Consider the following 72,089-nt stretch of genomic DNA (forward strand, 5'->3'; position numbering starts at 1 on the left):
GCCTTTAAGTGGTCGTCCCCGGTGATAAAAAATTTGTCAGTGGCCTGTATCCTGGGTTGGGATTTTATCGGAGGGAGGAATGCAGCGATCGACCTCTCGTCTGGAAACTGTACTGTGGACAATGCAGGAAAAAGAGTTGCGCTGGAATTGATTGCCACAGAGGAGACACATGGCAAGTATTGCCAAAGTATCCGTACTCAGTTTACCAGATCTTAAATATTGCAACAGGTAGTCGAATGGCATTGCCTAGATGTGCAGCAGCAGACACGGTTAATGGATTAATTTACTAAGTATACAGAAGTATTTTCTGAAAAACCAGTAACTAAAAAAGTTACATATATAATGTAGAGGTGAACCCGCATGAAACATATTGGAACGCTACATATTCCGCCCTTGGAGTAAGAGGGAAGCGGTAACAGTAGAAACTAGGAATATGGTCGAATGGAATATAATAGAACGTTCCTATTCTCCGTAAAGTAGGCAAAGGTAGACGGCAGTATGAGGCCGGTTCTGGATGCGAACTATATTAATAGGATAATCATACTGGTACATACCAGGACGGAAAAATTAGAAGAACAGCTCCAAAAGTTCTATGGAATGAAATAATTAAGAAGTATTGACATGCACTCATCGTATTAATAGATAGCACTGCCAAGCTCATCCAGTAAGTACGTTGCGTTTTTGTTCGCTGATAGGAGTTACCAGTTTAAGGTGTTACCCTTTGGACTTAATAGTGCAGGGATATTGATCAACACACTAGATACTGTGCTAGGTCCAGAAACTTTAGACAAGGTTACACTGTACGTAGATGATCTTCAGATCGCTACAAAATCCTTGAAGGAACATCTGAAAGTGATGGAAGAAGTGTTAGTAAAATTTGCGGAGGCAGGTGTCACCACTAACCTAACAAAATCTAAGTTTGGTAGAACCCACATTAAACTTTAGGATATACTGTGTCAGGTAAAGGAACAGTTCCCGATCCTAAGAAGCTAGAAGCAATATGAAATTTTCTCACACATACAACAAGGAAACAATTCAAGGCATTCCTTGAGCTGGCTTCGTTTTTTCGACGTTTTGACTCTGAACAATTGCTGAACAATGAATCCTTGCTAAAATTACTGAAAAAAAGAAAAAAACAGGGTTTAATGCCAGTCAGCATATGGTAGTATCAAGGAGGCTGTAATACATTTCCAAATACTGAGTCACCCTGACACGTTTTGTGGTTTAGAAACTTGCCTATTCCAGGTAGAGGAGACAGAACGGAGAAGAGAAGTTAAAGTAATTCGATTTGCCAGTCGTGTGCACTCGTAGTGCAAGGAGACGTATTCTGTCACAGAAATCGAAGCATTGTCTGTAGTATGGGCTCTCAGAAAGTTCAGTTACGACGTCCATGACAAAAGAATAACGGTTTTCTGTGACCATCAATTACTGAACTTCCTCCTCTGTAAGTTTCTGGATCTGCTACAATTTGCGCAACAAGCTTCTGAATACAAAATACTCTTAACGAATGCTGCGTTAAATATACGTCACTATCGTCATATGTGTAGGAGTGTGGGCCCTCTGCAGTAAGACAGGTAAATCCGTAGTGCAAGTTGCAGTGCACGCAGAAACAGGCACTGTACCGTTGAGTGTGATCTTGGACACAGGAGCAACGAAGAAGTGGGGGTACGTCGTACAGGAATTGCGGAATAATCTAGAGACCAAACTCACTCAACAATACCGACTAGGAAATGACATTCTCTTTGGGTGTAAAGAAAATGACAAAGATAAGTGGTGTGTCCGCCTCCCATCCAAGCCAGCTAGAGACTTAATATGATATACTCACCGAGTATGGGATCATTTTGGTGTAGATTGCCTGTTACTACTTTTCTTTAAACTTGTAAACAGTGTATTAAATGTCCTTTACCTTTTCTCCAAACAATCCTGACCACATCTTGCATTAAAATGAAAACACATTAATACCAAAGAAGAGAGAGAGAGACGGTATAGACCACTCAGGTTAATCTACGTGGCGTCATCGACATGGCGTGTAGTTTTAACTCTATTGGTGCTACGGATGTTGTTGTTGTTGTTGTTGTGGTCTTCAGTCCTGAGACTGGTTTGATGCAGCTCTCCATGCTACTCTATCCTGTGCAAGCTTTTTCGTCTCCCAGTACCTATTGCAACCTACATCCTTCTGAATCTGCTTAGTGTATTCATCTCTTGGTCTCCCTCTACGATTTTTACCCTCCACGCTGCCCTCCAATACTAAATTGGTGATCCCTTGATGCCTCAGAACATGTCCTACCAACCGATCCCTTCTTCTGGTCAAGTTGCGCCACAAACTTCTCTTCTCCCCAATCCTATTCAATACTTCCTCATTAGTTATGTGATCTACCCATCTAATCTTCAGCATTCTTTTGTAGCACCACATTTCGAAAGCTTCTATTCTCTTCTTGTCCAAACTATTTATCGTCCATGTTTCACTTCCATACATGGCTACACTCCATACAAATACTTTCAGAAATGACTTCCTGACACTTAAATCAATACTGGATGTTAACAAATTTCTCTTCTTCAGAAACGCTTTCCTTGCCATTGCCAGCCTACATTTTATATCCTCTCTACTTCGACCATCATCAGTTATTTTGCTCCCCAAATAGCAAAACTCCTTTACTACTTTAAGTGCCTCATTTCCTAATCTAATTCCCTCAGCATCACCCGATTTAATTAGACTACATTCCATTATCTTTGTTTTGCTTTTGTTGATGTTCATCTTATATCCTCCTTTCAAGACACTGTCCATTCCGTTCAACTGCTCTTCCAAGTCCTTTGCCGTCTCTGACAGAATTACAATGTCATCGGCGAACCTCAAAGTTTTTATTTCTTCTCCATGAATTTTAATACCTACTCCGAACTTTTCTTTTGTTTCCTTTACTGCTTGCTCAATATACAGATTGAAAAACATCGGGGAGAGGCTACAACCCTGTCTTACTCCCTTCCCAACCACTGCTTCCCTTTCATGTCCCTCGACTCTTATAACTGCCATCTGGTTTCTGTACAAATTGTAAATAGCCTTTCGCTCCCTGTATTTTACCCCTGCCACCTTTAGAATTTGAAAGAGAGTATTCCAGTCAACATTGTCAAAAGCTTTCTCTAAGTCTACAAATGCTAGAAACGTAGGTTTGCCTTTCCTTAATCTTTCTTCTAAGATAAGTCGTAAGGTCAGTATTGCCTCACGTGTTCCAGTGTTTCTACGGAATCCAAACTGATCTTCCCCGAGGTTGGCTTCTACTAGTTTTTCCATTCGTCTGTAAAGAATTCGTGTTAGTATTTTGCAGCTGCGATTTATTAAACTGATAGTTCGGTAATTTTCACATCTGTCAACACCTGCTTTCTTTGGGATTGGAATTATTATATTCTTCTTGAAGTCTGAGGGTATTTCGCCTGTCTCATACATCTTCCTCACCAGATGGTAGAGTTTTGTCAGGACTGGCTCTCCCACGGCCATCACTAGTTCCAATGGAATATTGTCTACTCCGGGGGCTTTGTTTCGACTCAGGTCTTTCAGTGCTCTGTCAAACTCTTCACGCAGTATCATATCTCCCATTTCATCTTCATCTACATCCTCTTCCATTTCCATAATATTGTCCTCAAGTACATCGCCCTTGTATAGACCCTCTATATACTCTTTCCACCTTTCTGCTTTCCCTTCTTTGCTTAGAACTGGGTTTCCATCTGAGCTCTTGATATTCATACAATTCGTTCTCTTATCTCCAAAGGTCTCTTTAATTTTCCTGTAGGCGGTATCTATCTTACCCCTAGTGAGATAGGCCTCTACATCTTTACATTTGTCCTCTAGCCATCCCTGCTTAGCCATTTTGCACTTCCTGTCGATCTTATTTTTGAGACGTTTGTATTCCTTTTTGCCTGTTTCACTTACTGCATTTTTATATTTTCTCCTTTCATCAATTAAATTCAATATTTCTTCTGTTACCCAAGTATTTCTACTAGCCCTCGTCTTTTTACTTACTTGATCCTCTGCTGCCTTCACTACTTCATCCCTCAAAGCTACCCATTCTTCTTCTACTGTATTTATTTCCCCTATTCCTGTCAATTGCTCCCTTATGCTCTCCCTGAATCTCTGTACAATCTCTGGTTCTTTTAGTTTATCCAGGTCCCATCTCCTTAAATTACCACCTTTTTGCAGTTTCTTCAGTTTTAATCTACAGGTCATAACCAATAGATTGTGGTCAGAGTCCACATCTGCCCCTGGAAATGTCTTACAATTTAAAACCTGGTTCCTAAATCTCTGTCTTACCATTATATAATCTATCTGATACCTTTTAGTATCTCCAGGGTTCTCCCATGTATGCAACCTTCTTTCATGATTTTTTAACCAAGTGTTAGCTATGATTAATTTATGCTCTGCGCAAAATTCTACCAGACAGCTTCCTCTTTCATTTCTTACCCCCAATCCGTATTCACCTACCATGTTTCCTTCTCTCCCTTTTCCTACTCTCGAATTCCAGTCACCCATGACTATTAAATTTTCGTCTCCCTTCACAATCTGAATAATTTCTTTTATTTCATCATACATTTCTTCAATTTCTTCGTCATCTGCAGAGCTAGTTGGCATATAAACTTGTACTACTGTAGTAGGTGTGGGCTTCGTATCTATCTTGGCCACAATAATGCGTTCACTATGCTGTTTGTAGTAGCTTACCCGCATTCCTATTTTCCTATTCATTATTAAACCTACTCCTGCATTACCCCTATTTGATTTTGTGTTTATAACCCTGTAGTCACCTGACCAGAAGTCTTGTTCCTCCTGCCACCGAACTTCACTAATTCCCACTATATCTAACTTCAACCTATCCATTTCCCTTTTTAAATTTTCTAACCTACCTGCCCGATTAAGGGATCTGACATTCCACGCTCCGATCCGTAGAACGCCAGTTTTCTTTCTCCTGATAACGACATCCTCTTGAGTAGTCCCCGCCCGAAGATCCGAATGGGGGACTATTTTACCTCCGGAATATTTTACCCAAGAGGACGCCATCATCATGTAATCATACAGTAAAGCTGCATGCCCTCGGGAAAAATTACGGCTGTAGTTTCCCCTTGCTTTCAGCCGTTCGCAGTACCGGCACGGCAATGCCGTTTTGGTTATTGTTACAAGGCCAGATCAGTCAATCATCCAGACTGTTGCCCTTGCAACTACTGAAAAGGCTGCTGCCCCTCTTCAGGAACCACACGTTTGTCTGGCCTCTCAACAGATACACCTCCGTTGTGGTTGCACCTACGGTACGGCTATCTGTATTGCTGAGGCACGCAAGCCTCCCCACCAACGGCAAGGTCCATGGTTCATGGGGGGGACGGATGTTGTACTCATCTGATATCTCATCTGGGAGAATTCTGTTTTATAAATGACATGTTGCGTCTAGACAAGACAGCCTAGACACCATGACAGGAAGCCGAAAGGCACGCGCTAAGCTAAAGCAGGATGGCGTGAGGTCTGAAACAGGATACGTAATGAATGCTATAAAGAAAAGTACATAGCTTCTGGAATACTTAACTTTAATCCATCCTTTTGGTACATCTGGAGATTGTGGCGATACAAGTCAGACTCTTTAGATACATGCAATGTTACTAATGGCACCTTGCTAGGTCGTAGCCATTGACTTAGCTGAAGGCTATTCTAACTATCTGCTCTGCAAATGGGCGAGGCTTCGTCAGTGTGCATCGCTAGCTACGTCGTCCGTACAACTGGGGCGAGTGCTAGTCCGTATCTCGAGACCTGCCTTGTGGTGGCGCTCGGTCTGCGATCACACAGTGGCGACACGCGGGTCCGACATGTACTAATGGACCGCGGCCGATTTAAAACTACCACCTAGCAAGTGTGGTGTCTGGCGGTGACACCACATTCCTCCCCCACAAATCGCCGAACGGTCGTGTTATAAGGCTTCCGCCCGCCGTGGGGAGGACCCCATGTTGACGTATGCGATGAGGTGGGGAGCCTAACAACAGGCGAGTCTGTGCCATCCGCACCCGGCCATTCAGTCTGAACAGTAAAAACAAATAGCTTGGCGTGATGGGCAATTGTCACGCGAATGTCTAGTTGCACTCCGCGGGCATGATTTCACTGCATTTGTATGCTGGCGCGGCACACCTGGTTTAGAGCGTGGCGGCAGCTGCGCGGACGTGTGCGAGGGCAGTTTACCGGACCGTGCAGCGCGCCCGGCGTGCCGGTTAATGTTGCACACAGCTGGCGAAGTTTCAAATGATTCCTGTGCAAAGTCAAGTGTGTCTTGTCTATCTAATATGTCTATCACTTGCTGAAGGGAGGGATTAACTAGTTTCAAAATCTGTTCCCGTATACAAACATCAGAAACGTTCTGTGCTATTGCATCACGTACCATAGTATCTGAATAAGGGAGTCCACATTCACACTCAAAAGCACAATCCCGAGTAAAGCCTTGCAATGTTGCAACCCACTCCCTATTAGTCTGACCAGCCGTACGTTTTGTACGAAGGAACGTATACCTTTTAGCAACGACATTGACTGTTTCTTTGAAATAGGCATCTAAACCAGACAAAATTTCGTCGTAGGACAGAGTTGCTACGTCGCGTCGGGGAAATAATTTCACTATCACACAGTACGTTTGCACCCCTACACACGCCAATAAATGAGGCTGCCGCTCGTTACCTTGAATTCTGTAGGCGGCGAGATGAAATCCAAACTGGCGTGACCACTCCGTCCATGTTTCCTTAGCTGGTTCATAGGGACGAAATGGGGGTGCAACTGCATGTTGTGGCTGCGGTAGCAGTGAAGCGGCGGCGGCCGCATTTGTTTGCAGTGCACGTTGAACCTGGACGAGCTGTCCAAGGGCATCCAATAACGCCTGCGTCTGCTGATTCTGCAAGTGATAAAATTCGGACGGTACATCTGGCGAAGCCATGACACAATTAAATTAGAGCAATACGAACGTGAAATCCTCTTTTAAGCCTCGTCGCCAAAAATGTTGTGTCTGGACAAGACAGCCTAGACACCATGAGAGGAAGCTGAAAGGCACGCGCTTAACTAAAGCAGGATGGCGTGAGGTCTGAAACAGGATACGTAATGAATGCTATAAAGAAAAGTACGTAGCTTCTGGAATCCTTAACTTTAATCCATCCTTTTGGTACATCTGGAGATTGTGGCGATACAAGTCAGACTCTTTAGATACATGCAATGTTACTAATGGCGCCTTGCTAGGTCGTAGCCATTGACTTAGCTGAAGGCTATTCCAACTATCTGCTCTGCAAATGAGCGAGGCTTCGTCAGTGTGCATCGCTAGCTACGTCGTCCGTACAACTGGGGCGAGTGCTAGTCCGTATCTCGAGACCTGCCTTGTGGTGGCGCTCGGTCTGCGATCACACAGTGGCGACACGCGGATCCGACATGTACTAATGGACCGCGGCCGATTTAAAACTACCACCTAGCAAGTGTGGTGTCTGGCGGTGACACCTCATGACAAACCATTTGTAGTTTTTAATGTATTTACAGTTTCTTTTCAAAATGTCGACGACACATGTGTGTGAAGATAGACGCAAAGTTACGTAAGAATTTTTGTAAGATTTGGGTCATTTCAAAAAATGGTTCTATCTTGTGCAGATTATTAAATGGCTCTGAGCACTATGGGACTTAACATGTGTGGTCATCAGTCCCCTAGAACTTAGAACTACTTAAACCTAACCAACCTAAGGACATCACACACATCCATGCCCGAGGCAGGATTCGAACCTACGACCGTAGCGGTCACGCGGTTCCAGACTGAAGCGCCTAGAACCGCACGGCCACACCGGCCGGCTCTGCGGATTATCGATTACCTATTTTCTTTTCATAGAGTGTGATGTCAATCTGAAGAGGACAGCATGGTTCTGTCGAAACTAGTAATTGGAACAAAGTTCTTAAAATCAAGCTATCTTGGCTTTCACAATAAATATTTGTATTAACAGAGATCGCACCAACAACACGTGTAAGTTACATATCGTACTTGTTTCCTTGCCTAAAACTAAAAATACCACCGGGATCCACTGGTTCTCATACGGAGAAACAAAATTTGGTTAGTACTGGAAAATGCTGAAAAGTAGTGCTCACGTTCTCCGATTGAAGAGGAAACTTACTGAAAAGATGAATTTTCACGTTGGATTTACAATTGAGGAAGTGACAGAACTGAAAATTATTGGATCAAAATTGTGCATGAACAACTTTCTTTTCTTGCAATGAAGGAGAACACCCCACAACCCAATGAATCGAAATTCAAGTCTTCAGCCTTTTCTGGATCAGGGCCTGTCTTATCTAAGGAGACGTCTGCACCATGCTAAATTAACCATTCAAGAAAGACATCTACATATTCTAGCCGGAAAACGTCACTTCAGCAGGGTTTTAATCCTACACACTCACATCGGTTTACATCATCTTGGGATCCAAGTAGTACATGCAGAGCTTCGTTCCCCCGTATGGATGCTACAGACGGTCTCGCCGTGAAGATCATTCATCACTGCCTACGATGTAAAATAGCACCTCTGCCAGACGCAGATTGTTCCAAGTAACTGGAGCTGATTTTTCAAGGTCTTTCATCACCAAAGTAGGAGGTAGCACAACTACACATTGTATTTCACTGTTCGCCTGTTATGGGACTGTGGCGTTCACCCAGAGGTGATAGACTTTTGTTGACACTACAAAGGTTTACTGGCACACGCAGCATTCCACTCAACATCTACAGTGACAATTCCCAAGCGTTCTACGCAGCCGACAAAGAGACATCGAACAAAGCATAATGTGAAAGTTCAACGAATACATGTCTTAAAACACGTTCCCGAAAGGTACTGAACAACGAAAGGCAGCAAACTGTTCTCGTAAACACTGAAACTGCCTTCAACTACAGGCCAATCGCCGAAAATGAAGTCGAACTGCTCTTCCCGGAACACTGCCTCGTAAGGGTGGGGGGGGGGGGGGGGGGGGGGGGGAGATACTCAATGCAAGGCATCAGAACACAAGCCACCGACCGTAATAGACTTGACAAGAGAACTGAGACCAGAAAACAGCAGAAGATTTCTGGAAGCGTTGGAGCAAAGCGTGTCAGAAGAATGACGAGGATCCAAGTCGGTGATGCCATCCTTCGGCAAGAAAAAGCTGTCGCAGGGCATATGCGGTGAAAGGAGGCAGATATGGAATCCCCTGCACCACTATCCTTGTCGCTACCGATGGGTAACACCACACAGGCCTATGCAGCATATCTTACCCCCGGACGTACGCCAGGTTGGGGAGTGTTGAAGTGAAATCTTTGCATTGACAATTGAGAGAAACATCTGTGCATCTCGGTGTGCAATTTAACGCAATGTGTTCTGTTGTCGCAAATATTCGAATTAGTAGGCTGAGAACATTGGAGAAAATGGAGTAAAGCAATGGAAGAAAAAATGTCTTCACTGGAGGAAAATGTTAAGTAGACTTTGGAACCTCTGCCACCAAACTATAAACCCTTTACAAAACATTCGGTTAATTAAATGAATCGTAAAGCTGATGATAAAATTGTTCTCTATAAATCAGGACCATTAATACGTGGATTCAGTCAACAAGAAGGTATTGGCTATAATGAAACCTTTGGTTCTGTTGCGACATACAACGCAGTCCTGGTAATTTTGAGTGTTGCTGCTACTACGCATCTTCTTTGGCGTATTACAACTGTAGCGGATGTTGTCAATCATGAATAAATGTTGGTCAGGTTGCCTCAGCAGAAGCTACAATGGATTCATAACGGCCTTCCCAGCTGCACTAGTGGACGCGTCCAGGCCATAAAGGATGCAACGTCCCTATGAAGTGCGTAGTAGAGGGTACATATGGAATGCGGGAAGAACGAATTTCTGAACGCCTCTGTGCGTGTTGTAATTAATCTAATCTTGTTCTTACGATCCCTATAGGAGTGATACATAGGTGGTCATCATTTAAGGCTGGTTCTTGAAGCTTTTTAAGTAGGCTTTCTAGGGATTGTTTACGTGTGTCATCAAGAGCTTGGATGTTCAGTTTCTTCAGTATTTCTGAGATACTCTTCCACGGATTGAACAAACCTGTGACGTTTCGTGCTGCCCTTAGGTGTGTACGTTCAATATCCCCTGTCAATCCTATTTGGTACGTGTCTCACATGCTTAACCAATATTCTAGGATGGGTCGCACGAGTGCTTTGTAGGCAATCTACTTTGTAAAAAAATGGTTCAAATGGTTCTGAGCACTATGGGACTTAACATCGGAGGTCATCAGTCCCCTAGAACTTAGAGCTACTTAAACCTAACTAACCTAAGGATATCACATACAGCCATGCCCGAGGCCGGATTCGAACCTGCGACCGTAGCGGTAGCACGGTTCCAGACTGAAGCGCCTAGAACCGCTCGGCCACACCGGCCGGCAATCTACTTTGTAGACTGACTGCGTTTCCCCAGTATTTTAGCAATAAAGCGACCAGATGCTTTAACCGCGACTGAGTTTATCTGATCATTCCATTTCATATCAGTACAAAGTGTCTTATGCCCATGTATTTGTATGAGTTGACGGATTCCAAACGTTGCTTACTGATACTATTGTAATAGGAACCTACTTTTTTTCACTTTGTGCAGTATACATTGTTCCATTTCTGAACATTTAAAGCAACCTGCCGAACTTCACACTAATATGAAATCTTAGCAAGATATGGCTAAACATTTATGCGTTTTCCTTCAGACAGTACTTCATTATAGATAACTGCATCATCCACCAGAAGTGTGTTACGATTAATGTTGTCCGCAAGGTCATTAATATACAACATGAGAAGCAAGGGTCCGAGCACACTTCCCTGGAGCACACCCGAAGCAATTTCTACATCTTTCGATGATACTCTATCCAATATTCGTCCCTACCAAGAAATTCTCCATCCAGTGACATATTTCACTTGATTTCCCATTCTATCGTACTTTTGATAACAATCGTGGATGCAGAACTGAACTAAATGCTTTTCGTAAACCAGGAAACACCGCATCTACCTGACTGCCTTGATGACTGGGTGTTGTGTGATGTCCTTAGGTTAGTTAGGTTTAAGTAGTTCTAAGTTCTAGGGGACTGATGACCATAGCTGTTAAGTCCCATAGTGCTCAGAGCCATTTTTTTTTGACTGTCTTGATCCGAAGCTTTCAGTGTGTCACGTGAGAAAAGTGCGACTTGGCTTTCACGACTCCTCTTCCCTCAGTATGCTACGATGTTCTTTGAAACGGCAAAATGAAAACTTTCATCACTCGCTCGATTAAAAGGTATTCAAATAACCTACGTAAACGACTTAATAATTATGGTTTATTTGGCGCTGGGTAACAATATGTCATTATTAGCGTGATAATTTTGAAGCAATTTCAAAGAAGTTTCATCCTCTTCGCGATTCGTGTATCACTGACCCCGTTTGTACTTAAACTGTCTGCGAAGTGAGAATATATGTATGGTGTATGGGTATGTTACAGCTAAGTATGGTCACATATTACTAATATCAGTTTATACCAGGTAAATGGTAAATAACTAGAGTTGAAAATAAGGTACAGGTACCAGGTAAATGGTAAATAACTAGAGCTGAAACTACGGTAATGATGTCATGATATTACTCAAGAGGAATTTATAACAACAATGTGAAATATGGCTTAGCTTTGTCTCTAGCAGTACGTAGCGACTAATGTAATAACTTTAAATGAGATAATGAGTATGTATGTTACACCTAAATAAGGTAATAGATAACAAGTAAAGCATTATTTAAAAACGAAAACTAAACTAAACTCCGCTCGAGCATGCCATGAAGGCCCAACGGCACAGATCAGCCGCCGTGTCATCCTCAGCCCATAGGCGTCACAGGAAGTGGATACGGAGGGGCATGTGGTCAGCACACCGCTCTCCCTGTCGTATGTCAATTAACGAGACCGGAGCAGCTACTTCTCAGTCAAGTAGCTCCTCACAGTTTCATTCACGAGGGCTGAGTGCACCCCGCGTGTCAACAGCGCTCGGCAGACTGGATGGTCACCCATCTAGTGCTAGCCCAGCCTGACAGCACTGACGGTGCTTCGGTTATCTGACGGAAACCGGTGCTACGGCTGCGGCAAGGCCGTTGTGCTAATAATTATATACTCATTATAATCAATTACAATAAATTAGAGACGACGGCAAATGAGGTCATGAGATTTCAGAACGGGAGACCATATTATAACATCGTGAAATATTATTGCTACCTGACATTATTATTCAGTGCAGGAGGTAATCTATAATTTACCACTGTAGTCTTCTTTTGAGCTCTGTCACAGCTAACATGGCTTTACACCACAAAGCGGAAGGATGTGTCGTGTGCCTAGTTTATGATAGAACACCTGGCATATCATTTAATGAACCAATTTTTTATGCGTATTGTATGGTTTTCATGTGACTGAGTGGTGTAAGATCTGTATAATGTAACTACACTGTTTGCTTTTATGGATCTAGCGAAGGCAATAAGTATTGCCGAAACTAGTAATCCAGTAATTATATGACATAGCGGTCTTGGCAAATAAATTGGTTTTCGAAAGAAGACTGCAATACACTGTGAGATATGTCTTACCTTCGTCCGTAGCAGTCCTCGTTTCAGTCTGGTGCTGCTCCTCTACTTCCGACAAAGCTTCTCTGAAATCTTGGGAATTGAAGTGGTTGACGTTGTCGCAAACTGTATCGCAACTGATGCAGAGCTTCGAGCTAAGGAGGCCTGGTTTTCAGCAGTTACATGAGTAGCTACCGTACCCAGATTTCCATTCGCAAGCGATATAATCACATCGGTTGCTGGCCGCTGAAGCATAGTGGTTGGAACCATGCGATCCTCGCCACTAGTCCATCCCCACTGCTTGGATTTTTATTTGTGCCCAGCTGCTGTTATACCTGCCGATACACTCGGAGAATATGCTGGTAAGCAGTATCCTCAGTTGGCGCCATAGAAACGTTGATTGCAGTTGTTTTGAATGCCGATTTGATGTATCTTCCGTACCCGAGGGTATTGCGAGACTTTCCGCTTAAACCACCATAGAAATTAATGAGGAGTTGTTTACCAAATCCTACTGGTTCAAATGGCTCTGGGTACTATGGGACTTAACATCTGAGGTCATCAGTCCCCTAGAACTTAGAACTACGTAAACCAAACTAACCTAAGGATATCACATACAGCCATGCCCGAGGCCGGATTCGAACCTGCGACCGTAGCGATCACGCGGTTCCAGACTGAATGCCTAGAACCGCTCGGCCACTCCGACCGGCTGTCAGGGTAGCCATCGAACACTACAACAGATGTTGAACTGTAATTCGACTGAATGAAAGAAACGTATATATCTGCAAATGACTGTCCACTGTGCAGAACAACGCGAGGCTACGGATTTCCCCTTCAGTAGGGAAGGTCAGTGCCACCTCACAAACATCTTAAACCCTCCACGCAAGTATCAACTACCCGCCACTCCCACAATAATATCGCGACACTACTGGAGGGCGGAATTCGGCTGTGGAAGTGCAACAAATTGCGTTAAGGCACGGGTATGGGGGAGGGGGAAGTAGGTGGGAGTGGGGTGGGTGGTTGGGGGTAAGGTATGAGATGCCCCATCTCTTCATCTCCTCGGCTTAGAAATCGTGCGAATTTCAGCTGGCGCTACACACCACACGATTGGTCTGATTAAAAATTCACATTTTGTGGGAAATTTTATCCCCTTTATTTCCATAAATAGTGAACTTTGCCGAAAATTGCGTCTTTTTCAAGTTAAAAGCGAAAAGCCGAAAAAAAGGTCACATTTTTTTCATGTGGTACCAAATTTTGATCCATGTCGGGGCCAAAACTTCGCTGAGCCTTGGGAAATTCGGCTTTAGCACTCTCTAAAACATGTAAGATGCTTGTCAAAGAGACTTCTACATAACTTGCCTCTATTTGGGCTTTTTGAGCGCCACTTGACTGGATTAACTGCCGTTCACATGGAGATATGATTTCACATAGGCAGACATTTCGAAGCAACAAGCCGTCTTTCGGAATACCGTCAGTAGATATAGAAATAATCTTTGAATTGGCTTCGAAATGAACGTCCGCTGATTAGATTCAATTGCTGGAGCACACCTTCGGCGGATAATCGAAGGCACCGCAGTGCCGTAAAGCTGGGCGACAGTTGCAGGGAAGTTGTAAGAGCCCCCCCCCCCCCCCCCCACGCGAGCAGGCGAGCCCGCCATGTGTATGAGCGGCACGCGCAGCCGCGGCCTATCTGGCGCACATTGCGGCCGCACGTGGTCAGCGTGGCCTGCCGCGCCGCTGAGCACCAGTCTGATAACGTCACACCCACACCACCCCCTCCCTCTCCTAACAGTAAACCGTCTCCAGTTTCCGATCGCCGCCGCAGCAGTGCTCCTCGCTAACCACCGTCATTATTTGGCAGTCACGTTTCTCTGTCCCCACACGTCTTTAGAGAGCGCTTCCGACCGTATCTGTCTCTCTGGCTACTGTCTTTGGAACGCGAGTTTGTGGATACGCAGTGGGGGTATAATAAGGGGAGCCGCCATGATGTCACGAACTTGAAGCCGACGTCCTCCATGTTATTATCGCCTAATATTAGCTTCTGTTGGAAGCGTTTTCAATAAGAAAATTACATTACAGGTGTGCTAGCCGTTCTGATCACGATCTAGGGAATGACGTTTCACTTGCAAGTGGGCTCGTTCAAGCGATATTTTCTTTTATATACTGGATATGGCCTCAGCGTCTTCGGGAAGAGAACATAGAAGGAATATCACTTTTGCTATTCCGTATTAAGGAAAATGCTTTATTACGAATGCAGGCTTATCATATAACATACTTGGCTTCTTGGTTATCAAAACTTGTAATAAAAGAAAGTTACATTAACGAGGCCAAAGGTCAGGTATATACTGGATATGGCCTCAGCGTCTTCGGGAAGAGAACATAGAAGGAATATCACTTTTGCTATTCCGTATTAAGGAAAATGCTTTATTACGAATGCAGGCTTATCATATAACATACTTGGCTTCTTGGTTATCAAAACTTGTAATAAAAGAAAGTTACATTAACGAGGCCAAAGGCGATGTATACTACCGGCCATTAAAATGGTACACCAAGAAGAAATTCAGATGATAAACGGGTATTCATTGGACAAATATATTATACTAGATCTGACATGTGATTACATTGTCACGCAATTTGGGTGTATACATCCTGAGAAATCAATACCGAGAACAACCACCTCTGGCCGTAATATCGGCCTTGATACGCCTGGGCATTGAGTCAAACAAGAGCTTGGATGGCGTGCACAGGTACAGCTGCTCATGCAGCTTCAACACGATACCAAAGTTCATCAAGAGTAGTGACTGCCGTATTATGACGAGCCAGTTGCTCGGCCACCACTGACCAGACGTTTTCAATTGGTGAGAGATCTGAAGAATGTGCTGGCCACGGCAGCAGTCGAATATTTTCTGTATCCAGAAAGGCCCGTACAGGACCAGCAACTTGCAGTCGTGCATTATCCTGCTGAAATGTAGGGTTTCGCAGGGATCGAATGAAGGGTAGAGCCACGGGTCGTAACACATCTGAAATGTAACGTCCACTGTTCAAAGTGCCGTCAATGCGAACAAGAGGTGACCGAGACGTGTAACCAATGGCACCCCATACCACTCCGCCGGGTGATACGCCAGTATGGCGATGACGAATACACGCTTCCAATATGCGTTCACCGCGATGACGCCAAACACGGATGCGACCATCATGATGCTGTAAACAGAACCTGGATTCATCGAAAAAAATGACGTTTTGCCATTCGTGCACCCAGGTTCGTCGTTGAGTACACCATCGCAGGCGCTCCTGTCTGTGATGCAGCGTCAAGGGTAACCGCAGCCATGGTCTCCGAGCTGATAGTCCATGCTGCTGCAAACGTAGTCGAACTGTTCGTGCAGATGGTTGTTGTCTTGCAAACGTCCCCATCTGTTGACTCAGGGATCGAGACGTGGCAGCACGATCCGTTACAGCCATACGGATAAGATGCCTGTCATCTCGACTGCTAGTGGTACGAGGCCGTTGGGATCCATCACGGCGTTCCGTATTACCCTCCTGAACCCACCGATTCCATATTCTGTTAACAGACATTGGATCTCGAGCAACGCCAGCAGCAGTGTCGCTGATACGATAAACCGCAATCGCGGTAGGTTACAATCCGACCTTTATCAAAGTCGGAAACGTGATGGTACGCATTTCTCCTCCTTACAGGAAGCATCACAACATCGTTTCACCAAGCAACGCCGGTCAACTGCTGTTTGTGTATGAGAAATCGGTTGGAAACTTTCCTCATGCCAGAACGTTGTAGGTGTCGGCACTGGCGCCAGCCTTGTGTGAATGCTCTGAAAAGCTAATCATTTGCATATCACAGTACCTTCTTCCTGTCGGTTAAATTTCGCGACTGTAGCACGTCATCTTCGTGGTTTAGCAATTTTAATGGCCAGTAGTGTATTACTGGATCAAATGCGTCTTTAAGACAAGAAAACTTCTGAAAATGCCTCCCTGACACATTATTCACTGGAGCAATGTAATATTTAGTATTTAAAATAACTGTTGCGTGGTCATGACAGAACTTAACAGCAAGAAGCAGTTATAAACAGTAGTCTGCTAATGCTTGGCCCTAATAACATGGCTGCACCGGCTTCAAAGCAATGTTCAGCGAAAGTCTGTAGCGCCAATTTCCCTTATTATACCTCCATGGGACGCACATATCAGTCGACCACGATATTATTGCACCTGGAAGTAAGGACGCTTCGGTCGGCTTATCGCATGATGCATCATTACGACACTCTGAAACTCAAATGGCTCTGAGCACTATGGGACTTAACATATGAGGTCATAAGTCCCCTAGAACTTAGAACTACTTAAACCTAGCTAACGTAAGAACATCACACACATCCATGCCCAAGTCAGGATTCGAACCTGCGACCGTAGCGGTACCGCGGTTTCAGACTAAAGCGCCTACAACCACTCGGCCACACAGGCCAGCCACTCTGAAACATTTTATAGTATATGCACAGCTGTCTTGAAATCAATCGCAGCGCCATCCACTTTCCTTAGCCAACCCTCTTTCCGATAGGCCACGTGGTGGGGTAGTACCACATCACGGTTCTGCTCGTCGAATCGGTTGCGAGAGTATGAACTGTTCACATCCTGCACTCTTCCCCATTAGAACAGACGACGGCATCATTAATGATGTTTTCATACAGGCGTGTTACGATTATTTTCTTCGAATCTGGGTACCGGTTGCTAGAGTATTCAAATTATTCCATCCCGCCTGTAACTGTCTGTTCTTCGGTTTCATTTCATACAATTTGGAAGTTCATCCGTTTAGATGTACGTGTACATTCTTGTTAAAGAAAGTGTTCCGTGAGGTGCTACTGTACATCAAAACAGGAGAAAATGTTTGGTAAATGTGTGCTCTAAAATGTAAACCAGAAGAGCTGTGTGACTGATTCACGTACCGTACTGTGAAACACATCTCTTCTACTGCAACCTCTTTGCTATTGCGAACGACGATCAAAATGCAGTAAACAAAAAAGGACACATAGCTTTGTTGTTGTAGGTTGATACAGCATTCAGTAAATACCTGTTAGTGTTGTTACAATAAACCGTATCCACAGTTGTGGATAAGTATCGCGCATAGATTTGTTGTAATGGAACCACGTTGTATCGTGATAAGTTTGTGAAATGCTTTTACATTGTAGTTCTATCTTTGCACTTACCAGCATAATGGAAGCCCATTATTTCACACGGGAAATGTCACACATGATCTGTTATGACCTGGCGGATGGAAGCAACGATCGCTGTATGCTGAAAAATATCCAGAACAGAACGTAGCGTATGCACGATTAATCAGCCATGTTTTCCAGCGACTAGACTCTGATTCCGTAGCTCCAACAACACAACAAGGACTTTGGATGCACTTACCGAAAACTGTGAATATGGTTCTTAGTAACGACACTGACAGTTGTTCTACAGAACTATTGTCTTCGCAGTACGATACAGATTACGCAGAGCGCGTTCTGTAGTCTGGTCCCATGAATAATTTAAATAGAAACCGCCCTCTCGATTCATAAGGGATTCAGACAGTTGTATTTCCACTGAGTCATTGACGATTAACCTCAAAAAACGTGACGAATCGGATACAGTCTTTGTTTCATTATATTTCATCGAGTGACCAATGGAGATACTCGTACTGTGGTCGGCGAGAGCGGACTTATTTGATTCGAGAAGGTGAGTATGTCGCTGAAGTTCTATAATGCGATACTGCAGAGCTTGCGGTTTTACCCTATATAAGAATTGCCGCATTCACACGGAATCCTGTTGACACCTCCTTTCCGAAACTTTAAATCATCTTTAACAGATCCCAAAAGAGCTGATATTTTGGATGGAGTTCGAAAGATAACTTTAACTTTATGTCTTCATAATATTCCGCCTATTTCAGCTGAAACATTTCCAATATAGGATACACAAACTGTCGTTTTGAAGGCATTATCCTCCTCCTTCTTCTGTCGTTTGTTTGGAGACAGATCTACGCATACACGTGTCCTCATTTTCCAGCCGGTGTGGCAGAGCGGCTCTAGGCGCTTCAGTCTGGAACCGCGCAACCTCTACGGCCGCAGGTTGGAATCCTGCCTCGGGAATGGATGTGTGTGATGTCCTTAAGTTAGCTAGGTTTAAGTAGTTCTAAGTTCTAGGGGACTGATGACCTCAGATATTAAGTCCCATAGTGCTCAGAGCCATTTGAACCATTTGTCCTCATTTGTTTACTGTATTCTACAGCTCGTTATAAGTAGCGAAAATGTTGGAGTAGAACGATCTGTTTCATCGTAGCGAAGATGAATTACTCCTCATAGCTCTTTAGGTTTGCATTTTAGAGCCCACGTTTACTTGAGATTCATTTTCTTGTTTTGCTTCAATCTATCACCTCTCAAAATATGGAATACCTTCTTTCAATGCCCTGTATTTGTTGACTGTATGATCATCAAAATCTGCACAGGAATAAATTTCAGTGTTTATACAGAACGAAACACCTAAAACTTGCTCCGCAAATATTGCGGATATGGAAAGTGCTATTGATGTACGGTTTTCGCAGAGTGGATTGGTAGTCAGGGGCTCGTATTGTTAGCTGATCAACAGTGTGTAATAATACTTAGAAAGTGTCTTTTTTGTGCAAACATACACTTTTTAAATGGAACAATGCCTATTGACATTTACAAACTAAAAGTTGGATAAAGTAGAACATCAGTCGTGTTTGTTCGAGGATTCTAGTGAGAGTCGTTATTCGATATCGCATTTTGAAAAGTTCCCACACCGATACTTGTGCAGTATTTGTAGTAGCACACACTAAAAACGACACAAGTGTATAGCACTAGTTACGTGGATTCTGAGCAGTGACGAGACAACTGACCAACAGAGGTCTTGTGTTCAAACTGACCGCTGGCAGCGGCAATAAACGCTTCCAGTCTGGTACGGAACAACTGTTGCACACATGCTAGCATTCTAGTGGAGATGTCCGAGCAGACCGCAATAATAGGTCGTTGCATATCAGCGGGTGCAGTTGGTGTGTTCTTGTAGACAGTGTCTTTCAGCTTTCCCCACAGAAAAGAGTCTACATACGTCAAATCCGGAGAACAGGCCGTCCAAGGTACATGTGCTCTGCGCCCAACCCAACGATTTGGAACTTCGTGCACTACGGGCTGGACAAACATCATGTTATACCATGGGTTTCTCCTACTCTACAGAAAAACGTCTTCTAGCATCCATGGAACATGGTCTGTTAGGCGGCTGCAATACTTGTGTGCGTTCATTGTTTCGTCTATGAGACGAACTCATGGTAGTAGTCACATGTTTGAACTCCATGGACGCTGACGTTCCACCTGAGGCGAAGCCAACGGGGATTTTCAACAGACCAGTATTGCACGTTACAGCGGTTTACCTGGCCATGATTGGTAAATTTGGCTTTATTTCTAAAGAAGATACATGATACATCTGGAGTATTCTGTCTTAATGCCCATGTACGGAAGTTAATACGAGCCTCATAACCGTTTCCATCCAGTCCTCGATGGAGAGAGATGTGATAGGCATGAAACCTATGTCAATCTAGATTGCGTACGACACTTGCCCGACTCAAGCCACTTGGGGTTGGGTTGAGTTGATTTGGTGGAAGAGACAAACAGCGAGGTCATCGGTCTCATCGGATTAGGGAAGGACGGGGAAGGAAGTCAGCCGTGCCCTTTCACAGGAACCATCCCGGCATTTGCATGAAGCAACTAACGGAAATCACGGAAAACCTAAATTAGGATGGCGGGAAGCGTGATTGAACCGTCGTCCTTCCGAATTCAAGTCCAGTGTGCTAACCACTGCGCCACCTCGCTCGGTCAAGCCACTTTCTCGTGCGATTTTGCGGCAGCTAACGTGCGGATCAATTGCAACAGCAGCAAGAACGATAATTTTCCCATCACCTGACGTCAGTTGTTTCCTTCTGTTATGTTATCTAGGTGTTTCACTACCATTTTAAGTGACTGTTTAAAGAGGTTGATGAATAATTGCCTTGATGGTTAATGTCTATTGGGATATCTTACAGCCTACACCGCACATGAACGAACTGCTTTTTTGCTACACTCTACATGCTCCATGATTATGTCGGCTTTTTCTGCATTGGTAAGTCCCATCGTCTACTCCCGACCTACTGCTTGGACTGTCACATCGTTAGTGCTTAGCAAGTCGGAATGGACTCAAGGAACACACAAGCACAATGTAAGCAAAGATGCCAATATCATATCAGCAACTACGCAGGTTCAATAGTACAAATACGTGTCGGTGTGAAATTGAAACGTCCCCTTAGAACAATTATACATGACTGTGCTTAAACTGACACACAATATTTTTTTAGCGCAACGCAATCTGACTTTCAATAATCCCTACAAAAGAATGGCCCTGACTAATATTAACCTATACCTTTCACAAATCACTTACCTCACAAAAATCTTCGTTAGTCGAACTACTGCAATACAGCGAGCGCTACTACTGCCAGCTAAATAAAAGATTCACACTACGGAAGGCACTAACTACTGATAGGCATAGATAGCAAATGAAAGATTTTAACAGAGAACAAACAATGTATTTACCTTAATAGTCATAATATATATAGCAGTTCATGACATCCAGTCTTACAAATTTCAAAACGCCGCCATTTCTCTCCCCACATCCACCACTGCTGGCGGCTCACCTCCAACTGCGCAACGCTACGCGCTGTTCACATGCAGCTGCCCAACACTACAATGGCAGACAACAATGCAAACTAGCCACAGACTGCACACAGCACATACAGAGCGCTACGTGGCGTAACCAATATAAAACCTTAAAGAGCCTGCTTACATAGCACCTAAACAGCCTACTTACAAAATCTTTTGGAAATAAGATATCTCGTAAACGACTCGCACTACAATCCTGTAACAAACACCATTAACATTCTGATTTACGATACTTTTAGTTTGTTAATGTCAATAGGCTTTATTCCAATTAAAAACTGCATGTTTTCACAATAAATACACATTCTAATTATTATTACAATCTGTTTATTGGCTAACAATACGAGATACGAGCCCATGACTATCAGTCCATTCTGTGAAAACCGTAAATCAATAGGAGTATGTATTCCCTCAACATTTGCGGTACAAGGAACATATCTTGATTTACATAAATGATCTGTACACAATGCGTACAACAGAGCAGCTTCGCTGCATTTGCTATCGCAGACTTTGATGATGGCACAGTCTCCAAATGTATTTAAGTATCGTACCTGAGAATGGCCTGAGACCAAAACTGCATGATGGTACACAAATAAAACAAAAACAATAGTAACACATGATAATATTCTAACTAGAGAGCGCAGTACCTTCACACTTTTCTCCCTTCAAACTATTTTCTTAGCCCTGACCCTATGTGGGCTCTCAGCACTACAATCACCGCGTTCTCCATGGGAAGTTTATTAGAAATAAATGAAGTCGAAGCAGTATAATTACAAAGGTAAAACATTTATTCATCGTTTTTAAGATTATTTTAATTCGTGGCTTTAAACAAAGTGAGCTATACAGCACTTCCATAAACTCTTCATGTAATCCACAGTTCTATAGACGTGGAAAGTCAGAGGGTGGCAAATGATGGTATCATAGTGGATGTTCTGTAATCCCCCTATTTATTATTATCACAGATTCCCGATCTCAAATGTATGTTCTATGACTTATCTTCTATTCGAATTCGCTTTTAAAACAAGAGAAAGTGTGTCTCATCACTGCCTTGTACACGCTCTCTTGTCGTAGCTGTCTCAGTGAATGGATGGTATAAAAAGTGGTGACTGTTTAAGTAACTGGCAGTATAATAATCTGAAGGTGTCCGAAACAACAGAAACACATATATAGTTAAAATGAGGACGGCCATTGATAATTTTACCGAGCGGGGTAGGGTAGCGGTTAGCACACTGAACTCGTTTTCGGGAGGACGACGACTCAAACCCACGTTCGGCCATCCTGATTTAGGTTTTCCGTGATTTCCCTAAACCGTTTGAGGCAAATGCAGGGATCGTTTCTTCGAAAGGGCACGGCCGCTACCCTTCTGCATCCTTCCCTAATCCGAGCTTGTGCCCCTTCTGTAATGATCTAGTTTTCGGCGGGACGTTAAGCACTCGTTCCTCCTCCTCCTCCTCTTTCATTGTTAACTTCAGTGTGGATGCACACAACGTTCTAACGGTTACGAGAATCGGCGAGTGCCGCTAGCAATGAGGATAATGAGCAAGAGGCATTATGCCAGTAGTGTGTTGGTAAGTTGAGAATTTTCTTCAGACGGGAAGCGTGCTAAGGTGCAGATGAGATGACAACGGTGTCCTGAGGTTAGCGCACATGCTTAGACTGACGGCCATTCTTCATTCTATGAATGCTGCAATTGATGACTATAATTATCTGTCATCTTATTGACGCCATTTCATTGTTATCTAATCATTTTTATTACTATTTTTGTGGAATCTGAAATATGCCTACCGCTTTTCTTTTTTTTTTTAAAAAAAAAAAAAAAAGATGAAAGGAAAAGAATTACGTAGGAGACCCACGTTTGAATCGTGGTCCGGCACTAACGTCACTGATACTTTTCTGTACTGATTTTCTATTCATATTGAATACTACTCTCATTTGCACGTGCTGTTCTAGGCGCTACAGTCTGGAGCTGAGCGACCGCTACGGTCGCAGGTTCGAATCCTGTCTCGGGCATGGATGTGTGTGATGTCCTTAGGTTAGTTCGGTTTAATTAGTTCTAAGTTCTAGGCGACTGATGACCTCAGAAGTTAGGTGGCATAGTGCTCAGAGCCACTACTCTCATTATATCGTTCCATGGTGCTCACATTACCCTATTTTGGTCTGACCGGAAATCCTTATTTTCTTTCCGCTACACCTAGACTGAACCTTCACATTTCTGTTATACAGGCAGTATGTCCTTCGGATACTCGCTATATGTTACAGTTTTTAACTTGGCTGTTATTCAGCAACCGTATATTAGTTTCAATATAAGATTCTACAGCCAACCGGTTGCACATAAGCGTTAGGTACATTGACCTAGGTTTCGACAACTACTAGGGGTGTCTCCATCAGAATGAAAAGTTGCTAAATCGTAAAATTACGTCGCTAAAAATCAGTAGTCAGAATTTTGAGCAGCTATGCTCAAGTCAAAACTAAAGCAAAACATAGCTTTTGCCACGTGCACCCATCTGGGAACAATATATTACAGATGTCCTTAATTCAGTGGAGTTTATTGCCGACTACATCCTCAGTCGGTTGATCATTGCTGATTCTTCCGCCTTCCAACCCCAAAGACAACTCTGACCTCTCCTTCGCCATCTTTGACTAGATATTGGCAGAACGAGAGGGCTTCCAGTAAAGTAAATCTGCAGTCGTCATTGCTGGTGATATTTATTCAAAACGTAAACAGTATCTGGGATCGAATCCAGCACCGACAACGAAGAACACTAGACTTCTAGACCATAAGTTTCAAAACCTCCAAATCAACTCATCGTCAATGACTGGTTTTCGCTCCTGACGCTACCCTTAGTCCCACGTTGTCCACTGTATTGACTGTGTGTGGTATCTATGGCTGTGAAGACGTGAGTAAAGTTGTCATCACACCATGGTAGCAGCGCGGGATTTGCCGAGTGGTCTGAGGCGCTGCAGTCATGGACTGTGCGGCTGGTCCCGGCGGCATGTGTGTGTGTGTGTTTGTCCTTAGGATAATTTAGGTTAAGTAGTGTGTAAGCTTAGGGACTGATGACCTTAGCAGTTAAGTCCCATAATATTTCACACACATTTGAACATTTTTTTGAACACCATGGTAGTCACAAGAGAATTTTCTGTTTCTTTCACATCAGTGTAATTCCCAGGGGAAAAAATTCGATATGGTTCTATAGTATTCTTGAGCTTTCTTGAATATTCTAGAATTTTATGTTTTCGACTGTTCCAGAATATTCTCAAATATTCCAGAATACCACGTCGAAAAGTCACATGTCACATTGTTCTTCGCTCCGGTAAAATCGTTCTATCCGACGAGTTGTGCAGAGGAAGAACTGATGGGAAAAGTGTATCAGCCTGCAGAAATAACTGACGTGAACAAAGATTGGTTGTGTGAGCAAGCATTTTTACCTACGAAAAATGACGTCGTTCAATAAATAAACCAATGGATAAAAATATAACACCAGTGGAAGAAAATGCATTAAACTCGATAGATACTATGATGAACCGAGAGGAAAACGTAAACTTTTCGACATAACCTAGCTCAGTGTTTCGGATATGCTCCCACGGAAAGGCTCGTAAGTGGGTCGAAGTTCATGCGATTATACTCACAAATCGCGAAAAACTAAAAGACTGTTCCTATAATTAGAAATCTAAGTTCACCACGTTAAAGTACTTACGTCTGTTGTTCACTGACTTCAGAATACTCCAGCCGTATTGGAAGTCATCCAGGAACTTTCATTCTACGCAAACGTTTGTGACCACTGCCAACTGCGCAGTTGGAGTTCCACACGGTGGCCGAATGAAGCAGAGTTACAATGTATTTCCAGTCACCTGTGAAACTCTCTGATCCCCGAATGGCACGTAGTAAGCGGACGGGTCTGCTATATTTTCAGTGAACTTTAACATTTATCCGTTTCATGTGAGCTGAAAATATTCTCTCCTGGCAAGATATTTGTGTTTTGACAGCACAAAAAGAAAAAAACTCACATAGGAAACGCAATTCACTGACCTAGTTATCCCTCTCTATAACGCTGTAAGGCACTGGTGAAATTTTTGAAAGCTGCGCCGATAGCATATCATACTGTCGGAGATTCTCTCCGTCCCGGGAAGGATAAAAATTCTGTCAGTACATTGAATTTCATGCTCCTTCTATTGAGTCTCCTTTGAAAAGATCAGAAGACTTGTATCAAATTTTTCAAAGCCGAGGCCAGTATAGAAGGCGCTTCAGCCATGTATACCGCTTTTATCCATCTCGTATACTTCATGTGTCTTTGAATTGCTGTTCCAGACTTTATAAAACGTGTAGGTCTCATACGTTTCTGCTGCAATATTGTTGTTGCAGATGAATTCTTCCCCACGGAAGGGAGCACTCTTTGGTTGAAATACATAGTCACACAATTTCACACTGTCTCGTGTTTTACACATACAGGAATTAACTTACGCTTTATATTTAAAACATTTTTGTTGTGTACTGTGACGTCTAGTGAAAGAATGTTAAAACGGATTTACTGCCCACCTCCCTTACAATCTGTTTTTTTTTTTTTTTTCATTTCAAATATCCATTATCAATGAAAGATATAAAAACTGAAAAGACTAGGGAGACAACAATAGCAAATGCATCTGGAAGGCACTTTACTTGCAGTGAATTATAATGTCTTAACTCGTTTCAGCCTAACCTAACATCAGTATCAGAATAAAGAATAGCAGATACTCAACACGTCACCCCCACAGTACAAGAAACATACCAAACTAACCAACTGAGAAATGACTGTGGAACTTCGTTCTGATGGTGACGTTGACTGGATCGTGATATAATGAATTAGAAAGAAAATTACATGTACAGTGTATGATATCAGTATCCGTCCTTCCCTCTGACACACACACACACACACACACACACACACACACACACTCACACTCACACACACACACACACACACACACACACACACACACAAATAAATACAATAGCGCTTGCGCATGCACACATATATATTGGATACTTAGTTATATGAAAACATATTGCTAATGCATTAAATGAAATCTTTCTTTGGAATTGTTTTGACATTGATTAAACAGAATGAGAAGTTTTTAGCCTCCTTATGCAATTGTGAGAACCGTTGCCTTTCGTATTCTAAAACCGTGATTTTCTTGCAGCTAATTTAAATTTCATAACTTGATAATAACTCACTTAACGTGAGTCAGACTTGTTGGTATAGCTTTGACTGCTACAGAAGGTACTTATATTTTTTACCACCCTTTTAACTGCAATTTTTTTTTCTTTGGTTTTATGTTTCCCCTGCTATGCCTTGAAAGGTGTTATGTACAGAAGAGGTATACATTTCCGAAAGAGGTATTTTCTATACATTTTTTGTAAATGTGACATCCGATTTTAGTATCACAGTTCTGAACTTGGATATTTTATAACGAACTGTATGATTTCATAAATCATACATATTCACACGACACGATTTTAAATGTCTTAAAAAGTTTCTATTCCCATACTTTATGAGAGGTGATTTTAACTTTCCTTGTTTCCTTATTGACTCTTCTTTTAGGCGAAGTGGTTGCTTTGCTGAAGATGTGTTTCCGCTGAAGAGCAAACCATGTCCCATTACATAATACAATACAAAATGAGTTACAGTACCTCTTATGAAACACTACAAACTACAGTTAAGTTCATACAAGGACGAATGTGAAAGGTACGGAATTCGTGGAAGCCGTACAAGGAAATATTCGACTCAGCTTACCACAAACTGAGAAAATGTTGTACTCGTCACAGAAAATCCGGTATGGTTCTCCAAATCGACGAAATGTAACAATAATTTCATTTCCATTTGAAAAGGGGAATTACTGCCAAATGTTCTCAGAAGACCGAGAACATCAAAGTGGCGATTTATTCTCTTTTCAGCAAATTTGTGTCAAAGGCTATCGTAAGTGCAAAATAAACTTTCTGTTCATATAATGATCTCGTCGACAGTGGTCTCTTGCGCCACGTCCTCAGCACAGTGGAATGGGTCCGTGACTGACTCAGCAAACGGACACCACGGTACGGTGGCTCAAAAATGGTTCAAATGGCTCTGAGCACTATGGGACTTAACATCTATGGCCATCTGTCCTCTAGAACTTAGAACTACTTAAACCTAACTAACCTAAGGACAGCACACAACACCCAGTAATCACGAGGCAGAGAAAATCCCTGACCCCGTCGGGAATCGAACCCGGGAACCCGGGCGTGGGAAGCGAGAACGCTACCGCACGACCACGAGCTGCGGACGGTACGGTGGCGCAAGAAGCGCCAGTGGTAGGTGCCCCTGCGAAAGAAACAGCATTCACACCAAGCTGACATCACAGAAGTGGTCATCCGGGTCTCTTAAGTAGTGAAGCTGCGACACTGCCACAGCCAGAGGTGTACACAACCAGTTTTTAATCCGCCCACGCTTGCCTGTTAGTCAGGCAGGCAGGCTGGCAGGCCGCCGCACGTCATCAGCAGAACAGGCAGGCTGCTCTACTCCCGTCCAAGCCAAGCTATGCACAACCCGAGCAGGCTGAAGGAATCTTGCTTGCCTGCCCGTCTTCCCACTGTGCTACGCTACGTAACAGTTTATTCTGTAAGCTTTTATTGTAGTGTTATGAGCAGGGTTCGGAAGTTGGCGAAAATACCAGAGTATCACAAGACGAGTCTCAGTGAAACGTATATTGATTTCGGGTCATTGTAGGCCACAAAATTGTGAATTTCACTTGTCCTTTTTTCTTTTCGCCGTTTTCCGAGCTTATTTAATTATTTACGACGGTTATTCCGAAAGTAAGAAACGATTGGTCACGTAATGGAAACCACAGTGAAAATTCGATACCGTTTTGGACAGGAGTGTTGGGCAGTGTCTCTGGTATGCCCGTCGATCGCGTTACGTCGGTCTTTTGAGTTCTGAGCACACAGGGAGCACATAAAGATACCCAGAACAATAGTGTCTCCCTCCTGGTGAGAAATTTTGCCTGAAGCTGTGCAGCCAACATTACATAGCTGTCCTGCGTTATCTTCTTCAAGACAATTCTCAGCCGCATGCTGCAGGGGCAATGAAGAGGCCCCTGCATCGTTTCCAGTTGGAAATGTTTGATTACCCACAATACAGCCCGTAATTGTCTCCCTCTTAGTTTCACCTCTGATCACATGAACCGCTGGCTATGGAGACAACATTTGGGCACAGACAACGAGCTGTAGGCCAGCGTAGAGAATTGGCTTAAAGCACTGGTGGCCGCCTTCTATGACGAGGGTATTAGAAAGTTGGTACAGAGCTACGACAAACGTCTAAGTCGGATGGGCCACTATGGAGATAGGTAGCTGGAAGCTGTACCTGTTGTTGTTGTTGTGGTCTTCAGTCCTGAGACTGGTTTGATGCAGCTCTCCATGCTACTCTATCCTGTGCAAGCTTCTTCATCTCCCAGTACCTACTGCAACCTACATCCTTCTGAATATGCTTAGTGTATTCATCTCTTGGTCTCCCCCTATGATTTTTACCCTCCACGCTGCCCTCCAATACTAAATTGGTGATCCCTTGATACCTCAGAACAAGTCCTACCATCCTACCAACCGATCCCTTCTTCTGGTCAAGTTGTGCCACAAACTTCTCTTCTCCCCAATCCTATTCAATACTTCATCATTAGTTATGTGATCTACCCATCTAATCTTCAGCACTCTTCTGTAGCACCACATTTCAAAAGCTTCTATTCACTTCTTGTCCAAACTATTTACCGTCCATGTTTCACTTCCATACATGGCTACACTCCATACAAATACTTTCAGAAATAACTTCCTGACACTTAAATCTATACTCGATGTTAACAAATTTCTCTTCTGCAGAAACGCTTTCCTTGCCATTGCCAGTCTACATTTTATATCCTCTCTACTTCGACCATCATCAGTTATTTTGCTCCCCAAATAGCAAAACTCCTTTACTACTTTAAGTGTCTCATTTCCTAATCTAATACCCTCAGCATCACCAGACTTAACTCGACTACATTCCATTATCCTCGTTTTGCTTTTGTTGATGTTCATCTTATATCCTCCCTTCAAGACACCATCCATTCCGTTCAACTGCTCTTCCCAGTCCTTTGCTGTCTCTGACAGAATTACAATGTCATCGGCGAACCTCAAAGTTTTTATTTCTTCTCCATGGATTTTAATACCTACTCCAAATTTTTCTTTTGTTTCCTTTACTGCTTGCTCAATATAGAGATTGAATAACATCGGGGAGAGGCTACAACCCTGTCTTACTCCCTTCCCAACCACTGCTTCCCTTTCATGTCCCTCAACTCTTATAACTGCCATCTGGTTTCTGTACAAGTTGTAAATAGCCTTTCGCTCCCTGTATTTTACCCCTGCCACCTTTAGAATTTGAAAGAGAGTATTCCAGTCAACATTGTCAAAAGCTTTCTCTAAGTCTACAAATGCTAGAAACGTAGGTTTGTCTTTCCTTAATCTTTCTTCTAAGATAAGTCGTAAGGTCAGTATTGCCTCACGTGTTCCAGTATTTCTACGGAATCCAAACTGATCTTCCCCGAGGTCGGCTTCTACTAGTTTTTCCATTCGTCTGTAAAGAATTCGTGTTAGTACTTTGCAGCTGTGGCTTATTAAACTGATGGTTCGGTAATTTTCACATCTGTCAACACCCGCTTTCTTTGGGATTGGAATTATTATATTCTTCTTGAAGTCTGAGGGTATTTCGCCTGTTTCGTACATCTTGCTCACCAGATGGTAGAGTTTTGTCAGGACTGGCTCTCCCAAGGCCGTCAGTAGTTCCAATGGAATTTTGTCTACTCCGGGGGCCTTGTTTCGACTCAGGTCCTTCAGTGCCCTGTCAAACTCTTCACGCAGTATCGTATCTCCCATTTCATCTTCATCTACATCCTCTTCCATTTCCATAATATTGTCCTCAAGTGCATCACCCTTGTATAGACCCTCTATATACTCCTTCCACCTTTCTGCTTTCCCTTCTTTGCTTAGAACTGGGTTTCCATCTGAGCTCTTGATGTTCATACATGTGGTTCTCTTATCTCCAAAGGTCTCTTTAATTTTCCTGTAGGCAGTATCTATCTTACCCCTAGTGAGATAAGCCTCTACATCCTTACATTTGTCCTCTAGCCATCCCTGCTTAGCCATTTTGCACTTCCTGTCGATCTCATTTTTGAGACGTTTGTATTCCTTTTTGCCTGCTTCATTTACTGCATTTTTATATTTTCTCCTTTCATCAATTAAATTCAATATTTCTTCTGTTACCCAAGGATTTCTACTAACCCTCTTCTTTTTACCTACTTGATCGTCTGCTGCCTTCACTACTTCATCCCTCGGAGCTACCCATTCTTCTTCTACTGTATTTCTTTCCCCCATTCCTTTCAATTGTTCCCTTACGCTTTTCCTGAAACTCTGTACAACCTCTGGTTCCTTCAGTTTATCAAGGTCCCATCTCCTTAAATTCCCACCTTTTTGCAGTTTCTTCAGTTTTAATCTACAGGTCATAACCAACAGATTGTGGTCAGAGTCCACATATGCCCCTGGAAATGTCTTACAATTTAAAACCTGGTTCCTAAATCTCTGTCTTACCATTATATAATCTATCTGATACCTTTTAGTATCTCCAGGGTTCTTCCATGTATACAACCTTCTTTCATGATTCTTAAACCAAGTGTTTGCTATGATTAAGTTGTGCTCTGTGCAAAATTCTATCAGGCGGCTTCCTCTTTCATTTCTTAGCCCCAATCCATATTCACCTACTACGTTTCCTTCTCTCCCTTTTCCTACACTCGAATTCCAGTCACCCATGACTATTAAATTTTCGTCTCCCTTCACTATCTGAATAATTTCTTTTATTTCATCATACATTTCTTCAATTTCTTCGTCATCTGCAGAGCTAGTTGGCATATAAACGTGTACTACTGTAGTAGGTGTGGGCTTCGTATCTATCTTGGCCACAATAATGCGTTAACTATGCTGTTTGTAGTAGCTTACCCGCATTCCTATTTTCCTATTCATTATTAAACCTACTCCTGCATTACCCCTATTTGACTTTGTGTTTATAACCCTGTAGTCACCTGACCAGAAGTCTTGTTCCTCCTGCCACCTAACTTCACTAATTCCCACTATATCTAACTTTAACCTATCCATTTCCCTTTTTAAATTTTCTAACCTACCTGCCCGATTAAGGGAGCTGACATTCCACGCTCCGATCCGTAGAACGCCAGTTTTCTTTCTCCTGATAACGACATCCTCTTGAGTAGTCCCCGCCCGGAGATCCGAATGGGGGACTATTTTACCTCCGGAATATTTTACCCAAGAGGACGCCATCATCATTTAATCATACAGTAAAGCTGCATGCCCTCGGGAAAAATTACGGCCGTAGTTTCCCCTTGCTTTCAGCCGTTCGCAGTACCAGCACAGCAGGGCCGTTTTGGTTATTGTTACAAGGCCAGATCAGTCAATCATCCAGACTGTTGCCCTTGCAGCTACTGAAAAGGCTGCTGCCCCTCTTCAGGAACCACACGTTTGTCTGGCCTCTCAACAGATACCCCTCCGTTGTGGTTGTACCTACGGTACGGCTATCTGTATCGCTGAGGCACGCAAGCCTCCCCACCAACGGCAAGGTCCATGGTTCATGTTGCAAATAAACCAGTTTTGATTTTCACTGTGGTTTCCATTTCCCGACCTATCGTTCCTTACTTTCCAAATAGCCCTCGTATTTCGGTATGAACGGTTCCCTCTGGCACTTCACCCTCTTTCGACTTGTACTGGCTACTCTCAATTCCAACCATCATCAGGTCACCTCTAATACATGTTTTCTGCAGTTCTGAGAATTGTCTCTGAAAGTCGAGATCCTTTGCACCTAAGAACCTGAAGATGTCTATTACACTGCAACGCCAAATAAATTAAGGTTTGGAATTCTAGTTTCTGAAACCTTAGTGTATTCCAGATAAATACGACTCCAGTTATACCAATTTTAATTACTTTTACCAGGCAGTGTATTGCTGGTTTTGCTGAATTGATTCTAAGTCGCCAAAATAGTGAATTCAGAATTCCCCAAATAAATTTTATGAAACATGAAGTTAGTTTTTCGTATTCTGCTGATCTAAAAAGTATACATCTGAAAGAAGATGCTTTTCTTTCACATCAATCTTTCACATTAAGCTTTCGCATCAAGCTTTCGCATTAAGCTTTCTTCGCACTAAGCTGCTTACCTCCAGATTGAGGTTATTAATATCCACATTTTTTGCTATTTCAGTTAATGTTTATCCTAAATTTGGAAAACCCAACTATTGCTGTATGGCATCAAGTCCTTCACAGCCGCTAAGTCTTTGTCCTCTTTCAAATATTTATATACTTGGCCTCTATTTCTTGACTGGGATATATTCCCAGACTTTTAATTTCTCCTCAATATCCTTTGAGTTTGATTTGTTCATTTTGCAGCTCCCATCGTTATGACAGCTGAGCTGTAGAGAAACTACCTACGCAGACATTTACCTGGCTATTATGCAGTCACATGAGAGTGATAATGCGATCTGTTGTGAGGAGCAGCAGGCTCAAAGGACCCCGTGAAGCTTGCCAAGTCTGCGAAAACCCAAGCTGGCCTGCTTTAACCACCGTGCTTCAGTACACATGCACTCTCCTGTCACCATTGCGGCAGGAGACAGGGGCAGGCAGTTTGGAAAGAGAATACGTACGCCTCTGGTCACAGCACACCAGGACTGCAGTACTGATCTGAAAGGAAGGCATCGAAGCAATTCAGAGACGGTCTGCTAGATTTGTTACAGGTAGACTCGATCAGTATTAAGGAGATGCGTCGGGAACTCGAATGGGAATCCCTGAAGGAAAGGCGACGTTCTCTTCGAGGAATGGTATTGAGAAAAATTATAGAACCGACATTTGAAGCCAACTGCAGAACGATCCTACTGACGCCAACGTACATTTCGTGCGGGGACTAAGATAGGACAAGTTAGAGCTCGTACGGACTCATATTCAAGGTGTCCATAATTAAACTTCCAGTTTCAGATCCCTGCTCAGAATGAAGTCAAATTTGATAAGCATACTGTAACTTAGGTAGTCAACGCTATGCAGCAAAATAAAAAAAAAATTAACGAAAATTTGATCAGTAAATCGCTCTATAACCGTCAGGACATCTACCCCAACAGACGTACGGTGCACGACTGTCTCTCAGTTTGCGTCCTAGACGCCCGACATGACCGTCTCCATGAAGGACTGCGCGCTGCTGGTAAAGCTTTTTTATAAGAACGGTGCCTGTGTGCCAATAGCCCTGCAGAAGCTACGGACACTCAAGGGTATGAAAAAAGGAGTTGACTGCAAAATTCAAAAAGATAGGTTCTTTTGAAATGGAAAGCAGTTGATTCGACGTCTGACGTAGACGTGGTCACAGCATTGCAGGAGGGGCGGGAGGTGGAGTGCAAACATGCAGTGCACGGTTAATTGCCCAAACGGTGGACAAACCTTCCAGCTCGGTGCACTGCACATTGCATATGCATTGCAAACTGCAAATACAAAATGACCCGTGTTGAGGAGTAGCATCCTGCTAGCCTGCCAGCAAGACAAACTGATGCTTTGGGATTTCTTGCTTGCATGGAAGTGGACAGTGAATGAAAATGGAACATTCTCTGGATATACGGAGACCATTTCCATGTGCCGGAGGTAGTGGCCGAGCAGTTCTAGGCACTACAGTCTGGAACCGCGCCACCACTAATGTCGCAGGTTCGAACGCTGCCTCGGGTATGGATGTGTGTGATGTCCTTAGGTTAGTTAGGTTTAAGTAGTTCTACGTTCTAGGGGACTGATGACCTCAGAAGTTAAGTCCCATAGTGATCAGAGCCATTTGAACCATTTCAGCCATTTCCATGTCCAAGGACATGTCAATACGCAGAACTCCAGAACGCACATCAACTGGTACCAGTTCGTCCTGCAAACGTGACGGTGTAGTGCGGGTTGACAGCATCATTTATCGGAGGGCCGTATTTTTCAAGGAGATGGGTCCTGCGGGTCTCGTTACACGCACTGCTTTTTGGTGAACGCTGTGGGAGTCTTCTGCACACCGACGTGGTTCCAAGTGAGTAGGTTCACTTTGATGCAAGATGGCGGTCCTCCGTACGTTGCACAGCCAGTGCAGTGGCTGCTGCAGAGGTTTTTCGGAAATGCTAGTATTATCAGCCGTCATTTTCCAACAGCCTGGCCGTCCTGATCATCTGATGTTGATCGTTGTCACTTCTTGGCCACAGGCTTATCTGAAAGACGTTGAGTTCAGTGATGCAGATACGAACGTAGCCGAACTACAGGCAAGCATTGCGCAACGCACTCCCAACGTGACACCCGAGACACTCCGATCTATTGTGGAACAGTTTGGTCCTCGATTCCAACTTGTGGCAAAAAACCGTAGACAGCGTGCTGAACACATCTTGCGTCAGTATCACGACGTTTTGAGGCCGATGCGGGTTTTCGCCCCAGGACAATTAAAAACCGATGTCATTTTCATTTTTACGTCGTTTTTGTGCCCATGATAATATATAACCGATGTCATTTTGCTTTTTATGCGGTTACAGATCAATTAAAAGCCGATTTTATCCCATCCGCTGTGGTACGAAGTTGCCATGGTGCATACTCTTACTTAACTAACAGTGCCACAATTGTTGACCGCCAGACTCGTGGAATTGTGTACATTGAACAGTACGGATGGTGTAATGTGCAGCTCAGACCATGGCCGAAGTATTGTGATTTGTAGTATTGTAGTATTTACGTTAAGACGCTTCCAGCGCCTTCTATTGGTAAACTTTTCGTTAATTTTGTTTTGTTTCTTTAACGTTTTCTTCTTTGTCAATAATATGGTCTTCAAATAAGACGCCATTCTGAACAGTGGTTCTCTTCCTAAGGCGTTTTGAAAGTGAAACTTCAATTACGAACACCCTGTGCACAATATTTTTCCCTCACTCCCTTTGCGAGTGGAGGCCCGCACCGTACGATAGCCTGCGGCGGACGTATGTGGACGTAGACATAGCGGAATGACTGGACCACAAAGGCGATGATATCTGTACTACCCAACGACTGCGCCTCGCTCTCCACTTCCGCTGGAAGAAAAGTGGTACTGTTTACAGGAATACTAGCGGATCGAACTGACACAAATAAGGCCTATTTTAGACAAGATGTATCGGGCACTGCCAGGAGTCAGGGTCAAAGTCTCTACACCGATCAACTCCCGAAATGTGTCAGTAAGCTGTCGCCGCTAGCTGCGAGTCTGCCTGAGCCTGAATGCTGCTGACTTGTTGCATTCCAGCCAGTTAACTGGTTAACTTCCATCCAACTTTGAGATCCGAGGCGCGTACCTGGGTCACTTAGCCATCCTGCTGCCAACGCCTCCAGCAGGAAAACTCTGCTACTGTTCGTAGCTCTGGCAAGAAATTTCTGCTGCTGTTCCTTGCTCTAAGGGGCACACTCCCACTGACTACCAGCACTGACGCTGCTATACGCACCGAGGTCCATGGCTGGACTTTGACCGCCTCAGCACATCCCACACAAAGTAGCTCGTCTGCGCAGGAAACACGACCGATTTTACGGATTCTGTCGTAAGGGAGTACCAACCCAGTCCCTGGGAGCTGACACGGCACTGTACCGCTAGAGCGCTGAGAGAGGCGGTTACGCACGCCAGCCTGATAGGAGGCCACTTGCTGAACGTCCGATTCCAACCGGTGCCTTGGGAGGCTGACAGCCGTCTAGGGACATACGGATTTTTTTCTTTTTTTATGACTGGACGTCGGACATGCACCTGTTAACTACTCAAAACACCGCTGCAAACACGAATTGGGTGGAGAACTGAACCCCTCCTGAGCAATAGCAGGCAGGTACACCACCCACCACAGAGTCATTCACCGCTGCTCACACAATATATAAACAGTAATCTACCTCCATTCTTTAAAATTTATGTATGTCTCTATGGACATCTGTACAGCTAGAGAGTAATACTTTCACTATCAGACGCCGCACCTGAACTAATTCAGCATGCCCCAAAAACTTGTACACACTGTTTTTTATGAGCATAACACTAATACTTACTAAGATATGGAAAACTTCCAAAATTCAAAATAATGTGGACAAATGTAGAAACCAGCCATTTATCGACAATTACAGATTTTTGGCCATTGTGGTCCAGATACAGCTGATATCTTTGATCAATGGAATCCAACATGTTGCTAATCGTTGCGATTGGTATTTTGGCACATACTTTTTCAGTGGCTGCTTTCAACTCATTGAGTGTTACTGGTCTTGTGGTACAAACACTGTGTTTCATATGTCCCCCGTAGAGAAAATCCATAGGGCTCAAATATGATGAGCGTGGAGGGTACTCGCTACCGCCTCTTCGTCCTTTCCACCTCTGCGGTTGGTGTTTGTCAAGGTAGCCCTTACGTGGCGATGGTGGTGGACAGATGCTCCATCCTGCTGGAAATACCATTCTCCATCCTTAAACATCTCTTCGATGCGTGGTTTGGCATATTCCTATAGTAAGTCCAGGTAATTTTGAACTGTCACTGTACGCTCAAAAGAGAAACGTCCTATCAATCCAAATGCTGATAAACCACAACACATTTCAACTCCTGGTAGGTTCACATGGTGTTCCACCGTGACGTGACGATTCCTGGCCGCCCTGTACGTACAAATATGACAATTAATTGAACCATTTAACTTAAAGTGGCCTCATCATTCCAAACAAACTTACATGGGAAATGCCTATCCTCTGCGCATCTTGCTTGATACCATTCATGAAATTCAGTTCTCGGGTCATGATCATCCTCATTCAGAGCATGGAGTAATCTAGAAATCAAACATTTTCGTAGCGCACGCTTGAAAATCTGATCGATGCCCGTTTTTGGAACTCCTGTCTCAGCTACGGATCCGTGCAGGCTTCCTCGGAGATTGCTGAAACATTTCTATGACTTCATTGTCTTTTGTGGGGCCTGTCCATGACGGTGGTCTCCCGATATGATTCTTGTAGGTATTCTGGATAGTTCCTTCATCCTCAAACTTATCTCGCAGACGAATAATTGTGTACCACGTTGAGGCATCACGCTGAAACTTCAGCCTGAGCTGTCTTTGCACTTTATTTACGTTCTCAGTTTTCCAGTAGCACTTCAGAATGAATATTCTTTGCTCAAGGTTCAGTTTGCCTTCAGCCAGTTTTTAAGACGTCACGCTTGAGAAAGTAAAAAAAAAAGGGTTGTAGTTATGAGTATACATTTTTTGAACACTTTCTATAAACAAATATGCTCCAAGGTCACCAAGGTCATAAGAAAGACACTTAATAAAACGCACACAGACACACACACGGACACACACACACACACACACAAACACACACACACACACACACACACACACACAAACACACACACACACACACACACACACACACACACTACTATCACAAATCATAGTAGTGTTCCCGATACTATTATCTATTTAAGTACACCATACACACTAGCTGTTATCAGTTAATTGTGTGTCTATATATTGTCCATTCAGTATAAATGTACCAGTCCTGCAATGTTTGTCGTGACTGATTGTAACCCACTTTGGCCTCATGATAATTGATTTATGTAAGCTCATTATATTTAAGTTAGCAACTTCACAATAATATTTATTTTTTATGAATAATCAGTAAATACATAGCACATGAAAAAATACAAATTACCCTCTCTCAGTTATCATATTGTGAGTTGTCGAGCTCAGACGTTGAATGTCGCTGCAGAATACGATGCTCTTTCCCCACTAAGATCAAAACTTCTAAAGTGTAGCAAAACACCTTGTGAACTAAAATCATCATCATCATCCTCGCCAATTGCTGTTGTTCTCTTCATGAGCTGTTCCGCCCTCATAGCGCCTTAACTCTCTTTTTTATGTACTGGGCTCTATTAAACTAAGATTTTGAGGTCATTACAATGAAAATATTATTCTACAATAAAACTACAATCAAATCTTTAGTTACATAAATTTTCCCTTAATTTCCGCAATACGTAACGTAATGCAGTGGTAAATTCGAGACGAAGAGGCTCAAATTCCCTTATGTTTCAAGTAGTTTGTGTTTTCCCAGAATCACTTCAGACAAATAATGAGATGCTTCCTTAAATAATAAGAAAGCTACCTGTCTTTCTCCTTCCTTCCAAACTTCGCAGAAGTTTTCCGGCATACCTGGAGATGGGAAGACGTAATGCAGCCAGAAACATTGTCGAATATGATCGTTTTGATGCACCAGGTATTACGGTGCATAATGTTGCTTGGACGTATTGACCTCTGAATCTTTGGACACAGTACTTACATTCGCCGGTCTACATTATTGTGGCACTGCGCTCCTCCCCAACGTGCGTCTTTTCAGGAGTGCATTCCGCACTGATTTCATTTCTATGGATGACATGGACCCTGGAACGAGAGGATATTCGGTGAATGGAATGGCTTGCCCATTTCGCTGTCTTAAATCCCATCGAGTACGTCTGGAGTGCGTTGGTGAGACGTATTGGTGCAAGTCCAAATGCACCAACAGCCATCCAGCAAATGTCCAATCCACTGGTGGAGGGTATAGCGTTTCCTGGTAAAACATGCTTTATAACTATGCAATTACAATTTTATTTATATGTAGGCACTGATTACGTCTGTGGACTCTGAATAATAATAGAATAGAGACAATTATGTTATAGTTCGTATTTGTAAGGGATTACGTATTGGATTTGTGAAATAATATCTGTGTCGGCGAGTTCTGAAACCGCCACAGAAAAGAATTAGTAAAGAAAAACAGAGAGATTTCATGACAATCAGCCATTGTACAAATAGTAGTGTAAGAATAATAATGTCGTTGTAGTCTTCTTGGAGTCACGTAGAGAGGAGGAACCTCGCATAGGTAGCTTTCATTTGTCAAGACTGTAAGCAGGACGCCATTAGGCGCTGATTATAAAGAAAGGTGTGTGAACTTTGTTATTATTCGAGTTTTAATGTAGTTATTTAATGAGAACTTATATGGTATTATTAGAAAGCTTGCCTGGTATTTTACCCATTTATTTAAGACATTTTCAGCTTTTTAAGTAGTGTTCGTGTTGCAGAGCTACGACACGGCGGAGCGAGCTGCTGCCGCGGCAGATTCAAATCTAATAATAAGGGCAATCATACTACAATAAGCGGACAGGTAAAAAGTGAATTTAAAATTGTTTCTTACAGCAGTTCGAGATCGGAGTGCAAAGCAGCAGACTTTATGTTGTGTTTCAAAGTCGGACGCGGGCTGCTAATATTGTAAAGTTTAACAATGTCAAAGTTAAAATACTTTCATGTTTCAAAAGGAAATCTTGCTGTACAAAATTCTGGACTGGTAAAAGTTATAGAAAAATCGTTTTCTGGTTAATAATGATAGTCTCATGCTCTAGTGTTACTGATTAATAATTAATGTTGACGAAAAATCCACTGCAAGGTTTGAGGTTCTTTAAGCATTGCGTACGGTAACTTCATTATTTTTGATAACAGAAATACGAGGGTTGCCCAGTAAATAATGCCCCTTTTTTTTTTCTCCGAAATAAAAAATATTAGAAATGTGACACTTTAGGTGCGAGTTATTTGAAGTTTCCCGCGTGTGTACACAAAGTTTAAATTTCCTCCGACAGAGAGCGGTGGTGTAGGAATGTTCTAAAATGGCGTCTGCAAGTGACATCCGTCAGAAACAACGTGCAGTGATTGAATTTCTCGTAGCAGAGGAAGAAACCGTGGGCAATATTCATAAACGCTTGTGCAACGTCTACGGAACATCTGCAGTCGATAGGAGTACTGTTGGTCGCTGGGCACAGAGGGTGAAAGCATCAGAGGGCGGTGCTGCGGAGCTCCGAGATTTGCCGCGGTCGAGAAGGCCTCCCACGGCTGTCACGCCTGACATGTTGCAGCGGGCTGATGTTCTCATTCGACGGGATCGACGCATTACGACTCGACAATTGGCACTGGAGTTGTCAGTAAGCAAAGGAAGTGTGGATGTGATTATCAATCAGCTTGGATACTCAAAAGTGTGTGCAAGATGGGTTCCTCGGTGTCTTACTGTCGATCACAAATCCCAAAGAAAAGACATTTCTTTCGATTTGTTGCGACGCTTTCACGTTGACGGGGAGGCCTTTTTGTCACGGATTGTGACAGGTGATGAAACTTGGGTGCATCATTTTGAGCCCGAAACAAAAAGACAATCGATGGAATGGCGTCATGCTTATTCTCCACAGAAGAAAAAATTCAAAATAGTTCCTTCAGCCGGAAAAGTCATGATGACTGTGTTTTGGGATTGCGAGGGCGTAATTCTCATTGATGTGATGCCAAAAGGCAGTACCATTAATTCAGAGGCTTATGTCAAAACATTAGACAAACTTAAGCAGTGCTTCCGGCGCCTTGGGCGTCATGTTAACCTACAGGATGTTTTGATTCAGCATGATAACGCTCGTCCTCACACAAGTTTGAGGACTTGTGAACACATCGCGAAACTGGGTTGGATAGTGTTACCCCATCCACCCTACAGCCCCGATTTGGCTCCTTCAGACTTTCACTTGTTTGGGCCAATGAACAATTTCATTCGTGGAAGACGTTTTGCCGATGACGAAGAAGTGATTCACGAAGTGACAACCTGGCTCCGTAGGCAGAGTAAAGATTTTTACCGGCAGGGAATACACGCTCTTGTGTCTCGCTGGAAAAAGGCCGTCGAACTTGAAGGAGATTATGTGGAAAAATAAAGCAAGTAGACAAAACATCAGTCTTTCACATATGTAAATTTGATTGTTGTGGAATAAATACTTCTGGAGAAAAAAAATATGGGGCATTATTTACTGGGCAACCCTCGTAATTTCAGAATATTTTTACGATTGTTGTAACAGAGATGGATATGTTGTGCATTCTATTGAGTTACAGTAACAAAACAGTGTTCATTTAATAAGAAGCCAGTTCCAGTACAATAATTATTAATCTCATTTGTTCGTAGAAACATATTTCAGCATATACAATCAGTATACAGAAAAAATATTGGAGCTCGAAAAGGCCTGGAACGAACTCCCACAAGAAATCTTTAATTGAGAACTACATCAAGCCTTGTCTGATGTCCAGGAGACCATCATGAAATGTGGTAAAGTCACTGTAATTACTGTCTTTGAATAAAAGAGTTATTTTTCTTCGTCTCATTGCGCATTTTCTTCAGTTACCTTTTGTACTATTCTGTAGCTGTCAATGAAATCCTTCTGGGCTGTTGATCGCATTGTTGACATATAAAATTGTACGATGTTTCGACCACTGTTGCAAGTGGCCTTCCTCAGGGCTTTGTGCTGAGCTGACAGTGTCAACGGCTGCGGAAGCCTCCTCATACATATTCTGTAGCAGTTCTTTCTATGTATGGCTCAAGTTTCATCGCGCTGTGGTACTTGGCAGTGACACACCACGCGAAAGCAACTGTCGTCCTAAACTTTTACACAGCAGCGTATGTTAGAGACACTAATTTTTCTACAATTACGAGAAAGTGTCACAAATCGAAAAAAATGGCTCTGAGCACTATGGGACTTAACATCTGAGGTCATCAGTCCCCTAGAACTTGTAAATACTTAAACATAATTAACCTAAGGACATCAAACACTTCCATGCCCTAGGCAGGATTCGAACATGCGACCGGAGCGGTCGCACGGTTCCAGACTAAAGCGCCTAGAACCGCTTGGCCACACGATCAGAAATCGGATTTTTCAACAACACCGAGCACCACTGGCACCACCGAACCGTAAGTGCATATCAGCAGTGAGCTTCCCCCGTTGCAATGGTCGTGGTGATATCACATTGCACCACCGTCCTCCAAGACTGCCCAATGCCATAATATGTAACTTTTGTTTGTGAGGATTTGTGAATAGCTGCTTCCACATGCGTCTCCTTTCAGAAACTTTGGGTGAACTGAGGCGCGACGTCGCATAGTAACAGCTAGGCTTTCGCGTTGTGGACGAGTTTGACTATCGTCCAAGTGTTGGTCGTTAGTCCGGTGGAGAACACATTGAACATTTGTGAAAGGCAAACGGAATCTTTCATTGTAAAAGTAATTCAAATGTATCTCATGATTGTACGTGGGTTGGACAGCAATAGGGAGACACGGCGAGAAATGCATACTTGAACATAAGTCCATATTCTAGCGAGCTTGCAAGTTGCCTGCTGTATCTGACCACGTCCTCAATACGTTGTAACTGTCAGTTCCGGTCAGAGCAATGTTCTGTGTAGTTGTGACTGCAATACGTCGGAGCTAAGTGTTTTCGAACGTGGGCAAATTGTTGGTTTTTGCTTCCGTAACCGTAGGAGTCGAAGTGTTTGGTGTTTCAAGAGGCAACTTCTTCAAGTTTATTCTGCATAGAGGGGAAGCGGACGAAAGTGTGTGTTTGCGACAGACGGTCATTGAAAACAATTGTGACAAAAATAAGAGGACTACAGTTGTAATACTCACTGTAGAACTGAATGCCTTACTCGCGAACCACCCCAGAGCTGAAACTGGAGTTTTTCAGGGCGGACTGGAATTTCAAAACCCACTCACCAGTGATGCAAAGGCCGGTATCAGAAAAACTAAACCTTAAGACCTGGACAATGCATCATTGGAAAAGAATCATTTGGTGGGTTAGTCTTGTTTCACACTCTTAGTAACTTCTCGCAGCGTTTACGTCCTACGAGAAAAACATGAAACATGGCGGGGTTTGATGATGATTTGGGTAGCCAGTCGTGGTATTTTGTAGACTTAGAGAAAGCTTTTGACAATGTTGACTGGAATACTCACTTTCAAATTCTAAAGGTGGCAGGGGTAAAATACAGGGAGCGAAAGGCTATTTACAATTTGTACAGAAACCAGATGGCAGTTATAAGAGTCGAGGGACATGAAAGGGAAGCAGTGGTTGGGAAGGGAGTAAGACAGGGTTGTAGCCTCTCCCCGATGTTGTTCAATCTGTATACTGAGCAAGCAGTAAAGGAAACAAAAGAAAAATTCGGAGTAGGTATTAAAATTCATGGAGAAGAAATAAAAACTTTGAGGTTCGCCGATGACATTGTAATTCTGTCAGAGACAGCAAAGGACTTGGAAGAGCAGTTGAATGGAATAGACAGTGTCTTGAATGGAAGATATAAGATGAGAATCAACAAAAGCAAAACAAGGAATGTAGTCTAATTAAGTCGGGTGATGCTGAGGGAATTAGATTAGGAAATGAGCCACTTAAAGTAGTAAAGGAGTTTTGCTATTTGGGGAGCAAAATAACTGATGATGGTCGAAGTAGAGAGGATATAAAATGTAGACTGGCAATGGCAAGGAAAGCGTTTCTGAAGAAGAGAAATTTGTTAACATCGAGTATAGATTTAAGTGTCAGGAAGTCATTTCTGAAAGTATTTGTATGGAGTGTAGCCATGTATGGAAGTGAAACATGGACGAAAAATAGTTTGGACCAGAAGAGAATAGAAGCATTAGAAATGTGGTGCTACAGAAGAATGCTGAAGATTAGATTGGCAGATCACATAACTAATGAGGAAGTATTGAATAGGATTGGGGAGAAGAGAAGTTTGTGGCACAACTTGACCAGAAGAAGGGATCGGTTGGTAGGACATCTTCTGAGGCATCAAGGGATCACCAATTTAGTATTGGAGGGCAGCGTGGAGGGTAAAAATCGTAGAGGGAGACCAAGAGATGAATACACTAAGCAGATTCAGAAGGATATAGGTTGCAGTAGGTACTGGGAGACGAAAAAGCTTGCACAGGATAGAGTAGCATGGAGAGCTGCATCAAACCAGTCTCAGGACTGAAGACCACAACAACAACAACAGTCGTGGTATTCTATGGACTCCATGATTTTTTACTGTTGCCTTACTTAGAAGGATTACGCGACCCTTTTGACTGATCAAGTCCATCACACGGTACAATGTTTGTTCCCCAATAGTGATGCTGTTTTCCAAGAAGACGGGACCCCTGTTCACACAGCTCAAATCGTTCCCTACGGGTTTTGTAGAGGGCGTGGATGCATTGTCGCATCTCCCCTGTTCACCAGCCTTTTTTGTCTGCATTGCAGAGAAGTGTGCGTGGTTGTTATCCACCTCCATGAGGCATTACCTGAAATCACAGTATTTTCCAGGAAGAACGATGCGATTCCCTTGAAAGCCTTACATGTCCTGAATTTATCTATTTCGCAACGACTGCAAGCTGTTTCGATTACTAACGGAATTTCTACACCGTGTTAGGAATGGTAATCTGTTGTGCTTTGGGTGTTTCCATGCTTTTGTACATCCTCTGTACGCACCCTTGTGAAATCAGATGGTTTCCATGAAAACTTATTAGTTCTTTGCCTAAGTTAATATTTTCTGCCTTTTTCTATTCTCATTCCTGTAGAAGATGTCAAATAGGATGAATGTGCAGCAACTCGCCATGGTGTGGACCCAGCAAGTCCTTCGATGCCCCCTGCAGAAATGTTGATTCGTGCTGCCTCTATAGCCGTCCATAATTGCGAAAGTGTTGGCCGTGCAGGATTTTTTGCACAAACTGACGTCTCGATTACGTCCCATAAATGTTTAATGTGGTTCGTATCGGGCGATCTGTGTGGTCAAATCATTCCCTCGAATTGTCTTGTATGGTCTTCAAACCAAACGCGAATAATTGTTGACAAATGACATGGCGCATTATCATCTTTATTTGCTGCAAATGGTCGCCAAGTAGCTTATCATAACCATTTCCAGTCAATGATTGGTTCAATTTGACCAGAGGAACGAGTCCATTCCATGTAAACTCAACCCACACTGTTATCGAGCCACCACCAGGTTGCACAGCGCCTTGTTGACAACTTGGGTCCACGGCTTAGTGAGGTCTGCGTCACACTCGAAACCTGCCATCAGCTCTTACCAATGACACCGGGATTCATCTGATCACGCCACAATTACGCAGTTGAGTCCAACCGATATGGTCACGGGCTCAGGAGAAATGATGCAGGTGATGCCGTGATGATAGCAAAGGTATCTGCGTCGGTCGTCTGCTGCCAAGTCTATTAACGCCAGATTTCGCCGCACGTTCGTCGTACATCCCACACTGATTTCTGCGGCTGTTTCGTGCAGTGTTGCTTGCCTATTAGCACTGACAACGTTACATAGACGCCGCTGCTCTCGGTCGTTAAGTGAATGCTGTCAGCCTCTACGTTGCATGAGATATGATTTCCTCAGCACACTATTGACGTGATGGATGTCGGAATACTGAATTTCCTAACGATTTCCGAAATGGAACGTCCCATGCGTCTAACTCCAACTACCATTTCACGTTCAAAGTGCACCCGTAACCACGTCGCAAACCTTTTCACATGAATCACCTGACTACAAATGACAGCTCATCCAGTGCACAGCCCTTTTGTACCTTGTGTACGTGGTACCACCGCCATGTGCGCACCGCTATCCCATGACTTTCGTCACCTCAACGTACGTCCGCAGCTCGTGGTCTAGTGACAACCATTGCTGCCTCTGGATCACGGAGTCCCGGGTTCGATACCCTGCCGGATTGGCGATTTTCTCTGCTTGGGGTCTGGGTGTTTGTCTTGTCCTCATCATTTCATTATCACGCTCATCATTCGTGACAGAGCTGCGCGGGGTATCCGCGCGGTCTGAGGCGTATTGTCACGGTCCGGGCGGTTCCCCCGTCGGAGGTTCGAGTCCTCCCTCGGGCATGGGTGTGTGTGCTGTCCGTAGCGTAAGTTAGTTTAAGCTAGATTAAGTAGTACGTAAACTTAGGGAACGACAGTGGCTAGATTGGAGTGTGAAAAAAATTGGAGTGTGAAAAAATTTGGACTTTGTACAGGCGCTGATGACCCCACAGATGAGCGTCCCACAAACCAAACAACATCATCGTCATAACCTCAGTGTACTACGTGCTATTCATTTTATCCTACCTGTCGGACTGACGAAGTAATTTTTCACAATCATAAATGCAGTGCATATTCTGAGTTTGGTCTATTTTCATAGGTTTGCCCCTAGAAGCATAGTAGCAGCACTTGTCATGCGGCGATCTCTGGGCTGAATGACGCCTGGCGTGTCGCAGGCTGGGGCTACAGAACGGGGACCTCGCTGCACGGCCGCGCGGCCAGGGAAGTAATTTCTTTTAATTAAACTCGTTTACGGATCGCGAAGCACGTGCCGCTGCGTCCCAGCACACCAATTCGGAGCGCAATGGGAGCCGCCACCAGCCACATTTCACTCGCACCGCTGAGTTTTTAATCTGTCCATCCGGATAGCTCCGCTTGGCTGATACTTAATCTGAGAGCGAGACAGAGAAAGAGAGTGAGGGGGTGCCGGAGAGAAAGACAGAGCGACGCCGTGACCGGTAGTGTACTGCCACACTGACAGGAACTGCCGCCGACCCGCTTTAAACCTTCTGGCGGAACGGCAGATGGCGCTTTACCACAGCGGCTACGGGCTTTGAGCCTCCGGGAGACATACAGCTTTTTTTGGATCTGTCTCGTTCTGCACGAACGCAGCTTGACTTTAGAGATTAAGCACAATTTCCGGCCGTTAAGTAATGGCTGAATGAATACGGCACTTCCTGTCTCAGTCGCGATCACATCTCTACTGAAGAGTTAGTGATAACGGTGGACCAGCTTCTGAAATACGGTATAACTATGTATTTCATGGAAAAAGAAATTAATGTCGAACTAGTATTAATAATAATAATAAATGTTTAAGTTACAAACTCTAACGTCGTGCGAGTCATTCGGACTCGCGTGTATAAACTGCCGGAAAAAGAAGTGCAACAACCTCAAGAACGAGGTCATTTTACTAACAAGTGAAGTGACAGGTAGATCATCATTGTAGAAGTATATGACAGCAAATTCAGACCAAATGAAGCGCTCTTGTCACAGTAAACAATGCCCACACAATTGCATCAACGTACAACGTGCCCTCCTCTGGCAGCGTTGCAGGCGTGTATTCTCTCACGGTAATGGTCACAAAGCTACCGAATGGCCTCGTGCGATAGACTTATTCAAGTATTTTACACCTCTTGTTGCAGTTCGGGAGAATCACTGGCTCTTCCAAGCCCTGGATAATGAGTAAATTCCCGCTTCATCATATCCCATACGAGCTCAACTGGCCTGAGATGCGTTGATCTTGCTGGCCATGGCAGTTGTTGTGCACGATGAGCACGTTGTGTCTCAAATATCGTACGTGAACGTTAATTGTCCTGCTGAGAAAGTACGCCACCTTCCTGTCGAAGAAATGGCAGTACCACGAGTATAACAGCATATGCAATGTAACGCGCTATTTCATTTTTACGGTGTACTTATCCGATGTAGCCCGTTTGGTAGCAGAATTCGAGGAATGACACCATATGTAACGGGCACTAGTTACCCTATCCTGTAGAAACACAAAATTTGATCGCGAGTTGTAACTGATGCCCCCCACACCACGAATTCCGGGATCGGGCATGTGTGTCGTGGGCGGATGCGCTTTGGAATAGGCAGCTCAACTTTGCTCCGCTATGCACGTGTCTGCCCATCACTCACATACAGAGAGGCTACTACCATCGCTGAAGACAACAGAGCGGCATTCCATTTGTAATGCTGTTGTAAATATAATACTGCCATTAATCTGTATATTTTAAAACTTTTTGCTCCTTAATAATTTTGAAAAATTAAGCAAATACTATAACGAGAGTAAGCTTTTGTTAAGTGCAGTTTATCTGTTTAAAATAACCTCTTTGACTTAGGTGGAATAAATGTATTAAAACATATTTTGTAAATAATTAAAATATTTCAAGTACTGCTGTAGTTATGTCAATTTTGTGTGTATATGTTGCCATGCAATTGTAGATGGTTCATACTCAGGGTTTTTGTAAGCATAAGTGTATATTGAAAAGGTGTAGGGATCATAGGTAGAACGGAACTCCGTTCTGTGGTGGAATGGAAAAGGTGGTGAGGCGCGCGAGTGAGAACTGGCGCGCAAGTGGCTCAGACAGTCGGTAGCTGCCCTGCAAGTGGTGAACACGCATTACGTAGGTCAAGCACTAGAGAACCCGAATTTACCTGCAAGATTGGGTTTTGGCCTCGGACGTGTTCTACATGATTGGCGCACTACGGCAATAAATTAATAGCTCAGAAATTTGCAATTTTATCGTCGCCACCAAGAGAAAGACAGAGCTATGTACATCAAGAGCCGTACCTGCGCAATGTTACTACGCAGCACCGCCTCACGCCACCTTCGACATCAGTAACAGGTAAAGTACTTTATTTGGAAATGTATCACAGTATGAACCATCCATCTTCAATCAGTGGAATGTAAGTGTTAACTGTACCTTTGTGTTTAACCGTAATTTTCCTATTTCATTTACCTCAGTAGGGTCCTTACCTAAACGAATTTATTCCGAGTATCCTGATGTTTATTGAAGCTTGAATAATAGTAAACTACTGGCAATAGTACTGTTTTGGTAGAAAATTCTGAAAATCATTACTAAATACTAAAGTTTGCAAGTATCAGTTTAAGGGGCACCGCTTTGCGTGACCATGAGGATAATTTTTCAGTAGCAATTCTGAATGTAAAGTAACATAATTGTTTAACTGCAACAATCTTAACAGTAACTTTTCGTGTTGCTTCTCCATGTCAAAGAAAGTCAGACAAATATTGGTGTTAGTAAGACGTTAACAAATAACAGTCCTAAAGAAATGAAATTTAATCGTGTTAAAAAATACTTTCGGTCATATGAATGATAGCTATAAGTTAAATATTTTTTGTATCCTTGTTGAAACATGCGTGTGTCTTCTTTAAATAATTACTGAAGTATAGTGATAAATTCCATAAGTAACAGAAAGTGGGATTAATAGTACTTACTGCCAAGTGACCGTTGCAAATGGCAATTGAGTGGTTGTGTTTAAATTACGTAGTAAGTGGAAGTAGTTATTTATTCAGTGTCGAAAATTGACTTCATCGTTTTGTGTAGACACTGTGCCCGATTTGGGCTGGCGGCCGTTTTATTAAGCGAAACAGTTTATTGTTATAACAGGCTTTGTCTGATTAAAGGTTTCCAAAAGTAATTATTCCCACTGCTTTTCCCACAAACTGTATGATTCGGAGAAAATTAGTGCGATACTTTACCATTCGGTTGAACACGATTAAAATCTCTCTCGATGGTTTGAAGTATTAGTGCTACGTAATTTTGTGGTGGTGTTCGTGCCGCTACTTACTACACAGTTCTGACATTCCGAATCGCGGATCTTCCGTCGTTACAGTGGTAGAACTTACACGTTCTGGTATCGTATTGACAAGAACGCGAAAGTACCGTTGCACATTCTCCAGTCATCTCATTCACGACGCCGCAGTAGCCGTGCTTGATGGTGACGTGGTATCAGAGAGGCGAAAGTGATGTTAATGAAGCTGGAGACAGAACGGCCTCTGACGACACAGAAGTTGCAACGTGTACCCGGATTTGGTCCCTGGGTGACGTTCGGTAGGCCGTTGCTGCTCGCACAATGTGTCAATCTTGACGCACGTCTGTGGTACGCTGAGGTCCAGAGCTTCGTCTACAGGTGTCAGGATTTTCCACAGATCACTGTTGAGAGGAGCACACACCACCGTTGCATTTCTCCCAGTGTGTGCAGTGATCCGTCGATACGTCCATCCAGCATCCCTCAGGCCTTCTAATGCGAACTCATTCAAATGGTTGAAGCTCTTCAGCAGGGATACGTATTCGTTCATGGGGCATGGTTACTAACTGGAATGAATGTTGCACACACTGTTAACCTCTAAACTCAGTACAGTTACTGTCCGCAGAGTCCAAACATAAGGTGTACACACGGGACTTCTGATCGCCGATGAGCGTGACAAATGACTCACTAACACCGCAACCCCACAATGTGCACATATCTTACCGTGGTTCCACTGAACACAGTCCTTGAGGGTGTTGAAATTTTTTTTCGGCCGTGTATTACTTACAGTTTTTATTTTCTGCTTCGTCTAGAAAAGGAAAGTAAATAATAAGACAGGCTTCTGTAGAGTGTAAGAAAGGAAAACTGACGGCTCACCAGTGAAGCGATAGGGAGCTGGTTGATGAACGGAAAGGTACTGGGACCACAAACTAACGTACATTTACACAACAGTTTGTTAAAAACGACTAAAATCTTATAATGAGAAGATACACCAATCAAAGAATCACAGCAAGCCAGAATGTTTTAAAATTCTGAAGTCAGCAACCAAGACAGTTGGAATAAAGAACGGTCAAAAAAACTGCTTATGGTCACATGAGAAGTGATTTGCATAAGGAAGGCGAAGATCTGGGATCGAAGTAGTAGAATGACTTACAAGTTAAGGACAAACTAATTGCAATAAACAGTTAGTCTCCTTGTGACTGTGTTCATAGACGGAAAATTTAATAAAATCAAACTATAACTTCGCAACTGCAAAATCAGCTAATGTTCTTCATTTGTGTGGCCATAGTGTCCGTAGTTATTTTATAATTCTCGAGGATATTTTTGTTCTGTCGTTGCAACTACGAAAATGCGTGATTTTTTCACCAGACGCGTTTCGCTTTATTGAGGCAAAGCATCATCAGTGGTCTGTAATTAAGTTTTTACATTTTGATTTGCTTTTAGATCGAAAAACAGTTCGTTAAGAATAGGTTGATTTGTACTTACGGTGATTTTTCGGCCGATTTCTCGCTTACATTGTGAAATGCCGTCTGCTAACACATCGTTGTTTTTCTGCGTTAGACTCTGATAATTTTCGTCTAATATTTAGATTTTCTGCAGCACTATCCATTTCCTATGTTTTTCACAACACACTTTTATGCACATCACTGCATTCTGTTTGTTTTGGTACTTCAAGTATGTGTTGTTGTTTGTGTTTTGTAGTGTTTCCAACATCTCTAAAACAACATTTAAGACGCTGCAGTTTGAATACCGTCTCTGAGCATCACTACCGTGAAAACTTTCGTTGAATTGTGGCGGGGAAACTTTATACATTTTTCTCATACAAAAAAGTCGTTCTTGAAGATGAAAAAGCTAGGGCATGCATGAGGTGACAGAGAATGAATTACTTGGTGATATAAAGGGCAGAATTGGTATATCATATTATCAAAGATGTGTTATATTCAGTAGAAAAGATGAGCACCAGATCGAAATACCTGAAGGGTGGTATCAAACCTCACTTCCACTAATTAAATATTTGGCGAATTTATTGTTACTTATAAGATCAAGCTTTAAGCAGCTATTGGCGTCGTCAATGGTGATGGGTGATACAGATTTCATGCGTGGTGGCGTAGTTTTTCGTTTATTATCTCGACCTTGGGCCTTTCTAACGCGTAACATTGTAATGTTTCCGTGCCTGTATGCGGTGAGTGTACACAGCGGAACGAAAAGTGCGTTCCCCTACCGACTGGCTCGAGTCAGTAGCAAGAGCGCCTGGGGAAGCTGAGCCCTCCAGACCTGGAGGCACGGGGGGAGACACCACTACCTGCAGCGCTGCCACCTCAGGCGCAGCAAATATTAAAAACCCGCTCCCCACTCACCACCTACGCCAGCATTTTTCTTGGCATCTCTCTCGTGACTACCTCCTCTATGCTTGCCGTAGTCTGGCAGATGTCTCTTCACATATGCGCTGTGATCTTGCTTCCTACAGTTTTCATCTCAGAGTCAACCTTTTCTTCCTGCCTGAATGATGCATGCCATCCACAGTTCTCCGAACCCGAAGTCCGCCGTTTAGCTGAGAGGTAACGTGATTGCCTCCCATGCAAGCGGTACCGGCTTCTTTTCCCGCTCGTGGACTGGGTGTTGTGTTGTCCTCGTCATCGTTTCATCCTCGTCACCGGCACGCAAGTCGCCCAATGTGGCGTCTACTGACATGCACTTGGCTGCCGAACTTCCCCGGACAGGGCCTCACGGGCAGCAATGCCTTTCGCTCATTTTATTTCATTTTCCGAACCCGAAGTTCGTCTCCTGTTAGGCATGCCAATAGGCGTCCGCAAGGGGATAGGGGGATGACACTTTCCTCCTCCTGAAATCTGGGTACAGCATTTTTATTCGCTACAGAACCTTCTAGAATTTCTAGCGATCATTGTCTGCGATTCCGCTAATTTCCAGATACACCTTTTCCGACCGTGACCAGAAATACTGCAACTTTAGCAATCACTTTACAGGGTGCCTGTTTTAATTTTAGATAACTAAATATCTCTTAAATGGTGCATCGTACGAGACAAATGTTCTAGGTGAAAAAATATTGCCGCGTGTGAAGAGCCGAGCGGTCTTAGGCGCTGCAGTCACGGACTGTGCGGCTTGTTCCGGCGGAGGTTCGAGTCCTCCCTCGGGCATGGGTGTTTGTGTTTGTCCTGAGGGTAATTTAGGTTAAGTAGTGTGTAAGCGTAGGGACTGATGACCTTAGCAGTTAAGTCCCATAAGATTTCACATACATTTGAACATTTGAAAAAATATTAGCAAAGGGGACATTTGTCAGTGCTACGACTGGCCACCTTCTAATCAATTTTGTATTTTCAACTGGGAACCACGCCCTCCCCCACCCCCAATTCTATTGCCTCTTTGGATTCCACACCAAAAAATACGTACAATTTACTCAGACCATTGTTTCCCATTCGTGGCAGATGGTGCTGTAATCCAGAAATATCAGTTGTGCTTGTCTCCGCAGTTAAAAACCGACGCACTTGATTCTACATTTCATTTGCGATATGAATGTATACATTTGTATGCATATGGTTGCTATTTAAGTTCAAAATTTACTTTAGTGTTGGAAATCTGATTGTACAGCACAAATAATGTGGGTAATATTGACATTTCTGGCAAATAAGCTACTTATATGGTAACTAAACTTTCTGTTGCTGGTGAGTCCCCAAACCATCGGAATGCTTGGTTTCGGTGGTGGCTCTCGAGCCCCACTACCAGATAGACTGATTTCTGAGTGTGCTTCCATCCAACCGCCGTAACTGAAATAAAATTGGAGAAGTCTCTTTCGAAAATACAGACTTAACCCCGCCTACGCAGAAGGGGTGGATAGCAGGCGGACAGTTGTAGTGCTGACAGATATCCGCTTTGCTAGGATTAACTTTTCACCTAGAGCAGTTTTTTTCATGCGGTGCAACGTTTTCGAGATATTTAGTCGTCTAAAGTTAAAACAAACAGCCTATACATCTTGAGTTACCTTAGTTGCGATTCTGTTGAAGGAAATTATACCAGTCACATGGTGTAACTGCAGTTTCCGCTCCGGTCTCCAGTCAAGAATGATACCACAGTCAATCTTAACCATGCCAAGTACTCACATGGAAATCTTTTCATACTGTAGTTAGAAAATTAGGCATTCCCAGCGTTCTGTAAGTCATCGAAGTTAAGAACAAAACCACCTTGGTGGTTTGTCATAACAAAATTCAGTATAGCTCAGACAGCTGAGTTTGTCGTACGTATACTCATAAACGGAGACCAAATTTATCTTCATCATGCAGAAGCATTCCACGTATGAGAATAAAAAATCATTACAGCCAATATATGGGGAGTGGAAAAACTAATTTATCAAAATTCCAAAATCCTTTTTTCCAATAGAGCGAAAAAGGCAGCTGACGATAAGAGTTTAAACAGATCGTTTATTTATTTAATTTGTACCTTCTGAGAACGATGAGTATTTTCAGGAGCAAATTTTGAAAAACAACACACGAAACGGACGTTTTACTATTTTTATCAAAATAATATACCACTAAGTATGCTACACAATAACGTGTAATTGGACAGATGATGATTACAAGCCGGCCGTAGTGGCCGAGCGGTTAAAGGCGCTACAGTCTGGAACCGCGCGACCGCTACAGTCGCAGGTTCGAATCCTGCCTCGGGCTGGATGTGTGTGATGTCCTTAGGTTAGTTAGGTTTAAGTAGTTCTAAGTTCTAGGGGACTGATGACCACAGCAGTTAAGTCCCATAGTGCTCAGAGCCATTTGAACCATTTTTGATGATTACAAACAACTTTCTGTGGTTTCCTTGATCTTCTTCTACGTTCTATATGACCTGTCAACAGTAATTTTATATATACGAGTGTTGGAACTTTAATAGTGACATCTTTTATTTACAGCTCGTACAAAGTAGATACGTGTTTCAAAGTTTTACTGACTTTCTGCTGGTCGTAGGATGTGTTCCAAAAATGAACAGCACAGAGACAGAAGTGATGACACTTTCTGCAGGACCTGACCATTTTGCAGGACAATGCTCAAGCACGTACAGTGCAAGCTGTCACTGATTTGTTTGACTGATGGGGCTGCTAAGTACTATACCTCATACTGCACTCCGCTGACTTAAGCCATCGTGAGTTCAACTCGATTTCTGAACTGAAGGAAACACTTCGCGGCATTCGCTTCAGAACTGCTACAAAATCGTCGGGCAATAGACAGCGCTTCTCGAACTGTCGACACAACTGGCACTGCTAAGAGTATCCTACGACTTCCACATCGCTGGTAACGGGCTATACACAATGCTGGTGACTACTATGTAGGTGAGTAAAACTTTGAAACACGTATCTATTTTGTACGAGCTGTAAATAAATATATATGTATTGTGTTTGTTGAATCTAGTCCAACCCTTAAATAAACTGTTAAGTACATAAAACAGTATTATAGATTCCTAATTTTCTTTCCTCAAAAATACAAGCAAACCGCGAATTTCTTTTTTCTTACAAAATATCAGCTCGAAAATTCTGCTTATCTCACGTGACAATTACTGATGTATCGTTTCAGGAGAAACTACTTCTTCCTCTGATGTCTTTGTAAATTTCCTTGCAGTGAAGGTCTCTTGGATCTTCTTTTATGATTCGCACCCAGTGTGGGCAGTAACAAGCTCGATTTATTTATACAAGGTGAGTATTAATAAAACTGACAAACTGCAAGGCCGGATTCCTGATTGAAATAGAGGAAAAAAGATCATGTGAGCGTGTGTCCGGAAATGCATCGTTGAAACGGTGTATAGCGCTGACGAATTAAAGTTCCTCTGACCATGTGCCGTGTGGTCCCTATGTGTTGCAGGTTGTGTGACTGACGCACCATCCTGTAAGCAGCAGTACAATGTGATATTCATGTCGGAGACAAGCCGAGATGGTGTTTGCGTACGGCCAAGCGGATGAAAACGGTCGTGGGGCAGCACGGCTATACCAAAACAAGTACAATCACCGACAGACAGATGAACGTGCAGGGAGGTGGCGGACTGTGCCTACAGCAGATGTGGAGGACCGGGTTCTGCCTCTCGACCGTTTCCATCTGCTTGGCTGCACACAGACACCATCTCTACTTGTTCCTGCATCAATACCAGACGATTCTGCTGCTTACCGTACTCTGCAGCAGTCATACAGCCTGGAACACACAAGGAACACACGACACGCGGTCAGAGGACCTTTCATTCGTCAGCGCCATCTACTGTAACACCCGACGCATTTCCGGATACATTGTCATAGGAACTTTTTTCCTCCATTTTCAGTCGAGAATTCGTCCCTGCAGTTGGCGGTTTTATTAATCTTCATATTCTTAAGGTGCTATCGGAATCGATGAAGCCTTATATGTTCGACATGGCCTAGTAATAGTAATATATTTTTTACTGAAATGCCGTCAAAAGTAGTGCCATAAATTCAGACTAGACTCGTTTATTGGTGCCTGTTTTGCTGCTTTTTTATTGTTGGGTTTTGTTTTAGTAGTGTGGGACTTCTCGTTGATTCTTCACTCGTGATAAGTAGCTTCCCGTTTTATTTTTCTTTCCATTTATGTTGAATTGAAACCCAGGATATCAGTTTCACGGAACACGTAGTATGAGAAGAACAATACATCGAAAGAGCAGAAAACTTGGTTTTGAGCAAGCTAACGGTCCTTCTGCAGCTGCAGTTGTGGGCGCCACCAACTAGTTTCTGCTTAGTTATATAGCTGTTGATTATCTTCGATGCGTAGATTATGAAAGAAAAAATATTAATTGCCCAGTATTTGCAGATCTGTTAGCTTTTCCATTCTATAAACGGTCTATAGTGAAAACTATCGTCGTTATACAGGGTGTCCAATTTATCTTGACCACCCCCAATAACTTTCTGTCCGAAATAAAAGATGCTGCTTAGCTACCAGGAGGTATCAACCAGCGTGATTGCCTTTGTTGCAACTTTGTTCAGTAAAAAGATAAGAACAGCAGTGCATCTTTTTTAGTAGCACCCTTTATGTTTTCTCCTTAGTAATCCGCTTCCTCTATCAAGACCTGTTCAAAAAATATCACATCGTACGATTCGCATAAACACGACGTTTTCAATACATAACACAAAACTGACTTTCGCCTCAGCTAGCAGAAAGGTCAGGTATCCGGATGAAGCCTTTGGCCCCCGAAGAGACTAAGCCCATGTCTTTCACTTAACGTGCCAATGAAAGTGGACGCCCGTCACAGTTCTCAAAAAAATGGTTCAAATGGCTCTGAGCACTATGGGACTCAACTGCTGAGGTCATTAGTCCCCTAGAACTTAGAACTAGTTAAACCTAACTAACCTAAGGACATCACAAACATCCATGCCCGAGGCAGGATTCGAACCTGCGACCGTAGCGGTCTTGCGGTTCCAGACTGCAGCGCCTTTAACCGCGCGGCCACTTCGGCCGGCCACTGTTCTCAGTTTGGCCGTCAGCACGATCTGGCTACATTGCAGGATACATTAATTTTTGAAAGAAGTGTTGCCTTGGGCTCGAGGTGTTGCAGCGCTGTATCTACGTGTTGCCTGGGACTAACTTCGCGTAGTGTAAATGCAAAGACACTCCTCTTCATCTATCTGCCAAAAGTATCAGTTTGCTGTAACCTCAAAGATAATATGCTTCGCTTCCTAATACACCAAAAATAGAATAATCTTCCAGAAATGTTTTCGCAAACGATCTGATGGCTCCGAGAAGATCAGAATAGTTTATGCTCAAGAGTTTCCTCCCTATACAGCAGCCACTGCCTGCTTGACGCCAGCCACCATCCATACAGACGATTGCGACATGTCCATCTTGGGCACGTTTTTGCTCTCTCATTTTGTACTTTCATTTTCCTGGCGGGACAACTTCGATAACTTACTGAACACCATGTAGTAATCCAACATACGTATGTTGTTATGAGTGTGTGTGTATCAATTTTCCCTTTTTATTTGTGAAGTATTGCTCATTTTGTGTTTAATGGGGAGGTGAAGACAGGAGGGGGGGCTCGCAAAATTTTTATCGTGTGTGGGGCTAGTGCTGTCGGAAAAATCGAGACAGGAAAGGATATTTTTTAAAGAAAGATTATTTTGGAATGAATGATTTCCCAAATTTAGGAAGTATGGGTAGTTGACATATGTGATCAACTGTGGCTTTTAACCTGCATACTGTAATGACACAGATCGACTTCAGCGATGATAAATGAGCGCCGGCCGGAGTGGCCGAGCGGTTCTAGGCACTACAGTCTGGAACCGCGCGACCGCTACGATCGCAGGTTCGAATCCTGACTCGGGCATGGATGTGTGTGATGTCCTTAGGTTAGTTAGGTTTAAGTAGTTCTAAGTTCTAGGGGACTGATGACCTCAGCAGTTAAGTCCCATAGTGTTCAGAGCCATTTTTTTTTATAAATGAGCTCATTTTGAGATGGATTGTGTATATCAGCTATGTTCACAGTGTTTTACGACACTGACTGTAAATTAATCACGCCGCGCTATGCGCACTTGACAGTTAACTTTTTCCGGCAGCGAAAGAAAGTGACTGCTAAAATGAACTTTGTGTAAGCGATGCAACTCTGTTGATACAGTATCCATGACAGTGGGTTGATAATACTTCTTACTATGGCTTGAGACACTGCAATAGGAAGATGTGTTGTCAGAGCGGATTTAATTGTATTGTTGCACCGCAGCCGTTGCTGAATTAGAGTGTTCATTCTATTTAAACGGCAAAGCGCAATATCTTGTGAATAGAAATACGAAATTGGTTGTTTTCTTAAAGAGAACTACCGTATAAATAAATATTTATTCAAAGGTAAGTTCATCATTTGAACAACTTCCCAAACGTGTGCTTCAAATTTACAAATACACATGATTAGACCTTCGTTTCTGCGGCTTTATGAGTGTTAGTTTGGGCGTAAACCTGGTCCGGTTCCATCGCAATAGGCCATCTCTGCATTGGATCTGTAATTTACGAACATTTTCTCCCTCAAAAACTGAGACGACTTCATTTATAGATCTCAGAGTATGCTACGAGTGTACGTGGTCAGGCATGTCTAACATGAGAAATAAACTTAATTAAGCTTTTCAGGGAGCAGCGTGCAACAGCAGCGGTGGAGAGAGCGGAGGCTACAGCTTTGTATCGCTGCCATTTGTCATATGACGGGTGAAAAAAATATAAATCGCTTTATTATTATTGTTTTAATATTTATTCTTTCAATAGGGTTCTTAACTGTTAGTCCTAATTTGATCATTACGGCGACAGTACGAACCTACATCATACAAGTAAACTTACTAAACATAGGCATAGCTAGACAGCACTGAAAGCTTAGATCCATTTAAAGGCACTCTTAAATAAGAGGGAAAACTTCTTCGTGAAGGACATTAACATTTAACTTAACTTTCAGGCAACATTGATTGCAACTTTAACATTTTAAGTTTAACATTCATTAAAGTAAATGGAAATTTAAATTGCCTTCCGTTTACAAAAGTATGACACATATATTCAATAGGCAATGTCCAAAAGTCGTTATAAGCAACAAAATTCAAAGGAAGACTACTCCATTTTCGCTTGAATGTCATCAGTTCGCTATGCAATATTGTTGCGATAAAGATCGCAACATTTTAGAAGAAATTAACTGCCGAGTCCTCACAAAAGACACTTCATCTAGCAAAAGGCAGTGTGACCTGATAAAATTTGTCCTTTGGTAACATAAATGAGATGTGCTGCCCTTCAGGCTATTCCATAACCATGGGAATTTATTGCATGTAGAGCGGGAAACCAAACTGATCTGCCAAAACTGCGGAGTTTATTGATGTATATCTACAGGCTTTTCAATGCTACCTCCATCATAAGATCACGCCAGTGTTGCAGCACACAATACCGGAGATCAGATTGAGACGCTACAGCTTACGTGTCAGGGCACAGTAGCGGTGGCTCTAATTGCGCGCTGCGGGTTGCGTGCGTGCGCCTGCCTCGCCGAACGTCAAGCGGCGCCGGAGCTGGCGGGGTTTGCGACGCCAAACTCGGCGCGGCAGCCGCTGTCGGCGTTGCCTGACAAGTTTCGGCGTCTCGGCTTAAACGCGAATTACGCTCTGGCTCTCCGAAAGGGCCCCCAGGTCTCTGAGGGCGCTGACGCAGTTCGCAAACTTTATCCCTCCAGCCGCAAACGATGCTCCTTTAAATAACGGTGAAAGCACAAGCAGAACAAGCTCACTCAGCTCACAAAGCAAATATTAACAGTTCATTCTCAGCGTGGAAGCAGTCCACCTCGTAAATACCCTCCTCTACCAGAAACACCTACTATTTTACTTGTGTGGAACGGATACTGTTAACATTTAAAAATATTTTGCACTTATTTGAAATAACTGGTACAGGTCAGAAGAGAATACGTCTCATATGCTATTGATGACTGATGGGGAAGCCGATGTTTGTAAAACGTCAAAGATATCTGCGTTAGCGAACATCATTAGAGGGGTGCATTTTCACATTTCTGAGGCTTGTTAGTATTTCGTACAAAGATGCCTCTGAGGAATATAAAACGTCTACTTTGTTGGCCATTGTTATTATTAGTGTCATTTTATTATAAATATTTTCTCAAATACATCATTTTTCAACGAATCACTATAATATTCAAATCGACTGCCTTCATTTAATAAAACATGTTTTTACCATGTGGCATTAATGCCACTTTTTTGTAACAAAAATCATAACAGCCTTCGCCGCTACTCAAGAAACAATATTCATATCCGCTTTCCGCGTCTGTTCCCGTTTAAAGGTCATATTGAATTCTTCTTCATTTCTGACAGATGTATAGAGACTACCATTTCTGGTATTATAACGTTTTCTTCCTCCCCATGAACCACGGACTTTGCCGATGGTGGGGAGGCTTGCGTGCCTCAGCGATACAGACAACTGTACCGTACGTGCAACCACAACGGAGGGTATCTGTTGAGAGGCCAGACAAATGTGTGGTTCCTGAAGAGGGGTAGCAGCCTTTTCAGTGGATGATTGACTGATATGGGCTTGTAACATTAACCAAAACGGCCTTGCTGTGCTGGTATTGTGAACGGCTGAAAGGAAGGGGAAACATTCGGATCTCCGGGCTGGGATTACTCAGGCGGATGTCATTACCAGGAGAAAGAAAACTGGTGTTCTACGTATCGAGCGTGGAATGTCAGATTCCTTAATCGAGCAGGTGGGTTAGAAAATTTAAAAAGAGAAATCGATAAGTTAAAGTTAGACATAGTGGGAATTAGCGAAGTTCGGTGGCAGGAGGAACAAGACTTCTGGTCAGGTGAATAAAGGGTTATAAGTACAAAATCAAATAGGGGTAATCCAGGAGTAGGTTTAGTAATGAATAAAAAATAGGAGTGCGGGTAAGGTACTACGAACACCATAGTGAACGCATTATTGTAGCCAAGACAGACACGAAGCCCACGCCTATCACAGTTGTACAAGATTATATGCCAGTTAGCTCCGCAGATGGCGAAGAGATTGATGAAACGTATGATGAGATAAACGAAATTATTCAGATAGTGAAGGGAAACGAAAATTCAACAGTAATGGGTGACTGTAATTCAATAGTAGGAAAAGGAAGAGAAGGAAAAGTAGTAGCTGAATATGAAATGGGGGTAAGGAATGAAAGAGGAAGCCGCCTGGTAGAATTTTGCACAGAGCGTAACTTAGTCACAGCTAACACTTGGTTCAAGAATCGTTGTATACATGGAAGAAGCCAAGAAGCCTGGAGACATTGGAAGGTTTCAGATAGATTATATAATCGTAAGACAGAGATTTAGGAACCAGGTTTTAAATTGTAAGACATTTCCCGGGGCAGATGTGGACTCTGACCACAATCTATAGGTTGTGAACTGTAGATTAAAACAGAAGAAACTGCAAAAAGGTGGAAGTATAAGGAGATGGGACCTGGATAAAATGAAAGAACGAGAGGTTGTAGAGAGTATCAGGGAGAGCATTAGGGATCGATTGACAAGATTGGGGGAAGGAAATACAGTAGAAGAAGAATGGGTAGCTTTGAGAGATGAAACAGTGAAGGCAGCAGAGGATCAAGTATTTAAACAGACGAGGACTAGTAGAAATCCGTGGGTAACAGAAGATGCATTGAATTTAATTTATGAAAGGAGAAAATATAAAAATACAGTAAATGAAGCAGGCAAAAAGGAATACAAGTGTCTCAAAAATGAGATCGGCAGGAAGTGCAAGATGGCTAAGTATGTATGGCTATAGGATAAATGTAAGGATGTAGAGGCATATATCACTAGGGGTAAGATAAATACTGCCTACAGGAAAATGAAACAAACCTTTGGAGAAAAGGTTTGACATTAATGCTATACTGTTTAAAGAATTCATAGCGAAGCCTTTCATTAGCTCTTTGTCCCCAAGATAAGATTTTAATATTCAGTGTTTAACTTTCTCTGCCGTTTACCTTCTTGCCGCAAAATTGTTTTTAACTCACAGGCTTATCCCATTGCGTGGTTCTTTTTATCATTTATCAATTTTTACTTGTGAAATATGTACCCAGTAATAAATCGTTATCAATTATATTCAGATGGTAATGTAGTAAGACAGAATCGTTGTTGTTACCATCTTCAGACCGAAGGCCGGTTCGATGCTGTTCCACACGATGTTCTGTGCTCCAAAAAATCTCCTCATCTAGGCATAGTTACTGCAACAATCACCGTCCGTCATAAATTGCTTGTGGTTGTTAAGCCTTTTACCGCCTCCCCCCCCCCCATTCCGCTCATCTACAAATTAATTAATTTCTCATTTTCTAGAAAGTGTCCTATCGACATATCTCATATGAGCGTAGTTATTCGATTAATATTTTTTTCTCTCCCGAATCGATTCACCACATCTTCATTGGTTATCTGATCCACCCAACTTCTCTTAAGCTTCCTTCTATAGTACTACAATAACAGTTCAGTTTATTGTTCACTTTTCATTTCCATACAGACCTGAACTCCAAACAAAGTCTTTCAGTAAAAGGAAGAAACCGTCGTATGGCATTCTTGGCTTGGAACCCCGAGTGGTTCGTTCACACTCTGTTCAAAAACGGTTTTCTTCCTTAGCGCCCAATGACGCCTTTCCTAGTGACGTGTGAGAGCTGTAAAGATACCTGTCGAGTGAACACGGCTATGCACTGAGGTGACAAAAGTCATGGGATACCTCCTAATATTGTGTTGGAACACCTTTTGCCCGGTGTAGTGCAGCGACTCGACGTTGACACAACAAGACGCTGGAAGCCCTCTGCAGAAATACTGAACCATGCTGCCTCCATAGACGTCCATTATTGCGAAAGTGTTGCCGGCGCAGGATGTAAACGAACTGACCTCTACATTACGTCCCATAAATGTTCGATGGAATTCGCGTCGGACAATCTGGGTGGCCAAATCATTCTCTCAAAATGACCGGAATGGGCCGGAATGTTCCTCAAACCAATCCGGTGAGATGGCGCATTGGCATCCATAAAGATTCCATCATTGTTTGGGAGCAACAAGTCCATGGATGGTTGCATTTCACGTCTCCAGGTAACCGAACATAATCATTTCCTGTCAGTGATCGGTTCAGTTTGACCAGAGGACCCAGTTCATTCCATGTAATCACAACCTACATCATTACTGAGTCACCACCAGCTTGCACGGTGCCTTGTTGACAACTTGGGTCCATGGCTTCGTGGGGTCTACGCCACACTCTAACCCTACCGTAAATTCTTACCAATTGAAATCGGCACACGTCTGATCAGGTCACTGTTTTCCAGTCGTCTAGAGTCCAACCTGTATTGTCACGAGCCCGGGAGAGACGCTCCAGGCGATGACGTGCTGTTAGCAAAGGCACTCGCTTAAATCATCTGCTGCCACAGCCCATTCGTTCGTCGTACGTCCCATATTCATTTCTGCGATAATGCCACGCATTGTTGCTTGTCTGTTAGCGCCGATGACTCTACACAAACGCCGCTGCTCTCGCTCGGTCACTGGTTTGTCCATGGTGAGATATAATGTCTGAAATTTGGTATTCTCGACACTTTCTTGACACTCTGTATCTCGGAATACTGAATTAACTAACGATTTCCGAAATGGAAAGTCCCATGCGTCTATCTCCAACTGTCATTCTGCTTTCTGTGTCTGCTAATTCCTATCGTGCTGCCATAATCACGTCGGAAACCTTTTCATGTGACCACATCGCTACAAATGACAGCTCCGCCAATGCAGTGTGGTTTTATACCTTGTGTACGCGATACTACCGCCATCTGTGTACGTGGATATAGCTATCCTAAGACTTGTGCCACTTCAGTGCAATGCATGTGTGTATAATGTGGTGTTACTTTTGCGTTGTATGATGATGAGAAAAGGAGAAAGTTGGTGCTTGCATACAGCCAACCCTTTTTAGAGTAGTAACAAAAGCCGGCCGCAGTGGGTGAGCGGTTCTAGGCGTTTCAGTGTGGAACCGTGCGACCGCTACGGTCGTAGGTTCGAACCCTGCCTCGTTCATGAATGTGTGTGCTGTCCTTAGGTTAGTTAGGTTTAAGTAGTTCAAAGATCTAGTGGACTGATGACCTCAGATGTTAAGTCCCATAGTGCTCAGAGCCATTTGAACCATTTTTAGTAACAAAAGGGCACGAAGACCGCCAGACATATCAGCAGCAACAATATCACGTGCCCACGCTCGACGTGATGCTGCAGGGAGGTTTGAAATTTAATCCAGGAAATTAGGTCAAAGTTTAATGATCAGGAAATTTACGCCACCTCATCTGTTCCCCTTGCCGGAAAATTACTGAGGACGAACATTTCTGACACCTCTGTTACCATCGCCGGCTATCGCCGAGTCGGCGCCACCGTGCAGGTATTAAAACAGATGTCAAACACCGTTATCAGATAATTATTTTAGTAAGATTTCACAAATATACAGAATGTTCATATGAAACTTCTCCAATTTCCAAGTGCAGTTGAAAAGCTACAAGACATTGGTAATTGCAGTTAGTGGCATCATGTAAAGCAGTTCAGAAAGTTTTGTGAAGTTCCTAGTATTTTTGTTTTGCATGTTGGTATTCCGGTTGATATAGGTTTATTTTCATCCATTGTCATTTTTTATTTGTAGTTCACTGTTGCTATTTGATTTTACAACTTGCCATTTTGTCATTTGAATAAAGTGAGTGGAGCTGTGGATCCTACGAACTGGGGTGCTGAGTGGAGAAATCGGAACATTTTTGACGTATTTTTCTGTTTAGTTCAATAGAGGGGTGACTGCACCGGAGGCAGCCATAAATATTTGCGCCATGTATGGGGGATAATGCTATTGGACAGAGCACGGCAAAAACGTTGTTTTTCCGTTTTAAGGAGGATTGTTTTGACGTTAGTGACTCTCCACGTTCAGGAAGACATTTGGGGTTTGATGAAGATCGTTTAAATGGATTAATCCACAATGACCACTCCTCGATCAATGTACTCGAGAACTGGCAAATGTGATCATTCCACCAAGGAGCGACATTTGCATACAATGGGAATGTTCAAAAATCGGATGTATGGGTACCGCATGCTCTAAGCCAAAAGCACAAAAATTAGCAAGTGGTCGTGTGTGCATGTCTGCTTACTCGTCATCAATTGGCTCTTGAATAACACCGACCATTCCAATCCTATATCGTTACTGGCGATGAGAAATTGTGTCTTTAAGGTAACATAAGAACAGGAAAGGAATATTTGAGCATAAACAAGGCAGCAACTCCGATTACAAAGACCTGATGCACATTCACAAAAGATAATGTAATGCGTCTGGTGGAACAGTTACGATGTGGTGTACCACGAACTGCTTCCCGAAGTGTAACCATCACTGTTTACATTTATTGCCAACAACTGAAACGTCCTGCAGACGCAGTTCAAGAACAACGACCAGGAAGACTACGTGACTCATTCACCTTATCTTGCGCCCTTAAATTTTCAGCTTTTCCACTCTCTAGCGAACAACCATCAAGGAACTTCCTTTCCGAATGAAAATGTGCTCTCAACATGACTCGACGAGTTTTTCGTCTCAAAACCACGTATTTTCTACAATACGTAACCTAAAAGTTATCCCAGCGTGGGCAGACTGTTGCAGATAGTGAAGGAGAATATACTATTGTTGGCTAAAGTTTCTATTATGTGTCTTTGTTGTGTTTATTAAACTTATTTAAAAACGCTAACAACTAATGTACCAACACAATATTTACCGGAAATAACTGTACCTCAAGAGAGAGTCCAATTCTTTGGGTAGCATGCTGGAACGGAATCAGTCATTGCTGTCGAAAGAAATTTCCGAAGTGAATTTCAAGGGGAGCCACCAGATGTTAAGAGGGTTAAGGCTTGGTTTGATTAGTGCCTAGCCACTGGGTGTGTAGGGGACAAGCAGGTTCTATCACAAAACATATATCAGATTAAACTGTAACGGATATCAAACAGATCTTCCAAAGACGCCCCTCAAAGTCAGTCCGCCTAGCATCACGAGGCCTAAGCATCCCTCGGTCAACAGTTCACATGTTACTTCATGAACGGCTTCTGTTGCACCCTTACAAACCTCAGATAGTGGGTGCACTAAAGCGAAACGACTTGCTCCTTCACCACGAGTTCGCTGCTGAGATGTTTGACCGAGTAACCTCTCATCTACGTAGGAAATATCGTTTTCTGCGACTAAGCAACCTTCCACATATGCAGGAAAGATAATCGGCGTAACATTCCCAATACAGTCCTCGGAAGCATGTCAGAGACAGCAATGAAGGTGAATGTGTGGCGTGCTCTGACGAAAAGCAACATGGCTGGACCGTTATTCCTCATTGGGCAAACAGTAACAGAAACTACTTATCTGGACATGCCTCAGCAATTTGTTAGCTACTTCTCCTTGAGCTAAATGTGTTCATCTAGCAGGCTAGTACACCACGGCAGTGGAACTTACACGTTCTTGACTTCCTGGACTGAACATTACTACACCGATGGAGGGACCAACACAGCAGCCACTACGATCTCTAGACGTAGTCCCTCTGTTGGTTGGTTGGTTGTTTCGGGGAAGGAGACGCAGACACCGAGGTCATCGGTCTCATCGGATTAGGGAAGGACGGGGAAGGAAGTCGGCCGTGACCTTTGAAAGGAACCATCCCGGCATTTGCCTGGAGCTATTTAGGGAAATCACGGAAAACCTAAATCAGGATGGCCGGACGCGGGATTGAACCGTCGTCCTCCCGAATGCGAGTCCAGTGTCTAACGCCTGCGCCACCTCGCTCGGTAGTCCCTCTGTATATCTTCCTGCGGGCTTATGTACCAAACGTTGTGTGTACGTCGCCTGTCTGTTATCTTGGCTATCTCCGCAAAGCAATTGCGGATGGAATATCCTCCATCGCCCAGCTACGCTTGTAGACACATGGGTTGAGATAGGGCCTAGATATAAACATCTATTTTAAAAGGTGTCAAAACGAAACTTTACGAAACGCACACCGCACATTTAATGGTTTCTTAGAGAATTCAGAGAAGGGATAACGAAAAACAAAAGGATGACTCTCTCGCACATAATAACATACGAGTATGTCCTCAGTGTAAAAAATGAGATGAGCATATGGCATCGTTGGCCGGGAGGCCCCTATTCGGGGAAGTTCGGCCGCCAAATGCAAGTCTTATTACATTCGACGCCACATTGGGGGACTTTCGCGCAGGAGATGATGATGAGGACAACACAACACCCAGTACACGAGCGGAGAAAATCTCCAACCCAGCCGGGAATAGAACCCGGGTCCGCTTGCATGGGAGGCGAGCACGTTACCACGCAGCTATGTAGGCATACTCCTCAAAGTAATGCTCTTTTTAAGAGAAATTAATACACCAGGATCTGTAGTGCATAACAGTAATGTCTCACCATCTCCATTATCATGAGGGTATACTGATTCAGCTCTCTAGAAAGGCAGAAGGGAAGACATGGAGATGTAATACAGGTGTGTCGGTGTGGTCGCATGGTGTGTGCACTGATTCATTTTGAGAGAGTACAACTGTTTCCTATCTTATCAGACTAATTTGTTCCAGGTACGTCTAAATTTAAGGTCATTATACGCTATATACTGTCCAGGCGGGCGCTATTGTTGCTGGTCCTGCGCTCCCATGTGTTTCTTTCACGCGTGTGTCACCCCCATCACTGTCTGGACCGATCGCTACACATTTATTTTCCCAAAATTATTTGGTGGCACCTGAAGACAAAGCTTTAAGCTTCGAAACTGGTCGTGGAATAAATTATAGAAAATTACTGGCAACTGAAGCGGTTTTTATTCTATAAATGCATCAAACTGGGGAAAAAGGAGATTTGTTGCACAATTTTATTCAACAAAAGGATCAGTCGATAGGGCATCAAGGAATCGTAATTCTAGTAATGGAAGCGTACGGGATAAAAACCGTAGACAAAGACCAAGGCGAATACATTAAGGGGGGCAGGACGTCAAACGGACCGACTTGCAGCAGGAGAGGCACCACAGAACAATTTAATTTCCACTGTCTATACTTTTACAAATAAATTCATAAAACGTGGTCAACATGACCAGGAAGGATTCAGAATTCACACTCATAGCAGTGGATGTTCGAAAACAAAGCGAAGTAATTTTTTTTTTTTTTACATGTGAAATTTCATCACTTTTTTTCCACTTACTAATGGGAACATTTGTTGCTATAGGTACAGTTTTCTTCATAAGTAAGAGAGATGCTTCGATGAATTATGCACAGCATACAAACCATACTTAAAGGTGTATGAAACTCTAGAATTTTTCAAATCTATTAAAAACTGTGGTTAAAATTGAGGTAATTAACTATAAAATTTGTGTTTTTTCTAAACATGAAGTTTAAAATATAACAGCTCGTTCCTTTTTTCATAAATTAAATAAATTCTAGAGTTTCATACACCTGTAAGTATGGTATGTATGCTGTTCAAAATTCATCGAAGAATCTCTCTAACTTATGAAGAAAAGTGTACCTATAGCAACAAATGCAGCCATTAGTAAGTGAAAAAATGATGAAATTTCACACGTAACAAAAAATTACTTCGTTATGTTTTCGAACTTCCACTGCAATGAGTGTGAATCCTGAATCCTTCCTGGTGATGCTGACAAAGTTTTATGAATTTATTTGTATAAGTATAGACACTGGAAATTAATGTATCCTGTGATGCTTCTCCTGCTCCAAGTCAGCCCGTTTGACGTCCTAACCCCGTTAAGCAGGTTGCAGATATCAGCAGTTATTCAGAGATGAAGAAGCTTGCACACGATGGATTAACGTGGAGAGGTGCATCAAACTAGTCATCGAACTGAGGACCACATAGCCAAGGAATCTTTAGCTTCCGTGTTATGCTTTCCTTCTGGACACTTTGGTAATCAGGGAGCACTTCGGTAGCTAAAGAGCAGATTGACCGTAAGGGGCGGTCATGAGTCGCAACGTGTGGCAGGAGCAGATTGTACAGCTCGGCGAAACGCCAACGCAGAGCCGGTGATACGTAGCCTGGCAGCGCAGTCCGTTGTTCTACGCGGTGGGCTCTCCTGCGATTGGCCGCGGCACAGTGTTTCGGAAGTAATAGCAGACAGCACACTGCAGCGGCGCCCGCTGTATTGAATTCAGCGCCGGCGCTACCCGACGCGGCAGACGGCGCTGTAATCGCGCGCCGTTTCCGCGGTGCGCTGTCGGATGACCAGGCGGGCCGATCGGTCGATGTGGGGCAAATCCGGTCAGGCGTCGGCGGTTGTTTTGATAAATCTGTGCAAACGTTGCCGAGCGTAATTTCTGTCCAGCGGAGCCCCTGCCGTTTTCATCCCCATGTCTCCCGCTTACAGCCCGGAACGCTGGCAGCGCTGGTTGTGGTGGGTTTGCAATTACGTCCCGTTTGCGTCGCTACCTTCGCAGGACGTATACGTTCAAATTATATGAGAGTTTAAACTCGAACATGCTGCTCTATTGTCCTCTAATTAGCCAAAAGTTAATTTCAGGAATTGCAGGACACCAAAATTATGTGGTTGAACTAAGTAATTGGGTGTAAGTGCTACTCTGGGGTCAACATGTTGCCAAAGGAGAGGAAATCGCGGCAGGCCACATCAAACTAGTCACAACACTGATGACTGTATTCGTCTGAAAAAACCAGATATCTTTTTTTTTTTTTCTTTTCCTAGCTTTCATTTTTTTGCAGTCATAAAACTGTTGTAACGATTAAACTCTTGTGCGAAAGAAGAAACTCAATCAACTGGATATGCATAGCCACTGAACTGTACAGCGCTGAACGTAGGCAGCCCACTAAAAATGTGGCACGAGTGATCATATTTCAAAGTTGTGCCATATATGAATGTTCGCCTTTCTCTACCATTGACGTATTTCTCCACCAAGTAATGAAAGTAAGAGTCCCACTTCCAAAGCCTCAAGTTGTTTTCAAGTAAGGCATCTAAAGATAAATTTAAGGTTTTGTTATTCTGTTTGACTTTTGCCTTAGCTTATCATCTGAATAACATAAAAAGTCCAGCCTACGTCAAGTGAATTCGAAAAGAATAGCTGAATAAATAGATTTCAAGCAAATTATGCGAAATATATAAAAGATGCTTCAAGATACACAATAAGTGATCACGTTAGCAATGATTTTGCAACACATTAGACCACCAGTACCCTCCCTTTTATTACCAGAAATGTCAGTGGCCCGCCGAGGTCCGACAGCAAACCGATAAACTAATTTCATACGTAAAAGTTAGTGCTACATTTTCTCAGTGACGTTAAGACTAACATCGGCATACAACTGAGTTCGAATAGGACTCTCGTTTGACGAGGCGCGCCACTAATTTGTCTCCTGTGACAACCTCTTCATCGCAGAGTAGTACTTGTGCTCGGTGTCCTCAGTTACTTGTCGGATGTGTTCCATTATGTCCTCCAATACAGTGTTTATCCTCTACAGCTCCATCTAGCACCATGGAAGCTATTCCCTAATGTCTTAACAGATGTCCTATCATACTGTCCTTTCTTCTTGTCAGAGTTTTCCATATAGTCCTTTCTTCACCAATTTTACGGAGAATCCCCTCATTCCTTACCTTATCAGTCCACCAAATTTTCAACATTTTGTCTCTAGCATCATGGTTTTCCTAGTCCGTGTCTCCCTACCACGCATTGCTGTGTTCCAAACGAAGATTCTCAGAAATTTCTTCCTCAAGTTAAGATCTATGTTTGATACCACTACACTTTTCTTGGGAGGAAATTGCTGCTTTGCCCGTACTAGTCTACTTTTTAAGTCGTCCTTGCTTCAGCCGTCTGTGTTATTTTGCTTCCGAGGTGCCATAATTCTTCAATTTCATATACTTAATTGTCACCAATTTTGATTATAACTGTTGATGCTCCTATTGTTTACTGTCATCTTTCTTCGGGACATACAGAGATGTCATAACGACAGTGATGCGTCTGTTGAAACTGGCATGGCTAATCAAAACGTAAAAACAGTTTTTGAAATAAGGCCATAGGAACGTGGAAGGTCCAGGCAAGGTTCATGGAAAACATCTTTCACTCTTTAGCTTACACACTTTATCTAAACACACCCCAATTTTTTTTATAAGAAATGATGTCCGGAGATTTAGAAAATATAACAACAAAGTTTAAGGCATTTATATTAAAAAAGCTGAGTGTAAACTACATGCTTATTCAAGCATGTAAGGAAGATTTACAGTTGCCCAATTTTTAGAAGAAATGTTAACCACTCAAGATAAAAAACAATTTAAGAAACACCACAAAACTGTGCTTTCAATTCAACTTTGCTAAAATGCATCAAATACTTTAAGATATTAATCTTTAAATAAATGGACAATGGTTAGCAAAATCTTACATTTTTCTCAGTTAAACAGCCAACAGGAAAAATTTACTTAAAAACCATTTTAGAGATACCCCCAAAATGTGCTTTAACCCATCTTTCCAAATGTGTATAATTTTCTTTCAAAATATTGACGTCTCGGTAGGTCCACTATGCTTAATAAAATCTTACAATTTCTGTCAGTTAAACATGCAATAAGAAATTTTTTCAGCAAAGGACATTAACCATATAAAGAAACAATCATTTAAGAGACACACCCAGAATGTGCTTTCGACTCAACTTGACAAATGCGTATACAGGGTGTTACAAAAAGGTACGGCCAAACTTTCAGGAAACATTCCTCACACACAAAGAAAGAAAATATGTTATGTGGACAGGTGTCCGGAAACGCTTACTTTCCAAGTTAGAGCTCATTTTATTACTTATCTTCAAATCACATTAATCATGGAATGGAAACACACGGCAACAGAACGTACCAGCGTGACTTCAAACACTTTGTTACAGGAAATGTTCAAAACGTCCTCCGTTAGCGAGGATACATGCATCCACCCTCCGTCGCATGGAATCCCTGAAGCGCTGATGCAGCCCTGAAGAATGGCGTATTGTATCACAGCCGTCCACAATACGAGCACAAAGAGTCTCTACATTTGGTACCGGGGTTGCGTAGACAAGAGCTATCAAATGCCCCTATA

The sequence above is a fragment of the Schistocerca serialis genome, chromosome 1 (genome assembly GCF_023864345.2).
Source record: "Schistocerca serialis cubense isolate TAMUIC-IGC-003099 chromosome 1, iqSchSeri2.2, whole genome shotgun sequence".
Lineage (NCBI taxonomy): Eukaryota > Metazoa > Arthropoda > Insecta > Orthoptera > Acrididae > Schistocerca > Schistocerca serialis.